Source organism: Mytilus edulis, chromosome 6 (genome assembly GCF_963676685.1).
Source record: "Mytilus edulis chromosome 6, xbMytEdul2.2, whole genome shotgun sequence".
Lineage (NCBI taxonomy): Eukaryota > Metazoa > Mollusca > Bivalvia > Mytilida > Mytilidae > Mytilus > Mytilus edulis.
The window spans coordinates 89,864,151-89,920,312 of NC_092349.1; the positions used below are offsets into that span (position 1 = coordinate 89,864,151).

The 56,162-nt window shown below is 32.7% G+C and overlaps 1 protein-coding gene across 1 annotated transcript; it reads right to left on the minus strand.

Annotated features, from left to right (window-relative positions):
• Positions 1-9,440: 9,440 nt before the first annotated feature.
• Positions 9,441-44,254, minus strand: LOC139528859 (uncharacterized). The gene is made up of 19 exons (XM_071325073.1): positions 44,179-44,254; positions 42,134-42,302; positions 40,353-40,527; positions 38,697-38,835; positions 37,456-37,544; positions 37,061-37,141; positions 35,975-36,135; positions 33,645-33,771; positions 33,135-33,238; positions 31,566-31,682; positions 31,062-31,204; positions 28,526-28,643; positions 28,152-28,323; positions 26,226-26,929; positions 21,323-21,454; positions 19,838-20,006; positions 15,102-15,278; positions 13,959-14,052; positions 9,441-11,703 (listed from the first exon to the last, which is right to left on the minus strand). Exons 2-19 carry the CDS (start codon positions 42,203-42,205, stop codon positions 11,646-11,648), a joined length of 2,832 nt encoding a protein of 943 aa, XP_071181174.1. The 5' UTR covers positions 42,206-42,302; positions 44,179-44,254; the 3' UTR covers positions 9,441-11,645.
• Positions 44,255-56,162: the final 11,908 nt, after the last annotated feature.

A 56,162-nucleotide genomic window follows, 5' to 3' on the forward strand; every position in this document is an offset into this window, starting at 1 on the left:
ATAGAATTTTTCTATTAGAGTTATTTTCCTTAAAATTATTTTCATTAAAATCTCCAGCAATATTTATCTGGTGAGTGGCTTTATAAACTTCAATGATCTCATGTAATTGATTAATACATTCGTAAAGTTCATTTAGATGGTTATCTGAGGATTTACAAGGAAGATAAATAGAAATAAATAATAGTTTCTAATTTCTATGAAAAGGTTGAATAGGATCATTAGAATCAACTGCTTTACCCGTTCCAGTAAAATCATTATGTAGTTCTTGTAGTATATTTAGCGCGGAGTCATATAACCAGTGTTCTTGGAGAAGAAATATATCAATTTTTCTTTTTAACTCTTTAAATAGTGGACCACATGTCAATATATTTTTGCAGTTAAAATCTACAATCCTCAGTAGAGGTGCTACGTACATCTTTATCTTTATTTACACAATGTACCTTTATACAGTCATTTTTAAAATCTTAAGCATCGTACTCAGAAATTACATCACTACTTGTATTCATTTGTTCAGCAAATAACGTGTCAAGGTTTAGGACATACTTTTGTGCCTTTCGATTTGGAACAGTTCCTTGTATACAAAATCCTGATCTGATTTGTCTTGTGAATAATATAGGGGTTGACCTGTTCTTGAAACGTGAAGCATTGGTGAAGCTTTATCATCACGGGTATACATGGATGAGTCATTTCCAGAAAATTTAGAATTATCTTTCTCTTTTGGAGTGTGATTTGTAGTACCTGTAGAGTAGGTCGACGAATTATGATATCTTACAGTAGATGTTTTTTCTCTACCATTTGCCTCTGTATTACTAGCAGAATTTGCAGAAAGTTGAGTCGGAGTAAGTGAGATAAGGTTAGAAAAGCAAACTTGTTTTTCTGCAGAATGCCGATTATAAGAACGATGAGAGGTTTCTGGGGGGACGTTGTGGTAAGTCCCACCATTGCCCCACCAGTTATCATGGGTATACTAATCTGGAGTTCTTGTTTCCGGATAGTAACTCATGTGATTATTGTCTTGATAATTATTCCATTTGTGAAAGTGGTGATAGTAGGGATAACGACTATCAGTAGGGACGTTGTGGTAAGTCCCACCATTGCCCCACTGATAAGGTGGTGTACTATTAAAATTGGTAAATGGAACATTGTTATCTCTGGAAAAGTGAGTGGTGTATGGGTAGCTCTGAGAATGTTGATTTGTATAGTCAACGTTGTGTTGGACGGAACTAGTTGGAGCACTATTGCCATGATTTGTATATTCAACGTTGTGTTGGACGGAGCTAGTTTGAGCACTATTGCCACGTGTAGATTTCTCTTGTTGATGACTATCTGTATCCAAGAACTGAAGCAGGCGAAGTTCCCGATCAACTTTTTTGAGGACGTACTCGGTTACCCTGTCATGTATACCTCTGATGAGATCTTCAGCTGGCTGTTTCTGTTTATGGTTGTTTTTGTACATACTAAATAAAGACTACCTGAATGATCTAAAGTATGATAAGTAATGTGTAATTTTTTTCTTGCAATTACATTTTTCTAAATCAAGAGTACAGACTACTAGTGTCCTTTTCAAACCAAATGATTATGAAGAGCCTGTTGTAACAAGCCCTTATACCCCACTAGTCCTATAACATATGACTTCGCATTCTTATTCAATTTTTAACGTTTTTATACTGATATTTTCATATTTTTTTTATTGCGAAGTGTGGCACATTGATAGTAAAAAAAAAATGATCAGAACAGTAAATAGAAATAGTAAATGCTCCCGAGGTCATATCTTATAGGACTAATTACCCACATACTCATTAAATAAGTTACTATTGACAGTTATTTCTGTTACTGCAAATTCTATTTCTGTAGATTTACACAATAGCATTATATTGTTATACTAGTTTTATTTCACCTTGAAGATTAGACCAAATAGGGATACTCCTTTGAATTTTTATTTCATACCAGTCAGGTCACTTTTATATATGAAACTTGAAACCACTTACATGCCATATTGATATTTTATAACAACTCTGCCCATGACTCATATAATTGATATTAATTCTTTAACCATATATTATAGTAAGCGTTTTTTTTTTACACTAACCCACGACCTTTCATGTCAAATTTCTGTCTCCATTTAAGTTTATGCCATTGAACCATCATGGTATTAAACACAATTCCAAGTAAGTATGCTGTTATAGTTGGTCACCATATATTTAACTTTGGTGGCATTCCAGTTATTGAATTTGTGTCAGATTAGAATAATGAACTAGACCTTTAGGAATTGATCTCATAATTTAATATGAAGCCATAGTATGCGACCCCTGCCAGGTAACAAAAATAAACATGTCAAACGGCAAAATTTATCACCAGTGATTACAAGTCAAGAGAGTCTCCAAAATGCTTGCCAAACTGGAACTACAACAAGATCTCCAGACAAGGACGAACAAGGCGTTGAAGCCAAAGTTAGTTTTTACCATAACTGCCGAGAAATTCAAAGAATACCACGCGACAAATATTGTAGAAAAGCAAGTGACGAATAACTCTAACTGTGAGTGTATTGACATTCCACCAAGTAAAACACCGTACAAATTATTATATTCAAACTCATCCTTTGTAAGACAGTGATCGCGTCGAATCAGCTAGACGACACTATTGTGCACGCATCAAACGTAGAGAGCTTCAAATATGTTCTCACGCCCCGCCAATAAATCGGCCGGGCACTCTCAAACCGTTAAAGCCAGCATCGATATCGACAATTTATTCATGTCATACAGATACTGTTACAGACTCTGCTGTTGTAACTTTGTAAACAAAGATTGTGTCGGATGTCCGGTACTTCGATCTGTCTTATTACCAGTAGAAAGTGGACCAACACGGAAACATTATATTTTCTTATAATTAAGGCAGTTGTTTGTAAAACGAAAAGACTATCAAGTTTTCCCCCGATTAATTATATATCTTTAATGTTTTAACAATGTTTTAGTTTAACTTCACATAATCAATAAAGTTATAAAAATATGAGTATCTTAACAACATCATATTGGTACACTTCGATCTTTTTGGTAATAAGAAGGACCGGAGACCAAGTGTCATCAGACGATTTATATGCATATGCAGATTTAGGGAGGGGGGGGCAGGGGGCCCGGGCCCCCCCTTTTTGGGAAAAAATTTGGTTGCTTATATAGGGAATAACTGAAGCGTGACTGGAGCGGGCCCCATCTTAGGTCAGTCAGTGGGCCCCCACTTATGAAAATTTCTGGATCCGCCACTGATATGCACCGCGTTGGTATTAATTCCGATTATTCAAAACTTCGTCATCTGGATAAAAACCAGTATCTATCCAATGGATGTCAAGATGATTTCGATTAATACTATCTCAATGGTTGTTAAGTGGAAATGGTAAGAAAGGCTGACATTATTTAGAACTATTTTGTCTAGCGATTGCTGATCATTGGTGTGTGAAAAGTCCAGAATTATGTCAAAACGGATATATTTGTTTATTACGTAGATAAAAGCGAAAACTTGAATAAATATGAAAAATATAACAAACGAAAGCTCAAAATACCATTGTGGTAACAATAAACATATGAACAGGTCAAAATGTTTTATTCTGTAAATAAAGTATGTAAACTGGTTCCCGGTTGATTACTACACAATAATGATAATACAAGCAGATCCAGTGTGTATGCAAAATAGTAAATACGAAACCAAGCGTGGTAGGCGGAGAAATGTAATGGAAAGTAAATACGGATCCAAGGGCGGTAGGCAGAGAAATGTAATTGAAGTGCAGGCCAATAGTATCGGGAAAATGCCGCTGAAAGCGTCATTTTCCAAAAATGAAAGATAATACAATCAAAATATTGACGGGATGCACGAGTACCGAGCCACGTCAAATAGATATCACCAAAAACAGACCGAACAGACATAATAATATTAATAAAGACAAATAAAAGAACACTATAACGTTATTAAATGACAAAGAACGTCAGTATGCACAATCTATACACCAAGACCATCATTTATAATTTGTGAAGTTTATACGTAATATTTATTAACAAGCTTAAGGTCGTGGTACTAAGAAAGAAGACGATACGTTCTTTGACATATCCCTGGTTCAGCAACTTTGTTCTCAGACACCGGTGACGTTTTACAAAGTCTGAATAGGAGCTTCAAGCTCTTGAGTACAGAATAAGATGTGAAATGTATATCCCTATGCAGGTGAAGTTAGTATATTGCTACTCAGGTGGGGGAAATTAATAATTTCATTAATTAAGTTCGTCTCGTTTGTCATGTATTCTGGTACTGAGATGACTGTGTATGTCAAATTCGAGGTGAGGCAAAGGAAGCCGTGTCTGTTGTTTTTGCTTTTAGAGGTTTTCCCCCTACGACCTTTGACCGGGACGCTTACGCCTCATGTGTTGATACAAGTATTGCAAACTGCTCTTAATAAAAAGAACTGTTAATAGAAAAAAAAGTAGACAAAAAAGCATCATGGTTCAACCAAATTATTATTTTTTCAAAGTAATCTTGAGACCCTCATTGACAGAGAGAAACTTTAAACAGCAAAAGTAATCTATAAGTATGCGGAATCTGCAGACATCTTCAGGGCATTACTTTAACCTTTAATAGTCCTGAACATTGATCACATTTATCATATGCATCATTCTAGCTTGTATCATGTCTGACAAAATCCAATGGATACATTGGTGGTTTAAAGTGAAAGTCATCCATGAGCATGACATGGGTCATTACATGTTAAAAATATTTCAACTTCATATTCATTGATTTCGTGTTACTTTTGTCGACCGAGTTTACACAAATCTTGACCCCTTTTAAATATTCTAAGCATTATTAAAATAAACAGCCTTTTTCCAAATTATAAATGTGTACCTACCTTAAATGAAACATAATTTCCCAACCATCTTTCATCGTGTCAAAAAATCGATTGAATGTTGTGTTATTTAAAATACACTATAATTGAAATTTGATAACCTCATATTGAATAATGTATTATTGTCATGTCACACCCAACGACTATTCATAACCAGGTCACCCAAATACCAAATACCCCCATTAACACGTATTGCTATATATTCATTTACATATACTACGGATTACAAATGTGTCAATTTTGTGATTGGATAACAACACAGATTTCAGTATATATTCAGGAAACTTCCGAGGTATATACGGCATATATTTGACCCAATTGGAACCTCATCTATTTCATACTAACAAACGTTACTATGTGTCGTATTCTTTTGCTTTAAAGAACACTCAAAGAAGGATAGAGGTCAATAGAGGGGAAATAATGTATCCGTCTTAATAACTTTTTAATTTTAAACCACACGCTTTAAACATTAAATATTTAATAATTTCAAACAAGCTAAGATCAATTTCATAGAAACTTGCAAGACTGACATATACATCATAAAGTATATCAATATTAAAAATACAGTAGACCTATTACATAGTGTTAGAAAAAAAGACCAAAACTCATAAACTTAACTTTGACCACTGAACCAAGAAAATGAGATCAAGGTCACATGACACCTGCCAGTTGGACAATAACATCTTACAATTCTTCCATACACCAAATATCCTAGCCCGATTGCTTATAGTATCTCAGATATGAACTTGACCATCAAAACTTAGCCTTGTTCATTGATCCATGAAATGAGGTCGAGGCAAATGGAAAACTACCTGACGGACATGAATTCTTTGCAATGTCCGCACATACCTAAATACCTAATATCCATTTACTCATAAGATAGAAATTAACATTTAAATAAAATATTAACTTTCTTACAGTAGTCGCTAAACCATGAAAATGAGGTCAAGGACAATGGTCATCATCATGTGACAAACGGAAACTTTATAACATTGGGCATCTATATACAAAGTGTTAACCATCCAGGTCTTCCATTTTCTAAAATATAAAGCTTTTAAGAAGTTAAAGTTAACGCAGACGCTGCCGAATCAGTATTTCTATGTCGAGATTTTCTGGTCAACAAAAATTCGAAAACTCTAACCACAGATTTATTGTGTGAGAAAATAAGGCAACGTTGCATCAAAATGAAAAGGGCAATAATTTCAATGATAAGTCGACTAACAATTTTGTACATGTTAACTTATTTGCATTGGTCTTGCTGTAGTCCGGCCGTTCGGTGAAAAAATTGCTCAAATAATAAGGAAAGCACCAAATTTTACATGATGGTACATTTTTGTGTACTGAGCAATATTAATAACGATGGAACCACCCTCAACATCCAATATGGCGGCTTATTTCAATATGGCCGCCATACATTCGAAAATATTTTCCAGTAATGCACACACCACAGTGGATTTGATGCTGGAAGCACAAAATTCAACATATTTGAATGACTTGGTGTACTTATTTTTGTTTTGATCTATCTTTGAAATTCAAAATGGCGGCTAATTTCTAAATGGCTGCCTTGAAAAATAAGCAAATTTTCATTATTGAGACGTTACCTAAATTTAAGCATTTTATTACAGCACAGTGTCATTAAGTCTTTGTTCCAGTTCTGCCCTTTTGATTTTGTCCGACTGAATTGTCATTTCATATACAAAGTAGTATATTTCATAAAAAGCTGCTTTAGTAGGTTTTTATGTCACACATTAAAGCTGTGATTTGAGATTCATCTGCCCTAAGACATTATTCAGTGCCTATCTTATTTCTTTGGTCGCAATATATTGCAATTTGAGATATTATAATGTGATTTGAGAATTGTATAAACATATAGCAGTGAAATGGAAGGAATTGAGAACGACAAGGACAAGAACATTAAAATGGCAAAAACTGCTACACTTGGGCATATGGCGAAACCCGCAGCTGAATACACTTTAACAGAGGATATCTCAGAAATGACTATCAACAATTGTAACAAGAATTTTTAGCAGATATGAAATCTAATGATCAAAGAACAGCTGAGATTGACCGCAATATAAAACAGAGCGAAGCGCAAATTGAAAAAAATATGTAATAGTCTCATAACGATGCAAGCTGAACAGAAAGAGACAATGAATATTAATAATGAACAGATGGGAGCAATTATATATCAGCAAATTCAGCAGTCTGCAGACAGAATAGCCCAAGGCTAGTGGTAAGCACTTGGCGGGATTGACGGTCAGACTAATGAGAAATTCAATGTTGTGGTGAGACGGATGGACAAGCCGACAAACACTGAGAAAGGAGACATAGTTCAATTTAAAGGTGCAGTTGAACAGTAGGGCACTTTCCAACAAATGACATCTGTTGTAAGTGAATTAGTGGACAAGCGAATTAAAGAAGTTAAAGTTCCTGCAAAGGACACCATCTAAGCCAAACTTTGACCTAAGCCAGTACAACGCAAGTACATAACAAACTCCCTGCCTTCGGTCTGTCCAAAATAAGCTCGCATGAACCATCAACCGCACCAATTCTATTGAAGGTAAATTTATTCACACAAAGTCGGAAGTCCAATGTCAGGGCCCTTGGCCCTGAATGAGACAATTCAAATTATTCAACAAAAACCTCCATTTAAGAACATAATAGAACCTCTAGTACAGATCAATGATACCAGCAAATGGCGTATGTGTCTTCTTACGCACACTTACCACCTACAATGAATCAATCATATATTGTTCAGAGCAGCACACCATTACAGAAACAATTAGCTGCAAGTGGATCCTATCAAGTTTTTCTAATGCTGACTGCAGTGCCTACTAACCGTATCATCCCTGTCGAGTCAATGGCAAATCCTCCTCTTCCCACATTTAAGACTCCAATTATGACAACAGTGTCAGCTCCTGGAGCTCTAACAGGCATGCCACAACAGCATGCTGACTCCACTGACCGATCCAGGAAAGGGCAGAGAAAACCAAAAAGAGCTTGGCAACAGCTCTTCTGCAGACTCTTCTCTGGAGAGAGAATATACCCGATGGCAAGAACATTCTGGTGCCAGGGACGAAGCCGAAGCCCACACAGCACAAAAATGAAAATTTTCAATGGAAGAGGATCCATGACTTGGGAGGCGTTCATTCATCAATTTGAACGGACTGCCGGTAGACGACAATGGGAAAACAGTAAAAAGGTGTGTAGGCTCCTAGATTGCCTGGCCTTGGAGTACGCTCGCAGAAAAAGAAAAGCATTGAAGCAGCGCTTCAGCAAGTAAGACGATCAGACCAGATTGGAACCGAAGCCTTCTGAGAATGTAAAGACAAAGATTCAACAAGGCATGTACTAGTTATAGAGAGGAACCATTAAACGATCAATAAGGAGTTAAAATATTGAAAACCTAAATAGACAACCAGATGGCGATATAAGTTCAAAATGCCAATTATGCCCATCAGCTGGGCAGATGGCGCAGTATCACCGACTGATAAAGGGAATATGAGCAGTCCTTTGGAGAACGAGGTGTGTAACCTCTCTCAAATTGTCACAAAGCTAGCTGACGTTATGCTTTTAACTAATCAGCGTAACCGTGGATAGACCGATCAATATTACTCTGGGTCTTCTGAATAATATAACTGTGAAAGATCACCAGAACAATGCAAGATCACCTGGTCAATATATATACACGTTGAAGATCCCATTAGCAATAGAATCGCGATAGATCGCCAGATAGAAATACATCCAAGTTTAATGTCTATCGACTAGCGACACCCCCACCAAGCCAGATATCATACAGTCTCTAAGGACAACAGTCAGCATCTCCAAGGACAAACTTCAGAAATCCCGGTTATTTTAGGCAAGATCGCCGTCACCAGGATAAAGAGCAACCCCAAAAACGGAATCTTTAAACAGCAACGGGTCGGGCCAGTAGGCCAACGATCGACTCCAAAGTCTATTGGTCATGAAAAATCACCTCATGACAAAACAGAACAGACGCCAACGGCCTCGTCCGATATTGTCATAAGAACCATTCAAAAACGCTATGTAGTACGAGGTACTGTATATGACCAGAATGTGAGCATGATTGTGGACACTGCGGCAATGATAACATTTGTAAATGAGAAATTAATTTCAGCAGATAATGAAGATTCGGAGACCGTAACGCTTAGTGGTTTTGGTGAACAGCTGGTTACTGGGAAGATTATAAAGAACACTTCTCTCAAAATTGAAAGAGTAAACAAGCAATGGGATGTATGCAAAGCGTGAAATTTCAACTCAGCAAATTTGCAAAAAACGAACCATCACAGTTTTGCCAAACTCTGAAATGACTATTACCATTAAAATTAATAAAAGTGCTGACCAGGATTTCATTTTAATAGAACCATGCTCGCTGTATATGTTTTTGTATATGCAGCCATATTTGCAAATGTATGCGTTCTAGAAATAACCAAACTATTTTATTTATATTTTAAAAATAATTGATAACAAATTCAAGAACATGAAGACCATTTTTAAAGAATTACTTTAATTTCCGAAATTATATAGAATACCTTGCGTACAATCTTGATATTTATAACGTTTTTCTGCCATCTTGAAAATAGCAGTCATATTGGATTTTTCTGAGTGGGTCCATAGCTGAAATCAAAGGGTATACAACCAAAAACTCCTGTGCAAAGTTGTTTTCCTCATCAAGTGAGCAATTCTGCTCTATATCTGCACCAATCAGCACCAACCAACTATATTAAACTGCATAAAAATGACATATTCAACTATTATTCATCATAATAAAAATAGTTATGTTGATATTATTTTCATATGGTGGAACTAACAAAAAGTAAAATAAAAAAAACACTGAACTTAAGAGGAAAATCAATTCGGAAAGTCCATAATCACATGGCAAAATCAAATAACAAAACGCATCAAAATTGAATGGACAAGAACTGTCATATTCCTGACTTGGTACAGGCATTTTCAAATGTAGAAAATGGTGGATTAAACCAGTAACCTGGTTTTATAGCACTAAGCCTCTCACTTTGATGACAGTCTCATCAAATTCCGTTATATTTACATTGATGCGTTAACTAAACAGACACAATAAATAAAACAGTCAAACAAGCTAATAGAGGGTGATTTTCTATTATGGTAAACTACCCTCATCAAATTTCACAATAATTTGATTCTTTTACAAAACTAAAACTTCTTTTAATGTAACAATAGAAATTAACAAATATATGAGAGATTATACCTCAAGTATTATATTTATCCCAACTGAGAAGCTTTGACATTAAATATACAAATAGGTAAATACATTGAATAATTGTGTTGTTATATTCAGCTGATCTACGATGGGTATATATTAATGGCTGTATGTATAGTAGAAGAGATCGATTATGAAAAAAGACTGAATTACTCAAACATCTCTTTTTTATAATCAGCATTCCTTTCAGTTTTTCTCTGCTAAGACAATATCATTTATGCACAAGCTTATGGAAAACGAACCAGTTGGTTCCACAATATTGAATGAAGAAGGATGATTCGTCTTTCTGTAGACTGTTACTTTCTAAAATAGCAAATTACAAATCAGGCTTATCATGCCAGTCTTGTAGAAGCAGGTTATATATTCAGTTGTCTATAAGGCGGAGTAACTGTCTTCCCCATACCTGCCAACCTCTTAAAGTGAAATGTAGAACCTGTTTATTATTCATCTACAAAACACACATAATAGTTATCAAAGGTACCAGGATTATAATTCAATACGTCAGACACACTTTTGGTCTAAATAAGACTCATCAGTGACGCTCAGATAAAAAAAAGTTATGAAGCCAAACAAGTACATAGTTGAAGAGCATTGAGGACCCAAAATTCCAAAAAGTTGTGCCAAATACGGTAATCTATTCCTGGGATAAAAAAATCTATTGTTTTTCGAAAATTCAAATTATTACAGAAAATTTATAAAAATGGCCATATAATTGATATTCTTGTTTACTCAAAAGTAACATAAGAGTTAACAGATATACTCTATTTCTTTAAATATTGTTATATCCTACATAAGGTGTGTTATGTGTTTCTTTCCTTTTTCATCATTTTTCACATTTGCATCTCATCAGAGCAACTTTACAGGAAGATACTGCAATCATATAGTCACAAATGGTGCATTATATGTATTTACATTCTTATTTCAATAAGTGTTCAAAACACGTCTTAAAAAAATTTCAATTCAAGCATTGAATAGAGGAATAATTCTTTTAAATTACCTTTAAAATATAATTAATTTTTTTTTCCTAAGACATACAAAATCATTTAATTACCATCCTTGTGTGACTCTTTGTTTCGATTTGTATTTAATATATATTTTTTAATCAATTCACATAATTTTATGAAGGGTAACTTAAAACAGGACTTAACAGGGTAAGTAACTTGAATTTTTTTTGAAGTGTTAACCTTGAAGCAAGATCCTTAATAAGTACTATATTTGACACCCAATCTATCAAATGAAGTCATTTAATTTCACATGGTCTGTAATTTACAGTAAACAACAACCCTCATCACTGACACAAAAACGTAATTAATGTTGGCTTGTTATTCAAGGCTAAAATATAAAAAAGCAGGAGTTTCTATACTCCCCCTCGGGAGGATAACAGCAAGCGGGAGATTTCCAAAATTTTGCCAATTGAGCGGGAATCTCCCGCTCAATTGGCAATCTCCCGCTCAAAACGGGAATCTCCCACTCAAAACGGGAGGGTTGGCAGGTATGGTATTCCCTTCAACTGTACAGTTTGTATAATATTTCTGTAATCAATGCTGTCCATCCGGTCTGGTGACTGAAAAAAACAAAGTAGATTTAGGGAAATATTTATTAGATGAAGCATGTAATAGTTTACTCTTCTTCTGACTCTAATCTAAATGGTTCATTTGATACATACAAATTCATAAACATTGATCATTATGTTCTTGGAAGACAATCAAGAGGCTCATAAGATCCTGAATTGCAACCCTTCAAGAAATGTGTCACCTTACTATTTATTGTCACCTTTATTGCAAAAAGTTATGTTTGATATTTTTAAATCTTATCTGATTAATAACTCTAACGGTTTTTTTTATACATTCTGTCAAGTTTTTAAGAATATATCTAAAATTAAACAAGAGTGCACACGCTGAAATGTCTCGCCTTCTATACTAATCATTGATATTATGATGATAGTCCTAAGTATAAAGCTAAGCTTTATTACAACTGTCACATAATCTTAACATTAACCAAGATAACTAAACAAAGACCAATGAACCTTGAAAAAGAGGTTCAGGTCAGATGAACCATGCCAGGCAGACAGGTACAGCTAACAATGCTTCTATACAACATATATAGTTGACACATTACTTATAGTTAAAGAAAAATAGACCAAAACACAAAAACTTAACACTGTGCAATGAACCGTGAAAATGAGGTCACGGTTAAATAAAACCTGCTCGACTGACATAAAGATCATAAAATATTTCCATACCAAATATAGTTGACCTATGGCATATAGCATTAGATAAAAAGACCAAAACTCAAAAACTTAACTTTGACCACTGAACCATGAAAATGAGGTCAAGGTCACATGACATCTGCCCGCTAGACATTTACACTTAACAATCATTCCATACAACAAATATAGTAGACCTATTGCATATGGTATGAGAAAAACAGACCAAAACACAAAAATTTAACTATAACCACTGAACCATGAAAATGAGGTCAAGGTCAGATGACACCCGCCAGTTGGACATGTACACCTTACAGTCCTTCCATACACCGAAAATACTAGCCCTATTGTTTATAGTATCTGAGATATGGACTTGACCACCAAAACTTAACCTTGTTCACTGATTCATGAAATGAGGTCGAGGTCAAGTGAAAACTGTCTGACAGACACGAGGACCTTGCAAGGTACGCACATATCAAATATAGTTATCCTATTACTTATAATAAGAGAGAATTCAACATTACAAAAAATTTGAACTTTTTTTTCAAGTGGTCACTGAACCATGAAAATGAGGTCAAGGACATTGGACATGTGACTGACGGAAACTTCGTAACATGAAGCATCTATATACAAAGTATGAAGCATACAGGTGTTCCACCTTCTTAAATATAAAGCTTTTAAGAAGTAAGCTAAGGCCGCCGCCGTAGCCGCCGCCGGATCACTATCCCTATGTCGATTTTTCTGCCAAAAAAGTTGCAGGCTCGACAAAAAATGGATAAAATTTGAAACTAATTGATTACTTTAGCTGTATTTGGCAAAACTTTTAGGAATTTTTGTCCTTAATGCTCTTCAAGTTTTTACTTTATTTGGCCCTTTTAACTTTTATGGATTCGAGCGTCACTGATGAGTTTTTTGTATTGTTTATTTTTTAGTTTTCTAAGTTGTGTCATGTGTGCTGTTATTTGTTTGTCTTTTTCATTTTTAGCCATGGCGTTGTCAGTTTGTTTTAGATTTATGAGTTTGACTGTCCCTTTGGTATCTTTCATCCCTCTTTTGTAGAAGAAACGCGCGTCTGGCATATATACAAAATTTAGTCCTGGTATCTATGATGAGTTTATTTAACGTAAAAATCTTTTTTTGATATTAAATATTGCTTCTAACAGTTTCTATAAATGTATTACAGTTTTCGAGATAAATGAGGAAGATAAATAGATGTTCATTTTCAGCAAAATGTTCTGCAACATTAGATTACATCTACCAATTATGTGTTTTCAGATATTGACAAGCACTCGTTTTCTTTTTTTAGCCATGGCAGCCAAGCATGAAAAATCAATCAGCTAAAGTTTGGTTAAAACTCGTCCATTAGTGTCAGATAAGAAGATTTATCAATTGAAATAGTCAATTAGTGTCCAGTGCACATGGCAAATATACATTGAGCTTTTGCATTAGAAATACTTTTTATATTGAAAAACAGTAAAACTGTACACACGTACTATCTTTTGATTTTAAAACGTGTGTATATTGCAAGATGTGTCTCCAATATATTGTTCAGGAGTCTTTTTTTAATTCATCTTTCCTTTTGACCTAGAAAATGATAGACTTGTATTTTTTACCTTGCCCCACATCCACGCCCACTATCTGCATGAAAATATTCATAATACAGTATTAGATCTTTCCAGGCCTCTTCTGTGAACTGTTTGTATTTTCCTACAAAATATTTAGAATAAAGTTAAATTTCTTTATTAACTTTACGTAATTTGCTAAAAATCTGCATGAAAATCTCTACAGAGTAAACCAACAATTCAGCAAAATTTTACTTATTTGAAGATCTAGTCTTGCTGATCATTTTTGCTATTTAAAACGTCTATCTATCTTTTATTGTTTTCAAGATATTAATAAAAAATGAAACAGATCAGTAAAAATCATCAATAAAGAGGAAGTACTCCTACAAAGAGTTGACTTATTATCCCAGCTATATGAATTATTTGTAGATCAAGTCTTGCTGATCATTATTGCATATTTAAAAGCATCTATCATTTTCTATATTCAAGGGAGCATGAAATTGGAGTAAAAACTCTAATTTTGCATTAAAATCAAAACGGTCATATCAATGGGAACATGTGTACTAAGATTCAAGTTGATTGGACTCCCACTTCCTCAAAAACTTTAACATGAACCAGGGACAGAGGGACGAATGGACACACGGTACTGACAAACAGACCAGAAAAAATAATGCCCCTCTGCATCATAAGTGCGGCATAACATTGCAACAAAATGGTCAAAAGAGTGATCAACTGACAATTTTCAGCTATCTGGACTTTTTGCAGATCTTGTTTTTTTATCATATTTTTATTTACAAAAGGGAGATAATCATGTGTCTCCATTGTAATATACACCATGTAAAAGACTATCTTTGTATCTGAAAGATGAGAGATAATACTTGTCATTATTTTATATTACCAATGTTATTTCAACTGATCGGGCAGAGCTAACGTTTTAATTTGCATAAGGACAGTTTATTTGATGATGTGTGGGATAAGGAACATGACTGTTATAATTATAATTGATTTCTAATCACCTATCAGTGTCAACAAACGTATATATACAAATGAACTGAGTGTATGATATAGCACAAATATCTGGACTCTTCATTCATTAGTTTATCCCGAAAACACCTGTCTATAGATGGACTGGTCTTAAATAAGTGAACCGGTTAAACCCTGCCCAATCAAGCAAATAAATCACTTTATACATACCATGTAAAGGTCTAGCACCTGAAGAATCTGGTAGAAACATTGACACCAATCTTTTACAGACATCTTTTACAGCTAGGTCTAGACTGATTTTAGATTTATGAGCAGGATACTGGATTGTAAGTCTACTACCAAGGCCTGAACGGATCTTTTCTATTGCATCTAATAGTATGTAGTTTGCTGGAATTCAGAAAATGTGATTATACTTTTTGATTTGGGTTAAGTTCATGAGAAGTAGCAAATCAAACATTTAATTGCTCAATAAATTATAAAGGATGATTTATAATGAATATGTCTCTGAAATTACAATCATGATAGAATTAAGGTAACACGATACCGAATGGCATATCTCCCGATTTCCAAAATTTTTGGCATACGTCTACTTTGAATCGAGTTACATCGGAATATGTAATGAAAAATGAGGGTCACCATTTTTGTTTTTTTGTAATTTTCATAGGAAAACGTCAATTTTGGCGACAAATTTACTTAGGTATATAGGGGAAATGCCTTTTTTTCAGCTTACATTTTAAGATTTTCAAATGGATGGCTATTTTCTTATATACGGAGAAAAACAAAAAACTAACATAATATCCAGGATTGCATAGTGAATCCATGTACGTATAGAAACTCATATGTAACCATCCTTGTTTTTGAAATAAATGGCTTCAAATTTGATCGATAGGCCTAGAACTTGACCAAAAACCTGTGACGTTATGGTGTACGGAATATAACGTTATTCCTTCTCAGAGAAATGGAGAGAAAAATATGTGTCGGGATCTGAATGAGTATATTTTATTTTCATTTCCCCTGTCGACTGTCGTAAAGTTCCTAGTAATGCAATATAAAATTCTACTGAATCAAATATAATTTTATTTCATCCTGCACAAGGAATTTCACTCATATGAATTAATATTAATATCGTCTGATTTTCACATCAAACGAGCATATACTTGAAACTTGCGTGAACAGGTTCCATGTGAATCTTAATTTATGATAATAGTTCATGCATAAATCACCGGAATTTTTTACACGTTAAGTTCACGTAAATATTTGAAATAAAATTATTTAAATAATATCTTTGTTCTAAAATTTGATTAAAACCATAATAAGTACCTTCAGATTTACGTGAAAAATAAATGAAACATTTCACGTGAGATTCATCCGAATTACTGATTTTTAACTCCATCATATTAGACAATGGTGGTATATCACTGCATCCCGTGATGCAGAAATATAGTATTTTAAAAAATATGATTCATTTAACAGTTTTTTAATTACTCGGTTGGATGGTTGTTTAACGTTCAGTGGCAAATAGTTCATGCATGCTCGGGACGATACAATACAATTTTGAAAACAGTTGTTTATAAAAGGCACATTTGATGCATCACTCAAAAAAGATCAATAATTCTGTTATTTGTGAAAATAATGAGGAAAAATAATGTTCCTGATAAAATACACATTACAAAAAATAAAATAACAAAACTCCAAGAAAAATTCAAAACGAAAAAATCCCTTATCAAATGACGAAATCAAAAGCTGAAAAACATCAAAAGAATGATAAACAGCTGTCATATTCTTGACTTGGTACATACAATACATGTAGTATAGTGTACTCTGCGTGGTGTAAATGTGTTACTTGTTTGCTCAGCAAGTCGGACAAACCTTCCAAACTGTTAACCCGAATAATTCAGTCGTTATATTCCGCTTACTACATTAAGTAGGTAAGAGAGATCGATTACGGGGAGGGACTGAATTATAAACAAAGTATCATGTTACCCCACTTCCATAATGAGCAAGCGGTAACATATATATTAAGTTTTGAGTAACTGTTCAATTTTGGTCTTCCTCGCGGTCTGCGTTTAAAATTTGTCGTATTTTTGAAAAAATTAGAGGCAATGATTTAAATTTTAACAACTAAAGTTCCAAGTTACGGGTGTAAATTGTAGGATTGATTGCTTTGATTATTGGTTGGTTAACGTCCAGTGGAAAATATTTCATGCATGTTCAGGACGAGAACAAGTTAACAATAAATACAATACATGTAGGTAGGTTTTGCAATAGAGGCAGGGCATCCGCGATGATGGTCGGGAAAATTTTAACTGACGCTTTACACATTATTTATGTATGTGCCTGTCCCAAGTCAGGATCCTGTCATTCAGTGGTTGTCGTTTGTTTATGTTACATATTTGTTTTTTGTCCTTTTTTTTTAATATATATTAATAAGGCCGTTAGTTTTCTCGTTTGAATTGTTTTACATTGTCTTATCGGTTCCTTTTATAGCTGACTATGCGGTATGGGCTTTGCTCATTGTTGAAGGCCGTATGGTGACCTATAGTTGTTAATGTCTGTGTCATTTTTGGTCTCTTGTGGACAGTTGTCTCATTGGCAATCATCCCACATCTTCTTTTTTATATATATATACTTATATACTTGTTCTAAAAACTAATTTTAAGAAAGAAACTTTCCAGGCCTTTTCCGACGCCTAGTATGCGAGCAATATGGCCCTTAGAGCCCTAAAAGGTAACTTTGTTAATTTTCTTTCAGTCTTTTTTTCTCCCAGCTTGTACATGTACATTATTTCCAACTCAAAACTAAAAAACACCGAATACCCATGCAAGTGTAAATTAACACGAATATAAAATCTAAATGATTTCAAGATCTAGCTTTTTTACAGCCTCTTGCCGTTTGAATAAAAAGTCAGTCGTTTGCATGTAAATTTCAAGAAAAAAATTATAACGGAATCAGGGAACACGGAACCGGTCTGACTACAGCCAGCCCCAACTATCAACTTGCGTTTGTAGACGGAAGTGGATACTCGGGGCTGGCTTTATTCAGACTGTACTTAACATAACGGAACCTGAAGTTCGTTATTTTATTTCTGCCGAATCAAGTGCCCATATATTTCTCAGCCTTCGTTAACTTTATAATACTTCATTCCGATGTTGCTGTCCGTCCTGAGTAGACCTGGTTTATACGATTACAAAGCTGGCACTGTATTTTAAATATATTTCCAAAACTATATCGAATTTACTCTGTACAGACCAATGAATTTCAGAGACTGTTTACCCATGGGACACAGGAAAAGTTATTCGGCTAAATAACCACTTTTTTTCCATTCCATGCAAACAAACTATTTTCTGTATGATTTTCAACGTCTGCTTGTATTGTGCTTTTCCCCTAATTAAATCCGTATTCTCATCCAAATAAATTTCAATTTTGTCCGAGCGGTGTTTTTGATGACCATTTAATTTAAAACGTGTAAAATTCCCCGTTTTTTCACACATCATCCTAAGCTTCTATAAATTAGATTTCTACATTCAAAACAAAATTTCATGGAGATACGGCGTGAATCATGAATAAGTATTTATTGCAAAAATAAACCAAGGTTTACTTTTATAAATTGTTATTTGGATGGAGAGTTGTCTCATTGGCACTCACACCACATCTTCCTATATCTAGACCAAGAAAAAAAAAATGATAAAACTGTGTCTGTTATGCATAAGAACATATATAGATAAAGTGTGAAGATGCTAAAAATATCAAAGAAACAGAATATTTAAAAAGTAAAGTAATACTTTTTAAAGATTAACAATGAGCAGAATGAATGCCTGAAAACGATCAAACAATCTATGTCAAATAACCGCTACGTATTGCATCAAAACTCTCGGCACTCTGCATCTAGGGAAAGTTACCATGGCACACAAAACCTGCTGCATTGGCTTATATGTTTGAACGTTATTCGATAACGCCAGGAACGATAACTCATGGCGTAACGTCATTCGGTATCGTGTTACCTTAAGGAGGCTCGAGGGTATAAAAATTTCAGAAAAAAAACAAACATTTGTTTTTCATTACAAATTTTATTTATTTCCTTTTGTAGTTGCTACTTTATCATATGATACAAAAATCATTCAAAACAATCACTTCGTGTTGGCCCCAGATGACTTTCAAAATGTATACATCATTGAAAAAGTTCCAAATTATCTCCCTTTGGTGGAAAAATGCCATTTTTTGGCTCTAAAATTGAAATATCTTTCTCAACTCATCGGTGACCTATCTTTTTTAATATAATTTCCACATAAGCTGTACTTAAACTAAATTATTGTAAAATTGTAGCGATTTTTGTAATAAATTTCCCTTTTTTTATTTCGATATTACCTTTATTTCTCCTATTACTTCAACAGAAAAAAAACACCTTTACAAAAATGTATGCTTCTTTCGAAGGCAGATTGTGAGCGCAAATGAACGGTGACCCCACTTTTTTATTTTATTTTTCTATTAACTATAAGATAAAGTTCATTTATAGAAAAAAATAGAGAAATCCTATATAAATGATTTAGACCCGCAAACCCCCTTAAGAAAATGTTAATGTAGAAGGGTAATTACTTGTGTTATAATAGATGAACAACCACATATTTTCTTTTAATTGAACTACAATTCATAAATAAAAATCAAAGCAAAGAAAAATTATTTCAATACAAAAAGCATTAAAAGGTATAATTTTATCTTATGATAACAAATAATTACATCCATTAATCAAACCATACAGAAAGAAGGCTAAGACAATTATGCTGTTTGAGTGACAACAAAGTAGTAGCGCAGTCTGCACCTTTAGCCACTAGTCCAGATAATCTGATAATACCCCAGACTAGTCTTCAGACTATTAGTTGGAAAAGTTTTTGGTACAGACTGGTGGAATCAGAGAGAACAGCAAAATAGAAAATTTACACCAAACTTACCACATATCCATATAGGACCTCTCCAGTTACTATTACCACCCATCATTTCACTGTCTGCTTCACCAGGAGCATAATGTAAGGTGAAATTTTCAGTAAGTGAAAAAGTTTCTGGATTCTCTGTTGTCTTCTTTCTAACAGGAAGTGTTAATATGTAGTCTTTTCTGTGAATCTAATAACAAGTAATGTTAATATATTGTCTTTACAGTAGTTTTAAAAACACAAAGAGTAAATATTGTTTACTGAAAATCTACAAACAGGAAGTGTCTTGTATTTATTGTGAATCATTAATAATAACACATGTGAGTCTTTTGACATTGTGGATTATAGGTCATAAGATGGATAGATAGTAGTCAATAACTTACCTTAGAAAGAGACCTTATTCCAACAAGAGTGCACACACTGAAATGTCTCGCCTTCTTTACTAATCATTGATATTATGTTGATAGTCCTAAGTATAAAGCTTTATTACAACTGTCACATAAACTTAACATTAACCAAGATAGCTAAACAAAGACCAATGAACCATGAAAATGAGGTCAAGGTCAGATGAATCATGCCAGGCAGACATGTACAGCTAACAAAGCTTCCGTACAACAAATATAGTTGACCTATTACTTATAGTTTAAGAAAAATAGACCAAAACACAAAAACTTAACACTGTGCAATGAACCGTGCAATTGAGGTCATGGTCAAATAAAACCTGCGGGACTGACATATAGATCATAATATATTTCCATACCACAAATATAGTTGACCTTTGGCATATAATATTAGATAAAAAAAACCAAATCTTAAAAACTTAACTTTGACCACTGAACCATAAAAATGAGGTCAAGGTCAGATGACATCTGTCTGCTAGACATGTACACCTTACAATCATTCCATACACCAAATATAGTAGACCTATTGCATAAAGTATGAGAAAAACAGACCAAAACACAAAAACTTAACTGTAACCACTGAACCATGAAAATGAGGTCAAGGTCAGATGACACCTGCCAGTTGGACATGTACACCTTCCAGTCCTTCCATACACCAAATATACTAGCCCTATTGCTTACAGTATCTGAGATATGGACTTGACCACCAAAACTTAACCTTGTTCACTGATCCATGAAATGAGGTCGAGGTCAAGTGAAAACTGTCTGACGGGCATGAGGACCTTGCAAGGTACGCACATACCAAATATAGTTATCCTATTACTTATAATAAGAGAGAATTCAACATTACAAAAATTCTGAACTTTTTTTTCAAGTGGTCACTGAACCATGAAAATGAGGTCAAGGACACTGGACATGTGACTGATGGAAACTTCGTAACATGAGGCATCTATATACAAAGTATGAAGCATCCAGGTCTTTCACCTTCTAAAATATATACCTTTTAAGAAGTTAGCTAACGCCGCCGCCACCGCTGCCGCCGCCGGATCACTATCCCTATGTCGAGCTTTCTGCAACAAAAGTTGCAGGCTCGACAAAAACTTACCTTAGAAAGAGACCTTATTCCAAAATTAGAAAGGAACTCCTCTTCATCAAACAATCTTTCTAGTAAATTTGTTATACGTTCAGGAGGAACACAAGTCAGAAAATAGGTGTTGTCTTCTGATTTCTTTATTATCTACAAACAATAAATAAACATTAAAAAGATAATATAAGAATTTGAAATAAAAAATCTAAATAAAATGTTTCATTGAGCACAGCCTGATACCACCGCAGAGGTAAAACCCTGAACAGTTTGTGCATGTTTGGACACAATATTCAAGGTTGATACTGTCTGAAATTGGATTGTGATCAAATTTTGACATATGATAGCTTTCTGACACAAAATAAATGTAGTGAAAGATGTTAAAGATTTGAGATGGGTTGAAACATTAGTATTCATTTTCAATTGACAATTTCTTGCTTTAGCACAATACTGTGATATTGTGCAATATTGTGAGATTGTGCAATATTGTGCTACAGCCTAATACTGTGTTATTGCGTTAAACTGTGCAATTTAAGATTTCTTTTTATTGCACAACACTGTGTACTGTAAATTCAGAAATTATTGTGTGCACTTCATATTGCGATTTTGTGATTGACGACTTAAATGCGATTTTAATGTTAACGATTTTGAGAAAATCCTGTTTAATTCATATAAAATATTTCAAAATGCAAGTTTAAATTATTGCTTTTACAACTCTGTCATATTTTGGCAATAATAAAAACCCCGCAATAATTTCTGAATTAACAGTAATTGGATATTTCTTGCTACTACACAATACTGTGCCATTGAAGATTTATTGCTGATGTGCATTGCTGTGCAATTCAAGATTTCTAGATATTTGGTAGGATTTTTGTTGTTGCACAATACTGTTCAATTGGACATTTCTTACAAATGCACAACACTGTGCAATTGTTGAATTCTTGCTGATTTACATTACTGTGCAATTGATGATTTCTTGTTATTGCACAATACTTTCCATTTGAAGATTTCTTGCTATTGCACAATTTTTGGCAATTGAAGATTTTTGCTATTGCACAATACTTCATATAATTATTCATACATCATATTTGGTGTGTATCTCCTGCCATATCAGTATTTTTTGCATTTAAATATAAGTAAGAAATATAAATCAATGGAAAAATGGAAAATTTTAAGAAAAAAACCCCCAAAATTAGGAAAAACAAGTGAAACTGTGAGCTACTGCTCACTGATGATACCCGCCCCCGCAAGTGGATAATTTTAATAGTGTAAAAATATGCAAGTGTTCGGTAAACAGGAAGTTGTTGAGTGATGAATCTGAAAACACATCACACGGTATAGCTGACTTGTATAAATCCTGAAACCAAATTTCAGAAATCCTTGTATTGTAGTTCCTGAGAAAAATGTGACGGAAATTTTCAACTTGGTTATCATGTGTAAAATAGTACAAGTGTTCGGTACACAGGAAGTTGTTGAGTGATGAATCTGAAAACGCATCATACGGTATAGAATACTTATATAAACCTTGAAACAAAATTTCAGAAATCCTTGTATTGTAGTTCTTGAGAAAAATGTGACAGAAATTTTTAACTTGGTTATCATGTGTAAAATAATACAAGTGTTCCGTAAACAGGAAGTTGTTGAGTGATGAATCTGAAAACGCATCACACGGTATAGTTGACTTGTATAAATCCTGAAACCAAATTTCAGAAATCCTTGTATTGTAGTTCTTGAGAAAAATGTGACAGAAATTTTTAACTTGGTTATCATGTGTAAAATAGTACAAGTGATCGGTAAACAGGAAGTTGTTGAGTGATGAATCTGAAAACGCATCACACGGTATAGCATACTTATATAAACCTTGAAACAAAATTTCAGAAATCCTTGTATTGTAGTTCCTGAGAAAAATGTGACGAAAATTTTCAACTTGGTTATCATGTGTAAAATAATACAAGTGTTCGGTAAACAGGAAGTTGTCGAGTGATGAATCTGAAAACGCATCACACGGTATAGTTGACTTGTATAAATCCTGAAACCAAATTTCAGAAATCCTTGTATTGTAGTTCCTGAGAAAAATGTGACGGAAATTTTCAACTTGGTTATCATGTGTAAAATAGTACAAGTGATCGGTAAACAGGAAGTTGTTGAGTGATGAATCTGAAAACGCATCACACGGTGTAGCAACCTTATATAAACCCTGAAACAAAATTTCAGAAATCCTTATATTGTAGTTCCTGAGAAAAATGCGACGAAAAAAATTTCATCGGACTGACGGACTGACAGAATGACAGACAGAGGTAAAACAGTATACCCCCCCTTTTTTCAAAGCAGGGGTATAAAAATAATTACCCCCTCCCCCAATTTTTTTTAAGCCCCCTTTAAGTTATTAATTACAAACTCAATTCCAGCTTTCCATTTGTGGTTTGTAACCTTGCAGTACAATTACAGCGAGATACATGCATACACTAAAACAGAAGTTATTAGATATAGGAAGATGTGGTGTGAGTGCCAATGAGACAACTCTCCATACAAATAACAATTTAAAAAGTAAACCATTATAGGTTAAAGTACGGCCTTCAACACGGAGCCTTGGCTCACACCGAACAACAAGCTATAAAGGGCCCCAAAATTACTAGTGTAAAACCTTTCAAACGGGAAAACCAACGGTCTAATCTATATAAACAAAACGAGAAACGAGAAACACGTATATATTACATAAACAAACGACAACTACTGTACATCAGATTCCTGACTTAGGACAGGTGCAAACATTTGCAGCGGGATTAAACGTTTTAATGGATCCAAACCTTCTCCCTTTTTATGAAACAATAGCATAACATCACAACAAAGAAAAACATACGATAAAATATCAATTGGCAGACTTAACTCAATCAAAAAGCGTATGATTAAACAATGAACGAATAAATTTGATCTGCGATATCTGAATACAAATGCACATTTAATTAAATATTAGAGACAAACATTCATGACCAAAAAGCTAACAAACAAATTCAAACACAGGACATGACTGAGAAATATTTAACCAATCAATGTTCACTTTAGAAAAAAACCGTTTTTTTTTATAATCTTGAAGTTTATACAAATGTTGTAAGAATAAGTGAAAAATTGTCTGGAAACTAGAAAGACGCTTGTTTTTATCTTTTTTGGGCCCCTAATTCTTGAACATTTGGCCCAATTTCCCCCAAAATTCAATCCTAGCCTACCCTTTGTGTTGTTATACCTAGCATTACAATTTCAGATAGATCCATAAACTGAAACACAAGTTATTGTCTGAAAACTAGAAAAAACACTTCATTTGTGTCTTTTTTTTTGGCCCCTCATTCTTTAACATTACGAGCAATTACCCCTGAACTCAATCACAGCCTTCCATAACTGATATGGAACCTGGTGGTACAATTTCAAAAAGATTCTTACATTGACACACAAGTTATTGTCACCAACTAGAAAAATGCTTATTTAGACCCCTTTTTGGTCCTGTTTCCTAAACTTTTGGGACCATAACCAAAATCAATCTAAACCTTCCTTCTGTGGTTTAAACCGTGTGTTTAAATTACATAGAGATCCATTTACTTAAACTAAAGCTATTGTCTGGAAACCAAGTATCTTCAGAAGACTACGACAATGACGACGCCAACATGATACCAATATATGTCCGCAAAATTTGTTTGCGCTTGTATTAAAATTTCAATGTGCAACACCAGATTTGTTTATGGCGCTGTGGGATAAAATAAGGCAAGATGTAAAGCACAGAAAGGAATACAGTAAGACTCCTGCCAATTTTTATTGTATGATCTCTGACAAATAAACTAGGAGATCACCTGATAGAAATTGTACAGGTAAGCAACGAAAATTTGAAAACTGTAAAATAATGGGACAGCAATTTGATTGGAAAGTGCTGCATTCTTTTCAATGAATATCTTGTAGTGCTAAAAGAGCCTAGGCAGGACAATGTCTTGATCACAAGCTCACAAGACAATCAATTTTGATTTTCTGTCCTATCAATGTGGGAAGGGTAGACAACTTATGATTTACTGTTTTTTCAATGTAGGAAAAGGTAAATTAACAGTAATAGATTGCCTTCAATCCAAAATATTTAACAAAGTGGACAAGAAACTGCAATGACATATACATGTATAGAGTCTGTTTGTAACACCTGTTTTAATTCCTCTGTACATCTAATATCACTAAAGGTAACAGTACCACAAGCTACAAGGGGAAGTAACCAAACAAGTGATCTAACTATAATTACTCCACATACATGTATAGAGTCTGTTTGTAACACTTGTTTTAATTCCTCTGTACATCTAATACCACTTAAGTTAACAGTACCACAAACCACAAGGGGAAGTAACCCAACAAGTGATCTAGTTATAATTACTCCACATACATGTATAGAGTCTGTTTGTAACACCTGTTTTAATTCCTTTGTACATCTTATACCACTAAAGTTAACAGTAACACAAGCTACAAGGGGAAGTAACCCAACAAGTGATCTAACTATAATTACTCCACATACATGTATAGAGTCTGTTTGTAACACCTGTTTTAATTCACCTGTACATCTAATACCACTAAAGTTAACAGTACCACAAGCTACAAGGGGAAGTAACCCAACAAGTGATCTAACTATAATTACTCCACATACATGTATAGAGTCTGTTTGTAACACCTGTTTTAATTCCTTTGTACATCTTATACCACTAAAGTTAACAGTACCACAAGTTACAAGGGGAAGTAACCCAACAAGTGATCTAACTATAATTACTCCACATACATGTATAGAGTCTGTTTGTAACACCTGTTTTAATTCCTTTGTACATCTTATACCACTAAAGTTAACAGTAACACAAGCTACAAGGGGAAGTAACCCAACAAGTGATCTAACTATAATTACTTCACATACATGTATAGAGTCTGTTTGTAACACCTGTTTTAATTCCTCTGTACATCTAATACCACTAAAGTTAACAGTAACACAAGCTACAAGGGGAAGTAACCCAACAAGTGATCTAACTATAATTAATCCACATACATGTATAGAGTCTGTTTGTAGCACCTGTTTTAATTCCTCTGTACATCTAATACCACTAAAGTTAACAGTACCACAAGCTACAAGGGGAAGTAACCCAACAAGTGATCTAACTATAATTACTCCACATACATGTATAGAGTCTGTTTGTAACACCTGTTTTAATTCCTCTGTACATCTAATACCACTTAAGTTAACAGTACCACAAGCTACAAGGGGAAGTAACCCAACAAGTGATCTAACTATAATTAATCCACATACATGTATAGAGTCTGTTTGTAGCACCTGTTTTAATTCCTCTGTACATCTAATACCACTTAAGTTAACAGTACCACAAGCTACAAGGGGAAGTAACCCAACAAGTGATCTAACTATAATTAATCCACATACATGTATAGAGTCTGTTTGTAGCACCTGTTTTAATTCCTCTGTACATCTAATACCACTTAAGTTAACAGTACCACAAGCTACAAGGGGAAGTAACCCAACAAGTGATTTAACTTGTATTGGTATGTACTGCTCTGTTAGTTGGTCTACCAAAACATCATTATAAAATGTCATCTCTGGATTCCACATTCCTGAAATTTGAATACATAAACAGAAATGTGAAATAAATAATAAACACTAGACACCTTTTAGAAGGAGACATATATTTGTTTTTACTTTTTGAAATAAAAATTCTTGTGATTAGAAGAAATTGATTCAGACCTTGATCTTTTTTTTTTTTTTTTTATCATTTTGCAGTTTATCAATACTGGAAAAAGTAATTTGACATGAATATCATATAAATCCTTGTATAAGTGATTCAGACATGCATATCATATAATGACCTTGTATAAATGGATCAGGCATTCTTTTATGTTGTTATTGAACTAGCTGTCAGTACCTGCAAGTCTTTCAATAACTTAGTCCCCAGCCATTCTATGTTTTTGTTATATGTATTTATATTTGAATTAATCTAATGAGTTAAACCTTTCTTAACTGATTTTTTTAGTTTGTTCTTATGTTGTACTGCTGCACCCTTGTCTCAGGTTAGGAAGGTTTAACCTTGCCACTGTGTAACATATATGTTTTTGCTTTCATTCTTTGTTCTAACATGTACATTGGGCCGTTAGTTTTTTAGTTTGACTTGTTTTACATTTGTCATTTTATAAATGACTATGTGGTATAGGCTTTGCTTATTGTTGAAGGTCATACAGTGACAAATAGTTGTAAATTTCTGTGTCATTTGGTTTCTTGTGGAGAGTTGTCTCTTCAGCAATCATACTACAACTTTTTATGTTTTTAATATATGAATATCATATAATAACCTGGTGTAAATGAATCAGGTATGAAAACCATACCATTGCCTTGCATAAATAAGTCAAATATAAATTTAAACATCATATAATTTTACCTTGTATAAATATCAAACATGAAGACTTTTTGATTCCTTTCTTATAAAGAACTTGGAATACACCTTGTGGTTACCATGGATAAAGCAATTCAGGATCAATCCAAAACGCAATATAATTTTCTTTTTTTTTAAATTTCCTTTGTCAAGATTTTTTTTGTATTAAAATAAGCAACATGACGGGTGCCACATGTGGAGCAGGATCTGCATACTCTTCTAGAGCACCTGTGATCACCCCCAGTTTTTGGCTGTGTTAGTGTTGCTTAGTCTTGTGTACTATTTTTTGTCTTTTTTAGCTGCCATGGTGTTGTCAATTTATTTTGATTTGTGAACTTGACTGGTCTTCTGGTATCTCTCCCCTCTCTCGGATGTACTTTTAAAAAAAATATTATGCCAATATTACAAACCTCCATTATATATATCTTTATTAAACTGTTTGGAAATACACAGGAAATCATTGAGGTATTTAACCAGATCTTTCTGTATGTCTCCAGGGGTAGGAAAGTTATGTCTGGTTAACTCTAGTCCAATCTGTATCATACTTATAGCAAACAAAGCCATCCATGTTGTAGCGTCAGCCTACAAATAAATATATATGTCATTCCTTGAAAGGTCTATGTCATAGAAATGATGGAGTCTCACAGTATCACATTCAAGGAAACAATGCCATTTATGTAGAAATGTCAGTTTACAAATAATAATAAGGTCAATGTCAGTAATCAGTGGTCTAAGGGGGTCCAGTACATGTAAAGCTAACACAAACATGAAACATGTTCCATACCTGTTTAATTGTATATCCCTCTGGTGGACAGCCTCTGTCTACAACACTTATATTATCTAAGCCTAGAAAGCCGCCATGGAATATATATCTATCATGGCACTGAAGGTTTGTCATCCACCTGTTAAGATATAGAGGATAAGTTAATTAGATAGTTTACTCTTCCAGAGAGAAGACTCATTATAATAGAAAATGTATATTGTATAAATAAGGCAACTAGTTTTCTGGTTTTGATTGATTGATTGATTGGTGTTGTTTTAATGTCACTTTTTTGCTATTTCATGGCAGCCAGTTTTTATTGGTAGAGGAAGCTGATTTTCCAAGAGAAACCCACTGACCTTTGATATGAGTACCGGCAATCCTAGTCAATTAAGAGTCAAAGACACTGGCACCAGCAGGGTTCCAACTCACAAACTCAGGGTTGACTGGGTAGTGATTACTGTAGTAGAACTACTCAGACCACTTGGCCACCAAGTCCCCTCTTTTTTTATCAGTTGCAATCAAATATGATGGTTAATTAAACAAAAATTGTGGATTTCACAGAATGTTATTAAATGTTCACTATTAAATCATTAGTTTTGAAATATACCATTACATTACCTATAGCTAGTAGGACAGATATGGTGTAGTATAATCAAAACAAGTAAAAATCAAATTCATCATATATAACTGGCCCAGTACATCATAAAACTATAAATACTTTGGCTTTCAATTCATTATTGTAACTAGATTTTGTTACAAAATATGAACCACCTTTCCAAATCCATTCCTATTTACATGCTGGATTAATCAAAATCAAGTATCAACACAAATATACAATATATGTATGTATAATGTTGTTGGAAAATATAAAATTTATTTTTCAAGCTTTAGAAACAGGACGTTTCCGACAATGTACATATAACAGGCTATTATTTGAACTTGGAATTATTTTTTATTATGGAATTTGTTTGATTTCTTGTTATTGAATTTTTTAATAAATTCAATGTTTATTCTTTACTGAAATGTTCTGTGCTGCGCACAACACTTTCTATTACAAAGAAAATAGTAAATTTTCCATAAAATGTACTGTGCCGAGCACAACACTATCTTACCAAAATACATTATACGGAAAGTGTTATTAACTGCTAAAAAGATTATAAAACCAAATAAACATGAAATTTATTATAAATTTTAAACACAAGAAATTGTGCAAATTCCATAGTTAAAATACTTCTAAGTTCAAATAATAGCCTGTTTTATATTGTGATCAGGGGTCGAATTAAAGCTTTTTTGTGTAGTGGCCAGCTGGACCAGTGGACTGAAAACTCTACTGGTCCGGCTCCAAATCTACTGGTCCTGCAAAAATGACAATAATTTGACAAACACTAATATAAATGACAGATGTTTAATTTTATTTTGATGCTTTTGTTTACATAAGTTAGACAGTAACAAAGGAATAGTCTTTATTCTGATTTTGATAAAGGATTTGGTAATCTTAATGATTTTCCTTATCAAAATCAGGATCAAGAAGGAACAAATATCAACATTGTCTTCCAAGTCCACAATCAGAAATTTGACAATCCAGTTACGAAAATACATTTCCTATCTAGGTCTGTCACTGCAAAATTTTTCACATATTGTACAGTTCATTAAATTCCAATCTACTTTATAATGCAACCATTCACGATCTTTTTCCCATGATTTTTGGTATTTGCGTTTCCTTTTGTCACTTTCGTATACCTTATTTCGATCTTCCTTTTGATTTTCAGTTAATTTTTATCTTATTTTTTTGTCCAGCGGTTTAACTCCTTCCAAAAATTTCCACATTTTATATTGTTGTGAAGGACGCTAACCCGAGATATTAATTAACTTAATCAATTATAATACCCCCCAATACCGTGTAATTGATTTCACAGGTAAATTGTTTTTTAAACAAACGGAGATTTCGAAGCAATCAGTGATTTTTATTGACAAGTTTCTACTGGTCCGCCGGACCACCATGCAGCTGACAAAAACTACTGGTCCGATGCAAATTTTACTAGTCCTGGACTACCGGACTAGCGCTAATTTCGACCCCTGATTGTGATTATCCTGAAATTGCTCATAACACTTGAAAATTTAGTTATTAAAATCTAAATCATTGTCTCTAACTTCTCAAAGAAATCTACTTAGTTGAAATGCGGACAGCGAAGAGGATCCTAAGATAAACTGGTCAGGAAACAAAAATACTTATATAATGGCTCAATCAACATGGAAGTTGGGTAACAGTAGACTTTATTTGTATACTTGTTATTTGTACAATAGTTGGCTAATTGCAGGATAAATACAATTATAGTACTGTTAACATTAAAATGTTATGAAATTCATGACATGACGACACAAAGTATATCGGTTTTTAGATATTCTAAAAATTACTGTGCAATATGCTTTTTGCTATTCACTGTTTTCTATCTTCCTTCCAAAATATAGATCAACATGTGACCAATCCTAAACAAATCAAATTAGTTGAAATTAACAGTAAGAGTTAAATAAAGTTAATACATTAAGACATACTTACCAGTTATAGTTCTTCTGAAGTTTACAGTACGAGTTGAATAAGAAGTTTAAATCAGTCCCTCCAGTCATTTGGAACACCTTTAGACTTGTCCATGCATGAATAGGTGGATTATTGTCATCAAAGTTAAACTCACATCCTGGTAACTAAAAATAAATGCATAATATTTTGAAATGAAGACTTACCCCTGTATAATAGTGCCTCAAGAATATGTTCAGTCTGAGTCTGTTATTGGGTTGCTGTCACATTGAAGTAGACCCCAATATTCATATCAAGGTCACATGATATCTGTAAGACAACCATGAATTAAATATATATGCATTTTATGGTACAGAAACTATAATTTGCATGTGTTACTGTAAAAAATGAATCACATAAAGTCATTTCAAAGAATTGCAGTCAGAAAAGATAAATTCAATCTTTCTGCTATAACCGTACAAAAGATAAGGGGTCTATTAACTGAACTTTTAACAAACAATTATTTATTAGTTAAAGAATTATAGGAACCTGTCCTTCTGGTGACATGTATCTCTCTGATAACAATAGGAGTAATTGATGCTTGGCAAAGTCAGGATCAAGACGACAAAATGATATCATCTCGAAACATGTGTCCCAAGTGGCAAACTGGAATAGAAAAGTAATCACTGAATAACAAACTGAATCAGATTAATTATCTGGAAATATGTGTCCCATGTAGCAAACTGAAATAGAAAAGTAATCACTAAATAACAAAGTAAATCATTATAATCATCTGGAAACATGTGTTTCATGTGGCAAACTGGGATAGAAAAGTAATCACTGAATAACAAACTGAATCAGATTAATTATCTGGAAACATGTGTCCCATGTAGAAAACTGTAACAGAAAAGTAGTCATTGAATAACAAACTAAATCAGAATAATCATCTGAAAACATGTGTCCTCATGTAGAAAACTAGAGTAGAAAAGTAATCACTGAATAACAAACTAAATCAGAATAATCATCTGAAAACATATGTCCTCATGTGGAAAACTAGAGTAGAAAAGTAATCACTGAATAACAAACTAAATCAGAATAATCATCTGAAAACATGTGTCCTCATGTAGAAAGCTGGAATAGAAAAGTAATCACTGAATAACAAACTGAATCAGAATAATTATCTTGAAACATGTATCCTCATGTAGAAAACTGGAATAGAAAAGTAATCACTGAATAACTAACTGAATCAGATTAATCATCTGGAGACAATTGTAGCAAAATGAACAAGTGAATCTGCGAGCTACTGCTCACTGATGATACCCCCGCAGCAAGTGGATAATACTAATAGTGTAAAAAAATGTAAGTGTTTGGTAAACAGGAAGTTGTCGAGTGATGAATCTGAAAACGCATCACACTGTAAAGCTGATCGACTTATATAAATCCTGAAACCAAATTTCAGAAATCCTTGTATTGTCATGATTCTAGTTCCTGAGAAAAATGGGACGAAAATTTTCAACTTGGCTATCATGTGTAAAATCATACAAGTGTTCGGTAAACAGGAAGTTGTCAAGTGATCAATCTGAAAACGCATCACATGGTAAAGCTGATCTAGATAAACCCTGAAACTTAATTTCAGAAATCCTTGTATTGTAGTTTCTGAGAAAAATGCAACGAAAAATATTCATGGGACGGACGGACTGACGGAAGGACAGACAGAGGTAAAGCAGTATACCCCCCTTTTTTTTAAAGCAGGGGTATATATATATTTCTTAGATTAAATTAATTTAAATATAGATGTTTTATGACTCATATTTTAGAGTTTAAAGTTAGTTGAAGATCTGTAATATTCTCTGTGGAATATATTCAAGACCTTATTATACTAAGGACAAGCTAGATTTTATAAAGGCAACAAGAATTATGACCTTGAGACATCTTTTGATTATTTGTTTCTTTGGGTTGCTGTCCCATTGTTCAGTAGTATTGGAGTTATATATGACGAAAGTATTAAGTTAATTCTGTACAACTCACCAATGTCAAACTGCTGAATATACATCAAGTAATTTTATTTTATAGATTAGTAGTAAAATTTTCTAAAACTCATGGTGCAAAAAAACGTACCCATGGGAATTCCCATTTATCAGGAACAGATAAGATATCTTTAGCTTTGAAATGTTTTCTCCATTTTATATTTCTTTCCATTACATCCCAGTTTCCAGGTTTAACTACAATAAATTATATTTCTATCTAAACAAATCAACTTTCATTGGTGAATGCATATTATCTAGGTTTATGCTACACAGAGTTAAGAAAAGACTTTTATATTCTTACTTCTATATCATATTTTAAAATGGTACCGTAAAATTCCTAATTTTAGATGCATGTTTTGATTTTTGTTATGTTTTTGACAAGTGAAGTTTGATATGTGTCCAATATTTCTGGTAATTCCTGTTAAAAACCACTGAAGCATGATTAGAGCAGGACCCTTCTTAGGCAGTCAGTGGGCCCCCACATGAAAATGTCTGGATCTGCCATTGAATTCTGTACTTTCCCTTTTTTTTTAAATCACCCTTCTGTCACTCTTCTGTTATTCACTTATTATAGGTAAAATATAAATACCTGTTTTATTACCTGTAGCTTGTCCTCTGTTATACCACTCATCAACATCATAATAATAAAACTGTTTATTCCACAGAAGTCCTGCCCATGCTCCCTTAGCAACACTCTTTTCTTGGTCTGACCATTGACAATCAAACAGCTACAAAATAAAAACAAAAAGCTACAAACAATTACAGAATAAAATGCTTCGCTGAGAGCAGCCTGATACGATCACAGAGGTCCAACCCTGAACAGTCGGTGCAAGTTTGGACACATTTTTCAATCTTGATACTGTCTGAATTTGAACTGTGATCAATTTTTTGACATAATCTAGGTTTCTTTGCTGTGATATTGTAAAATATTGTGCAACTGCCTTATACTGTGCTATTTCGCAATACTGTGCAATATAAGATTTCTTTCTATTGCGCATTACTGTGCAATTGAATAATTCTTGGTATTGTGCAATACTGTTACTTTGAAATTGAAGTTTTCTGATATTTGGTTGTATTTTGCTGTTGGGCAATACTGAGCAATTGAAGATTTCTTGCTGTTGTGCATTACTGTGCAATTGATGATATTTTTATTGCGCAATACTGTCCTATAGAAGATTTGTTGCTATTGCTCAATACTATGCAATAATTGAAGATTTCTAGTGCTATAGCCTAGTACTATGTAATTGAAAATTCCTGCTATTGCACAAATGCAATACTTCATATAATAATTTACACCTCATATTTGGTGTAAATCCTGCCACATCAGTATTATTTGCTTTAATATATGATTAAGAAATATAAATTTTAAGAAGAAAATAAAAAAAAAAAAATCATGAACAAAAAAATTAGCCCCCCCCCCCCTATTGTTTTTTAACCCCTTTTCAGTAATTACCCCCAAACTCAATCCCAGCTTTCCCTTTTGTGGTATGGTACCTTGCAGTACAACTACATGGAAATCCATACACTTGACCTCAAGAAATTGTCTGGAAACTAGAAAAATGCTTGTTTTTGGCCCCTAATTCCTAAAAATTTGGGGCAATTACCCCCAATATTCACTCCCAGCCTTCCCTTTGTGTTGTAATAACTTACATTACAATTTCAGAGAGAACAATACACTTAAACACAAGTTATTGTCTTTAAACTAGAAAATTACTTGTTTTTTGCCCCTTTTCAGCCCCTTATTCCAGAACATTTGGGGCAATTACCCCCAAACTCAATCCTAGCCTTCCCTTTGTGATATGGAACCTTGTGGTGCAATTTCAGAAGACTCATACACTAACACACAAGTTATTGTCTGGAAACTAGAAAAATGCTTATTTTGACTCCTTTTGGGCCCCTAATTCCTAAACTGTTTAAACCATAACCCAAAAATCAACCCCAACCTTACTTTTGTGGTTTCAAACTTTGTGTTTAAATTTCATAGAGATCCAATAACTTATATTAAGGTTGTTGTCTAGAAACCATGTTTCTTTTGATGACACAGACATTGACGAAGACCACGTCATACCAATATTTGACCACAATTTTTTTCGCGGTTGTATAAAAACTCAAAATGCATGTCTGAAATGTATATTTTGACATTTTTAAGATTTTTGACCATGCCAGATTTTTACCATCTGTAACAGTTTCAAGATTTAAACAATATTATTCTTGCATCTCAAACTTATGTTTCTTTTTTTAGCCTAGGTAGCCATGTTGGTAGGAGGTAGGCAGGATTATCAGACACATTATTTAAACTCTTTTCTCCAAGGATGACTTTTTCATTAGTCGAACTGTTTCAGAGGGTAAAACAAATAGTAAAAAATAACAGATGTGAAGTGAAGAGAAAAATTCACTTGGCCCAAACCAAACAAAATTTCACTCAGATAAAAGTTGAAAAAGCAAGTGAATATGTGCAAATTTTGTTGTGTTCTGTCCATGTCAGGAAAGTCCATGCCTTTGTATGGGAAACCTCAAAAATCACACTGATAAAAAATTCACATACTGTGGATTCATTAATATTTGTTGGATACTGATTTTTTAGTGGTATCTGTGGGAACATGTGAACCACAAATTCAAATGTTCAACGAATAACATATTTTCAATAGGTTGTGTGTACAGAAATTAGCAAATCCTCGAAATCAAATATCCACGAAGTTTTCAGCAATCCACGAAAAATTGATACCCACTAAAATAAGTGAATTCACAGTAGATGAACAACTTCATGGCTGTAGAATACAAGCTGTTCAAACTTGGATGTCTTCTGCAAAACCCTTTTCCAAAGAGTTTTGTATAATTACATGTGGCACGAAAGATGAAGACAGCAGAAGATATGCCCCAACTAGACAATGTCATGTGACACAATATCTAAAATAAACCAACTATACCTACTGAATTATAAAATGTCTCAGCTTTAATCTTCCATTCCTGTATAACATTAGAACTATTGTCAAGGTAAGAATCTTTTTCTATAGGTAATAATTCCCATTCTATTATATCATGTCCACCAGGTTCTACTTCAAGTTTGTATGCTGCATAGCAACAGTCTGGCTCTGAAAGAAATAAAACTGAGTAACTGCACAATATATTATACAGTTATAGCAGATAATCATTTATATTTATTTTGACTCTAAAGGACACAATTAAAATCACATTAAGGTGGTACCTAACACTACAGGGAGATAACTCTGTAAAATCAGCTAACCGTTTTAATGACGTTGTGTTGATAAGGGAATATTAAGCGTCTCAATGATAAAAATACATGTTTGTCAAACTGCCTATATTACCAGTGTATTTTTTCTGAGAAAACAGTTGGTTCAAATTTTTTGAAATTTTTATATTTTTGTTCAAAGGTCAAAGTAAATACTTTAACAAAATTTTATGAAAATTAAACGGGCCAAATTAATTTAAGTGAAAGTGTTGGGTACCACCTTAATATTTTTATACCTTCAAAATAAGAGATCTCATTGAGGGGAAATTGCTGTCATACCTCTAATAGAACCTTATTTTCTGTGATATTTCTAAAGAAAATTTACACATGAATTATAAGGTGTTTGTTTTAATCAACCTTTAGTTGCAGATACAAAATCATGCTGGATTTTATGGATGTTATTTTGTTTACAGTCATAAATTCGTGTTCACCTTGGAATATATCGTCATGGAAGATTATAAAATCATGTTTGCCTTTTGAATAAATTTATAAAATTGATGAAAGCATTTTGTTTGATTGATTGGTGAATGTTTACTTGAAGTCCAGAGGCAAATATTTCATGCATCCTTTGCAATCTTTCTTTCCCAAGTAGAATGTGTGGACATTTCTACACAAGGCATCAGATTTAACATCTCAAATTTTAAAAGAGACCACACTCAAATAAGAAGGCATACTGATAATGCCATAAGATGGTTGTCATATGTTCTCTGGTAAATAATTGTCTCATTAGCAATCATACCACATTTCCTCATCTAAACATATCTTACTTGTATTTGAATGGTTCCTCTTCAATTCTATTTCTGGAGATTGACCTGAACTTGATTTTGAAAAATTTAAACAGAATTCACCTAAAACACAGAAAATCATGAGTTTAATATTTTTTAAAAAGTCAATGAAATGATTGTGCTCTGTCTCAGTGATATTCATCTTTTTACTCTTAAAAAAGATTGCTAAATATTTTATTGTGTTGTTTTTTTTGTATAAAAACTTCTGTTCAGTACGGATTTATTTAATTGTGTTGAATGATGAATCTTGCTGATGTGTTAATTGTATAAATGTGGGTTGCTGTCTCTTGACTCATACCTACAACACCTTCTACTTACAAGGTTTATACTCATTATCTCTCTGTCACAATAAACTTGAATAAATATAATAAACTTGCCTAACTGATAACTGACAGAAACAGCTTGTTCATCACCTTTGACCTGAAAACAGGGGGCATTACTCATTTGTTTGGCATCATATTCATATCTGAAAATAAACATTATGTGAAGGAGTGTACATGTTATATCAGATTAAACATGAATGCACAATTTCATCATTTATAAAAAAATTATCACTCTCTTGTGTTTTTTAATAGGTGAGTTACTTTTTAGACTTGTCAATGAAGTTATTTTCAATCGTTCCAAAAAGTCATTTGAGTTAGCGCTTTTATAAAAAAACTTGAAAGAATGTTTTCAACAAATACATTTCTTCAAATTATAATATCATTTTAATTGAAAATAGTTGTTTTTCTTGGATTGATAATGAGATTAATATTCAGGATAAATAGATCTAAATGTACTTTGAAATTAAAAAGCATACAATGTATTATGTTGACCTTTTGATAAAAATTCTTTAATATTTCTTTGGAACTCTAACGATAGAACCAGTGACCAATCTGAACCAGGAAGTGAAAATTGCTTTCTTTGGTTCATCTTCATGTCAGACTTTTCTAATTTGATTCATTTATACTTAAGAGTCGGTCTATGGCTAACACATGCAAAATGCCAAAAATCGTCCAGAAGCAGCAATTTACTGACAGGTTTTATGTTCTGCCTTTGGTTTTGCAGAACTTTGGTTCCTGTTTCTTATCAACAATTTACTGACATGACCAGTAGGTTTGGAGTTATGATCCCTATATTGTAATAGGTTTAGTATTTTGCTTCATGTATTGTGAGTGATTGCTGTATCTAAAACAACATTTTAGACACAGGTTTTATGTTATGTTTTCTGTATTTTGATTGTTATGCCACAAGCTTCATGCTAAAAGATAGCAACTTTTTGAAATTCCAACTAAACAGAACTATTAGAAAGCTTGCAAAGTACAATGTTTGCATCTTGGTACCGCCCACAATCCCATGTGTTTTATACTTTAAGATACCTAGTAATTTCATATGTTTTAGCCCTGCTTAAAGTTAAAGTGTAAATAATTTTATCTTACTAAGGAGACATTGATATAGTGGATACATTGTGTTATGTAAATTTTCCTTTTTATTGGTGGAGGACTTTAGATCAGTTATAGTTTTTTACTATTTAATATCCGTGTGTATATTTCCTTAGTGGATGATAACTATAACTCCCAATAAGTCGAGGTGTGCCTTTATTGGCAGAAGTTAGTGACATACAGATTGGTTACTCTACCTAAACCAAAACTTTGGAGACAAGTTGAGCCTTTGGACTTCATTACTTATATTGTTTACTGTATATCTACACAGAATGGTGTCATTTTCAGGTTTGGTATACTCAACCATAATCTGCCAATGGCCGTCATCAAACACACCTAAAAAATACAATACAGGTATAAAAGAAACACATAATCTGCCAATGGCCGTCATCAAACACACCTAAAAAATACAATACAGGTAAATGAAAAACACAAAATCTGCTAATGGCCGTCATCAAACACACCTGAAAAATACAATACAGGTAAATGAGAAACATATAATCTACCAATGGCCTTCATCAAACACACCTGAAAAATACAATACAGGTAAATGCCAATGGCCATCATCAACATGATCAATCACACCTGAAAAATACAATACAGGTAAATGAGAAACACACAATCTGCCAATGGCCATCATCAAACACACCTGAAAAATACAATACAGGTAAATGAAAAATACATAATCTGCCAATGGCCATCATCAAACACACCTGAAAAATACAATACAGGTAAATGAGAAACACATAATCTACCAATGGCCTTCATCAAACACACCTGAAAAATACAATACAGGTAAATGCCAATGGTCATCATCAACATGATCAATCACACCTGAAAAATACAATACAGGTAAATGAGAAACACACAATCTGCCAATGGCCGTCATCAAACACACCTGAAAAATACAATACAGGTAAATGAAACACATAATTTGCCAATGGCTGTCATCAAACAAACCTGCAAAATACAATACAGGTAAATGAGAAACACATAATCTACCAATGGCCTTCATCAAACACACCTGAAAAATACAATACAGGTAAATGCCAATGGTCATCATCAACATGATCAATCACACCTGAAAAATACAATACAGGTAAATGAGAAACACACAATCTGCCAATGGCCGTCATCAAACACACCTGAAAAATACAATACAGGTAAATGAAACACATAATTTGCCAATGGCTGTCATCAAACAAACCTGCAAAATACAACATAGTTATATGAGAAACCCTTAATAACAAGAAAGAAAGAAAATCAACATAAACATTTGAATATAAAAAAAACTTTTTTTCAAAAACCAAATTTTTTCTACAGCTATTGCATAGTCATATGAATAATATTTATATAATGGTGATAATGGTGAAATGTGGAGTTCAATTATCAATCATCTATTGCTGTTTACTTTTGAACTTGTTAATATAAGTGATGTATGAATTTTGGGAGTATAGTGACTTCCAGCAGGACATAGGCGGATCCAGATCCAGGGGGCCTGGTGGGCCACCCCCCTTCTTGGAAAAATTTGGTTGATTATATAGGGAATCACTGAAGATGACTGTAGGACAATATCAAAGTTTAAAACACTGGTTTCCCATTCAGCTTGCTGTCAGGTAACATAATATTAAAGCCTTACAGTACCAGGGGTCTATGTTTAACTGTAAATATAAATTTGGGAAGGAGCCAAGTTCTGTAGAAAAATGAAAAAAAAAAAATTCATGAATGCTTGACTTGCTATTGAGTGTATTTTTTCAAACCCTAAAATTCATGATTTACCTTGTCCCACAAAATTTCCAAAAATAAGAAAAAGTATAAAATTATAATGAATCTAAAGTATCCAATTTACAAACCGGTGTCCAGTATCTCATATTCTGATTGTCTCGGTGATCTCCCCTTGTTTTGTTCTATAAGTTCTGTGTATGGAAATTCAGTCTGAGGATACAAATATAAGGCCTTCATGTATCTGTGGTCAGGATCATTGTCCAAGTAGAAATACAGCTCTTTCACATCCTCTCCATGATTACCCTGAAACATTGACCTAGAGATTAACCTATTGACCTTGAGATTTACCTGTCAGAGTGTTTATTGGTTTTCTTTGTTTATGGTTTGCTGTCACATTGTATATAGTTAAATTATCAATTTTAAATTCCGAGCCGCCTCGGTGAGGACTTTAAAATTTATAATTTAACTATCGAGATTGGATAAATCCGATAATCCACGAGTAACTATGTAAGAATCTGTTTCTCTAATGATTAAAAAGACATTTTCTTTTTTTGTTAACCGAAAATCCCCTTCAAGTGCCTTTCACATTGCACGAAGTTGTCAATTTCATTAACACCTGTTATCAACTTTTGATTCATCCAGTTAGCTGAAAAGGTCATGACCCTTAAAATCATCCAATGATCTTTTGAGATCACCAGCAACCACATGTTGATTAAATTTTTTTATACAATGGGTTCGCAAAGGGATAAATTTCCATAGAATTAGAGAAATCATTTTATCAACTGATATCAAAAGTCAACAATTGCTTTATTATATGACTCTTAAGTTCTCAGTGTCATCTTTTAATATTTTTAGATTGTGAAATATCCTTGGTTAGGTGGTATTTTGCCTAGACTGTTTTTATTTTATGCTTGGGATTTGATTTTTAGGCATATTTAAGCGAGTATTTTTAGAATCCTTTTCTATCAAAATCTTCTTAATTTCCTCATTATTTAACGATGAAAAGCGTTTTTCAGTGGCTACTTCTGCTGCTCCAACCATATTTTGTTGCCGGAAACATGTAACTGTCGTCTGTGAGATGGAAACGATTTTATGTTGAGAGCGCTGATTGGTTGATATTTATTCGGTCGTTCAATTAAAAACCATTTTATTTATACATCCCTTAAATAGCTAACAAGAATTCCCCGTTTCTATATTTAGGTACACGGACGCTGTTCCAAATCTTATATTAACCTCTCGTGATTTTTGCCGCGGTGAATATAATGTTTTATTAAAGAGGATTTCCTATGCTTTTAGCCAATGAGAAAACAGAAAATTTATAGTCATATAATAACACTTGATAACAATAATCAAATAACACTTGATAACAATCACAGACTTTTTTGAAAGGAGTAGTATTTTAAGCAATCAAAATTCTAAAGCTGAAACAACTCTTCTTAACAAAGGTAAATTCTACAAATTGAAAGAATGTAAAGAAATTTGATATCTGATTTGAAAATCTAAACTAATCTTAGGAAGAATTTACACAACAAGAGTGTGTCCATAGTACACAGATGCCCCACACCAACTCTCATTTTCTATGTTCAGTGGACCATGCAATTGGAGTCAAAAGTCTAATTTGGCAATAAAATTAAAAAGATCATGTGTACTAAGTTTCAAGTTGATTAATATTGTACTTCAACTTCATCAAAAACTACCCTGACCAAAACTTTAACCTGAAGCGGGACAGACAGACGGATGGACAGATGAACGAACGACCCCAGACCAAAAAACATAATGCCCCTACGTCAGGTAATAAAATGGTTGGTAGGTTTTATCTCTATATACTACTTTTTAACTACATTTCACGTCTGAAAGCTGCATATTTGTTCTCCAGCTGTATAATTGTTAGGTAACAGTATCTAATTACCTGTGGTCCTGTTAGTCCAAAAAATCTTTCTTTTACAACAGAATCTTTGCCATTCCACAAAGACAGTCCCATACAAAGTTGATGTTGTTCATCAGACAGACCAAATATACCGTCCTCTCCCCATCTATAACTATCAAGAGTTATCTCCCCATAGGATGTACTTTCCCAACTGTAATATAAGAATTCTATAATCTGAGAGGGCATAATCTGTATTTTGTATGTTCATCATATCAAAATTCTTAATTTGTAAATTGTCAATTTGTATCTTGTATGATCTGTATGATTTCAAAATTTCTTATTGGTAAATTGTCAATTTGTATATTTTTGGTTATCTGTCGTCATTATGATTGTTAGCATAACGGGGAATACAACAATGACATTTCACACATTGACATTTAACGAATCGACGTGTTACAAGTTACAAAACATCAATATACACCTTGACAATTTACCAATTAAGAATTTAAAATAAAAAAGGTATATACTTGTCAGTTACAATTTGTCAATTTACCAATTAGGAATTCTGAAATTACAAAAATACATGTTACAAATTGACAATTTACCAATTGACAATTTATACATTGACAATTTACACATTGACAACTTGCACATTGACAACTTACACATTGACAACTTACACATTGACAATTTATACATTGACAACTTACACATTGACAACTTACACATTGACAACTTACACATTGACAATTTACACATTGACAACTTGCACATTGACAACTTACACATTGACAACTTACACATTGACAACTTACAAATTAACAACTTACACATTGACAACTTGCACATTGACAACTTGCACATTGACAACTTGCACATTGACAACTTGCACATTGACAATTTACACATTGACAACTTGCACATTGACAACTTGCACATTGACAATTTACACATTGACAACTTACAAATTAACAACTTACACATTGACAACTTACACATTGACAACTTACACATTGACAACTTGCACATTGACAACTTACACATTGACAACTTACACATTGACAACTTGCACATTGACAACTTACACATTGACAACTTACACATTGACAACTTTCACATTGACAATTTACACATTGACAACTTGCACATTGACAACTTACACATTGACAACTTACACATTGACAATTTATACATTGACAACTTGCACATTGACAATTTACACATTGACAACTTACAAATTAACAACTTACACATTGACAACTTACACATTGACAACTTACACATTGACAACTTGCACATTGACAACTTACACATTGACAACTTACACATTGACAATTTACACATTGACAACTTACAAATTAACAACTTACACATTGACAACTTACACATTGACAACTTACACATTGACAACTTACACATTGACAACTTACACATTGACAACTTGCACATTGACAACTTGCACATTGACAACTTGCACATTGACAATTTACACATTGACAACTTACAAATTAACAACTTACACATTGACAACTTGCACATTGACAACTTGCACATTGACAACTTGCACATTGACAACTTGCACATTGACAATTTACACATTGACAACTTGCACATTTACAACTTGCACATTGACAATTTACACATTGACAACTTACAAATTAACAACTTACACATTGACAACTTACACATTGACAACTTACACATTGACAACTTGCACATTGACAACTTACACATTGACAACTTACACATTGACAATTTGCACATTGAAACTTTAGGTATTAAGAATTTTGACCCTGTTGGCTTTCCATAGATATATGTATGTATTGGTAAGTTAAACTCACATCTGCATTATCTTAATATTTAAAGTTAACTACACTATATTGTATATTACTAGTTAACTACACTATGTTGTATATTACCAGTTAACTACACTATATTGTTTATTACCAGTTAACTACACTATATTGTATATTACCAGTTAACTACACTATATTGTATATTACCAGTTAACTACAATATATTGTATATTACCAGTTAACTACACTATATTGTATATTACCAGTTAACTACACTATATTGTATATTACCAGTTTCCTAATGTTTCCTCTCTAACAGTACACCACTGTCTCTCTGATAAATATGGACCCCAGAATTTATTTCCATAGATATATGTATGTATTGGTAAGTATATTACCAGTTAACTACAATATATTGTATATTACCAGTTTCCTAATGTGTCCTCTCTAACAGTACACCACTGTCTCTCTGATAAATATGGACCCCAGAATTTATTTCCATAGATATATGTATGTATTGGTAAGTATATTAAAAGTTAACTACAATATATTGTATATTACCAGTTTCCTAATGTGTCCTCTCTAACAGTACACCACTGTCTCTCTGATAAATATGGACCCCAGAATTTATTTCCATAGATATATGTATGTATTGGTAAGTATATTAAAAGTTAACTACAATATATTGTATATTACCAGTTTCCTAATGTTTCCTCTCTAACAGTACACCACTGTCTCTCTGATAAATATGGACCCCAGAATTTATTTCCATAGATATATATATGTATGTATTGGTAAGTATATTAAAAGTTAACTACAATATATTGTATATTACCAGTTTCCTAATGTTTCCTCTCTAACTGTACACCACTGTCTCTCTGATAAATATGGACACCAGAATTTATTTCCATAGATATATGTATGTATTGGTAAGTATATTAAAAGTTAACTACAATATATTGTATATTACCAGTTTCCTAATGTTTCCTCTCTAACAGTACACCACTGTCTCTCTGATAAATATGGACCCCAGAATTTATTTCCATAGATATATGTATGTATTGGTAAGTATATTAAAAGTTAACTACAATATATTGTATATTACCAGTTTCCTAATGTTTCCGCTCTAACAGTACACCACTGTCTCTCTGATAAATATGGACCCCAGAATTTATTTCCATAGATATATGTATGTATTGGTAAGTATATTAAAAGTTAACTACAATATATTGTATATTACCAGTTTCCTAATGTGTCCTCTCTAACAGTACACCACTGTCTCTCTGATAAATATGGACCCCATAATTTATTTCCATAGATATATGTATGTATTGGTAAGTATATTACCAGTTAACTACAATATATTGTATATTACCAGTTTCCTAATGTGTCCTCTCTAACAGTACACCACTGTCTCTCTGATAAATATGGACCCCATAATTTATTTCCATAGATATATGTATGTATTGGTAAGTATATTAAAAGTTAACTACAATATATTGTATATTACCAGTTTCCTAATGTGTCCTCTATAACAGAACACCACTGTCTCTCTGATAAATATGGACCCCAGAATTTATTTCCATAGATATATGTATGTATTGGTAAGTATATTAAAAGTTAACTACAATATATTGTATATTACCAGTTTCCTAATGTGTCCTCTCTAACAGTACACCACTGTCTCTCTGATAAATATGGACCCCAGAATTTATTTCCATAGATATATGTATGTATTGGTAAGTATATTAAAAGTTAACTACAATATATTGTATATTACCAGTTTCCTAATGTTTCCTCTCTTACAGTACACCACTGTCTCTCTGATAAATATGGACCCCAGAATTTATTTCCATAGATATATGTATGTATTGGTAAGTATATTAAAAGTTAACGACAATATATTGTATATTACCAGTTTCCTAATGTTTCCTCTCTAACAGTACACCACTGTCTCTCTGATAAATATGGACCCCAGAATTTATTTCCATAGATATATGTATGTATTGGTAAGTATATTAAAAGTTAACTACAATATATTGTATATTACCAGTTTCCTAATGTTTCCTCTCTAACAGTACACCACTGTCTCTCTGATAAATATGGACCTCAGAATTTATTTCCATAGATATATGTCTGATAATAATAATGTATGTATTGGTAAGTATATTAAAAGTTAACTACAATATATTGTATATTACCAGTATCCTAATGTTTCCTCTCTAACAGTACACCACTGTCTCTCTGATAAATATGGACCCCAGAATTTATTTCCATAGATATATGTATGTATTGGTAAGTATATTAAAAGTTAACTACAATATATTGTATATTACCAGTTTCCTAATGTGTCCTCCCTAACAGTACACAACTGTCTCTCTGATAAATATGGACCCCAGAATTTATTTCCATAGATATATGTATGTATTGGTAAGTATATTAAAAGTTAACTACAATATATTGTATATTACCAGTTTCCTAATGTTTCCTCTCTAACTGTACACCACTGTCTCTCTGATAAATATGGACCCCAGAATTTATTTCCATAGATATATGTATGTATTGGTAAGTATATTCAAAGTTAACTACAATATATTGTATATTACCAGTTTCCTAATTAATGTTTCCTCTCTAACAGTACACCACTGTCTCTCTGATAAATATGGACCCCAGAATTTATTTCCATAGATATATGTATGTATTGGTAAGTATATTAAAAGTTAACTACAATATATTGTATATTACCAGTTTCCTAATTAATGTTTCCTCTCTAACAGTACACCACTGTCTCTCTGATAAATATTGACCCCAGAATTTATTTCCATAGATATATGTATGTATTGGTAAGTATATTAAAAGTCAACTACAATATATTGTATATTACCAGTTTCCTAATGTTTCCTCTCTAACAGTACACCACTGTCTCTCTGATAAATATGGACCCCAGAATTTATTTCCATAGATATATGTCTGATAATAATAATGTATGTATTGGTAAGCATATTAAAAGTTAACTACAATATATTGTATATTACCAGTTTCCTAATGTTTCCTCTCTAACAGTACACCACTGTCTCTCTGATAAATATGGACCCCAGAATTTATTTCCATAGATTATGTATGTATTGGTAAGTATATTAAAAGTTAACTACAATATATTGTATATTACCAGTTTCCTAATGTTTCCTCTCTAACAGTACACCACTGTCTCTCTGATAAATATGGACCCCAGAATTTATTTCCATAGATTATGTATGTATTGGTAAGTATATTAAAAGTTAACTACAATATATTGTATATTACCAGTTTCCTTATGTTTCCTCTCTAACAGTACACCACTGTCTCTCTGATAAATATGGACCCCAGAATTTATTTCCATAGATATATGTATGTATTGGTAAGAATATTAAAAGTTAACTACAATATATTGTATATTACCAGTTTCCTAATGTTTCCTCTCTTACAGTACACCACTGTCTCTCTGATAAATATGGACCCCAGAATTTATTTCCATAGATATATGTCTGATAATAATAATGTATGTATTGGTAAGTATATTAAAAGTTAACTACAATATATTGTATATTACCAGTTTCCTTATGTTTCCTCTCTAACAGTACACCACTGTCTCTCTGATAAATATGGACCCCAGAATTTATTTCCATAGATATATGTATGTATTGGTTAGTATATTAAAAGTTAACGACAATATATTGTATATTACCAGTTTCCTAATGTTTCCTCTCTAACAGTACACCACTGTCTCTCTGATAAATATGGACCCCAGAATTTATTTCCATAGATATATGTCTGATAATAATAATGTATGTATTGGTAAGTATATTAAAAGTTAACTACAATATATTGTATATTACCAGTTTCCTAATGTGTCCTCTCTAACAGTACACCACTGTCTCTCTGATAAATATGGACCCCAGAATTTATTTCCATAGATATATGTATGTATTGGTAAGTATATTAAAAGTTAACTACAATATATTGTATATTACCAGTTTCCTAATGTGTCCTCTCTAACAGTACACAACTGTCTCTCTGATAAAAATGAACCCCAGAATTTATTTCCATAGATATATGTATGTATTGGTAAGTATATTAAAAGTTAACTACAATATATTGTATATTACCAGTTTTCTAATGTTTCCTCTCTTACAGTACACCACTGTCTCTCTGATAAATATGGACCCCAGAATTTATTTCCATAGATATATGTATGTATTGGTAAGTATATTAAAAGTTAACGACAATATATTGTATATTACCAGTTTCCTAATGTTTCCTCTCTAACAGTACACCACTGTCTCTCTGATAAATATGGACCCCAGAATTTATTTCAATAGATATATGTATGTATTGGTAAGTATATTAAAAGTTAACGACAATATATTGTATATTACCAGTTTCCTAATGTTTCCTCTCTAACAGTACACCACTGTCTCTCTGATAAATATGGACCCCAGAATTTATTTCCATAGATATATGTATGTATTGGTAAGTATATTAAAAGTTAACTACAATATATTGTATATTACCAGTTTCCTAATGTTTCCTCTCTAACAATACACCACTGTCTCTCTGATAAATATGGACCCCAGAATTTATTTCCATAGATATATGTCTGATAATAATAATGTATGTATTGGTAAGTATATTAAAAGTTAACTACAATATATTGTATATTACCAGTTTCCTAATGTTTCCTCTCTAACAGTACACCACTGTCTCTCTGATAAATATGGACCCCAGAATTTATTTCCATAGATATATGTATGTATTGGTAAGTATATTAAAAGTTAACTACAATATTGTATATTACCAGTTTCCTAATGTTTCCTCTCTAACAGTACACCACTGTCTCTCTGATAAATATGGACCGCAGAATTTATTTCCATAGATATATGTATGTATTGGTAAGTATATTAAAAGTTAACTACAATATATTGTATATTACCAGTTTTCTAATGTTTCCTCTCTTACAGTACACCACTGTCTCTCTGATAAATATGGACCCCAGAATTTATTTCCATAGATATATGTATGTATTGGTAAGTTTATTAAAAGTTAACTACAATATATTGTATATTACCAGTTTCCTAATTAATGTTTCCTCTCTAACAGTACACCACTGTCTCTCTGATAAATATGGACCCCAGAATTTATTTCCATAGATATATGTATGTATTGGTAAGTATATTAAAAGTTAACTACAATATATTGTATATTACCAGTTTCCTAATGTTTCCTCTCTTACAGTACACCACTGTCTCTCTGATAAATATGGACCCCAGAATTTATTTCCATAGATATATGTATGTATTGGTTAGTATATTAAAAGTTAACGACAATATATTGTATATTACCAGTTTCCTAATGTTTCCTCTCTAACAGTACACCACTGTCTCTCTGATAAATATGGACCCCAGAATTTATTTCCATAGATATATGTCTGATAATAATAATGTATGTATTGGTAAGTATTTTAAAAGTTAACTACAATATATTGTATATTACCAGTTTCCTAATGTGTCCTCTCTTACAGTACACCACTGTCTCTCTGATAAATATGGACCCCAGAATTTATTTCCATAGATATATGTATGTATTGGTAAGTATATTAAAAGTTAACTACAATATATTGTATATTACCAGTTTCCTAATGTGTCCTCTCTAACAGTACACCACTGTCTCTCTGATAAATATGGACCCCAGAATTTATTTCCATAGATATATGTATGTATTGGTAAGTATATTAAAAGTTAACTACAATATATTGTATATTACCAGTTTCCTAATGTTTCCTCTCTTACAGTACACCACTGTCTCTCTGATAAATATGGACCCCAGAATTAATTTCCATAGATATATGTATGTATTGGTAAGTATATTAAAAGTTAACGACAATATATTGTATATTACCAGTTTCCTAATGTTTCCTCTCTTACAGTACACCACTGTCTCTCTGATAAATATGGACCCCAGAATTTATTTCCATAGATATATGTATGTATTGGTAAGTATATTAAAAGTTAACTACAATATATTGTATATTACCAGTTTCCTAATGTTTCCTCTCTAACAGTACACCACTGTCTCTCTGATAAATATGGACCCCAGAATTTATTTCCATAGATATATGTCTGATAATAATAATGTATGTATTGGTAAGTATATTAAAAGTTAACTACAATATATTGTATATTACCAGTTTCCTAATGTTTCCTCTCTAACAGTACACCACTGTCTCTCTGATAAATATGGACCCCAGAATTTATTTCCATAGATATATGTCTGATAATAATAATGTATGTATTGGTAAGTATATTAAAAGTTAACTACAATATTGTATATTACCAGTTTCCTAATGTTTCCTCTCTAACAGTACACCACTGTCTCTCTGATAAATATGGACCCCAGAATTTATTTCCATAGATATATGTATGTATTGGTAAGTATAATAAAAGTTAACTACAATATATTGTATATTACCAGTTTTCTAATGTTTCCTCTCTTACAGTACACCACTGTCTCTCTGATAAATATGGACCCCAGAATTTATTTCCATAGATATATGTATGTATTGGTAAGTTTATTAAAAGTTAACTACAATATATTGTATATTACCAGTTTCCTAATTAATGTTTCCTCTCTAACAGTACACCACTGTCTCTCTGATAAATATGGACCCCAGAATTTATTTCCATAGATATATGTATGTATTGGTAAGTATATTAAAAGTTAACTACAATATATTGTATATTACCAGTTTCTTAATGTTTCCTCTCTTACAGTACACCACTGTCTTTCTGATAAATATGGACCCCAGAATTTATTTCCATAGATATGGTCAAAGACTTTCTTCCTTACAGGTTCCTGTTGCCCTGGTACCTCAGTATGTTTCCTTTTTAGAACCTGTTGCCCTGGTATCTCAGTATGTTTCCTTTTTAGAGCCTGTTGCCCTGGTACCTCAGTATGTCTCCTCTTTGGCTCCTGTTGATCTGGTACTTCATGTTTTCTTTTTGTTGACATCTATATATATACAGATACACAATTAAAAATAAGTATGTCATATGTTTCTTCAACATGTTTACACAATGTATGTAAAGACAGTTCTTTCAAAATGTTCATATAATCTTAAAGTCATAATAAACAAGTGACCGTTGAAAAATAATGTTATTCTAATTCTTTAACCAATGCATACAAAGGTCATAAACTTAAATTAGTCTTCTGTGCACGATTTTATCATTTTTTTTGCATAAATTTCGTTTAATCGTCAATTTTTTTTCAATCAGTCATGGTTGTTTTGAAAATATGGCAGTTAATTAAAGCTCGTGTTTTGAAGCCAAAGTTTAAAAACGATTGTCACCCAATCAACTATCAACCAAAAAGGCATGGATACTGAGCACCTGTTTAACATGTACAATCAGATAGTAGTTTATTTTAAGGACATCCATGTGTATAGCGATCACCAGATTTGTACGAGATGGTTCACACTGAGGTCACTTTGCATACGGAAAATATGTCGAGGAAGCAATTAAAATAAAGTAAACTTCTTCTAAATAGGAACATATTAGAAGAATTTTCTTCAGAAAAAAGTATATGTACATAAGTTTTATAATGAAAACTATCCCTTGAGTTATTGGGAGATATTTTAAAATCCCAAGAGAGGAACGTCTTTGCCATAAATGTAAAATACTAGAGGATGAGAAACATTTTTTACTATATTGTGAGTATAATAAAACTCTAAGAAATGACTTTTCTCATCACATATGTACAGAAAATAATAACTTTAATCATTTAAATGAAGAAGAAAAAAATCATTATTTACTAAATCCATCATCGCCTTTACAAACAAATAAGTTAGGATCCTTCTTGAAAAAGTCATTAGAACAGAGGGCAGGGGACTCTTAACAACTTGTTTGTTGTTATAAATTTTAATGCTGTTGATATTTTGTATGTTTAATATGTATGTATATATGTTTATTGTGTTTATTGTATTAATATATGTTGGTCACAAACTGTAAAGTTTATATGACAATAAAATATTTGATTATATATAAAAAAAAAACATATGCATTACAGTAGACTCCACCTAATCGGATATCGGCTAGACAAATATATCGGCTATTGTAATATTATTTCAAAACACCAAACCATTCCCTATATGTTTAATGTTAATTGCATCGTGTAATCGAATATTGGATATAAGAATATATCGACAAATCTGATAAGAATATTCTGGTAATTTGGTTCAAAACCATGTACGATTGGATATTTTCAATGTTTTTCTGACAGGAAATGAAATTATCAAATTTTTGTCTTTTTTCATTGGTTTCCTTTGTCATGTGAAATACATGCCCTTTTACTTCAAATGGTTTGAATCTATTTGTCATGGTGATGCAACTGATAAAAATCACCCCCAGCTTCATCTAACCCTTTCACATATTAAGCAATTGTCAGGGTTAGTAACATCTCAGGATTAGATCTACTTATAATTGCAGAATATTCAATGAATATACATTCATCGTCTAATTGAATATATCTGGTAATCCGATATTTTTAGCTGACATTTTGTGTATCCGATTGGGCGGAGTCTACTGTAGTAGGCTAAATTACAATTATTGGCGGCTGTAACATGTGTTCGGCGACCTATTTTCATCTTTCAAATGACCATTTTTTTATGAAAGGAAAAAAAAAATCTTGAATGGTTTGGGTTTGGGTTTTTTTTCTTTACCTAATGCTTAAAATTCATTTGCTTCTACAGGAGTTTTATTTATATAATAATTAGATTTGTTAGAAATCTTCATCGATTTATTTTGCATATCTACGTGCATTTGTAAACAAACCAACCCCTTTTTCTCCAAGGACTGATTTACAAGTATTTAAATCATACAATTATTTCTCAAGCTTTGTCAGAAAATTGATATATCCTCTGATATTCTCTTTTTTTGTAAACTGTTCAATAAGTCAGATACATAAATCATTTGGAAATGTTATTTATTTGTGGTCTAGATAGTCAACAATATTCTACTTTCGTTTTTGACCTTGATTCTCTGAACACCACGTAGGCTTTGAAAAATTAACTTCAAAACTTAAAGATACTGTTTTCCAGATTCTGAATAACATGATCTACTACACTTTCTTTTATTTGTCTGATTGTCTTGAACTTCACATTCTAAAAGCCAAAACCAACGAGTTAATGACCATCTGAACGTCTCTATTGATGTATTGTTATCTGTCAATGACCACTAGAACGTCTCTCTTGTTATCTTTGAAAAGAAACGATGAATTCTGACTTTAAATAGACAACCAATCAGTGACCTGAATTCATGTGAATTATATTTAGACCAAGGTAAACACTGACTTTTCATCTTTGTTTATCGTGACCGCGACTTTGCAATAATACATCTCTCGGCTACCTGTAAACATTTGAAAAAGAGATTTTTTTTCTTTTTGAATTTATATTTTTGTCAGTGAAGTAGCCGGCACTTGAAGTCACTGTAGACGGCGGAAATCCGCCGTGTACCGGCTTCTTTGGAAAGCCCTGTATTATAATAGACTTTTAACTGGCTATATATCTGACCAAGGATTTATATATAGTCTTCCTATACAATCCTTGATCTAAACTGAAGTCATGTTCCTTTGTCATAAAAGTTGTGATATACATACATGTATGTATGTGCCTGTCCCAAGTCAGGAATCTGTAATTCAGTGGTTGTTGTTTGTTTGAATGTTACATATTTTTTTTCATTAATTTTTTTTTTTAAATAAGGTCGTTAGTTGACTTGTCTTGTTTGAATTGTTTTACAATGCCATTTCGGGGCCTTATATAGCGGACTATGTGGTATGCTCATTGTTGAAGGCCATGCTATAACTTATAGTTGTTAATTTCTGTGTCATTTTGGTGTCTTGTGGAGAGTTATGTCTCATTGACAATCATACCACATCTTCTATTTTATATATCTCTGATATTTTTATTGTACAAGATTGCGCCGGAATGATTTTGTATGGTTTGCAATGGTATAAATGGTACGAGTTGACTTATGGTGGTACTCATTCATGTGATTACAGATTATCAGATATTTTTAACCATTGACATTTGTTCATGTCACATTGTTATAATTTACGTGCCTGATCATGAATCGTCGTTATAAGGACAACACTAAGTGTTTCATACTCATTCACGTGTATTTTCAAACCTTGTGCTATCATCTTTTTGCCAGTTCTAAATGTTTACCTATAGATTTCTTGATCCTAATAACCGGGGAAACTGAACTTCCTCTGACCTCTCTGTTTACATTTTTTCCCGCAATTTTTTTTCAAGACAAATGTCATTATCTCCCCTGATCAGTGGTGTGTTTGATTTTTTTAATTTTAATTTGAAAAAAAGGTTGAAATAATCAATGATCATCTATCGTATATCTAAATAATTATGACGTCTAGCTGGGAACAGTATATCTAATATGTAGGTATTCCTGCGTCTAGCAAGTCTATCTTAATTATTCTACGGATTCAATAAAGTCGAATTATTCACTTGCAAGTGAAAAAAAATCTACAGCATCGCTGTTTTTTAAAGGCAGTGTCTGCGCGTACCCACATGCGGGTACGAATAGTCAAATTGCCGTTCTAGGCTGCGCGTACCCACATCCGATTTTCTAATAAAATGCCATTGGATCGGGTATAAAACGTGAAATATCTACGAAAATTATCGATAAAATGGGGATATCGTGTAAAACGAGTGAAAAGTATGAAAAATAATATTTTCAAATTGTATTTATTAAATAATGATACATAATAATCATTGCAAAATTAATTGCACAATGGTGGCAAATGAACCTGTACAGTCCCTGCAAGGATTTGTATAACTATACAAATCCTTGGTCCCTAAAAGAAAAACATGATAGAAATTAATACTATTATAAAATTTTAATGCAAATTTAAAGAATATTTTTTTTATAAATTAAAAATATACCCATATGATATTTTAAAATAATCTTTAAGTAAAATGTTAAACAGAAACTAAAATTTTAAAATATATAAAACTACTAAAATTAAAGCATGAGTTTATAAAAATTAAAATTTAAAGAAGCAAGTTATAATGATTAATGAAACGTGAACGGAGGCTGGCAACATTTGAAATGTGCAGCCGGGTTGAAATCCGTGCCAAAACAATCATATTTGATATGTAAAATGTGTTCCAAATCTTAATTAGTTACATGAATCTTTTGTAATTGGTTTAAATTGATATTATAACTTGCTTCTTTAATTTTTACAGAGACGTCTCCATATAATACAATTGTATTATATGTCTCCATATAATACAATTGTATTATATGTCTCTGATTTTTATAAACTCCAGCTTTAATTTTAGTAGTTTTATTTTACTTTTTTCTTTTCAGGGACTGTACAGTTTCATTTTCCATCATTGTGCATTTAATTTTAATTAATAAATACAATTTGAAAATATTATTTTTTCATATTCTCTACTCGTTCTACACGAAATCCCTATACTATCGATAATTTTCTTACATATTTCACGTTTCATTCCCGATTCGATGGCCTTTTATTAGAAAACCGGATGTGGGTACGCGCAGCCTAGAACGGCAATTTGACTATTCGTACCCGCATGCGGGTACGCGCAGACACTGCCTTTTTTAAAATTGAGAAAGGAAAAGGGGAATATGTCAAAGCGACAACAACTCGAACATATATCAATCAACAGCCGAAGGCAACCAATGGGTCTTCAATGCAGCGAGAAATACCCCGGCACCCGTAGGCGTCCTTCAGCTGGCCCCTTAAAAAATAGGCACTGGCTACGGTTACATGTAAATGTAACAATAATAAAAATATTATTGTTACATTGGAGTCTAATTGCCGGAATGGAAAGTTGGGTAAGGAACCGGAATATATTGAGGCTACGGTTACATTGAGTTAATGTTATATCATTTGTTACGAATTATTTCCTTATACCGATGATTAATTTAGTAAATGTTTTGACTAGTTTGTGATATTGCAAGCTTATTTTGACAAACTTGAACCAAACTGGCTTCTAAATAAAGGCAACAGTAGTATACCACTGTTCAAAACTCATAAATCCATGGACAAAAAACAAAATCGGGATAACAAACTAAAACCAAGGGAAACGCATTAAATAACGACACAACACTAAAATGTAACACACACAGAAACGGACCAAGCATCAGACAAAATCCCACGAGAATAACAAATATAACATTAAAACCAAATACATGAATTTGGGA

Excerpts from the sequence above, each read along its gene's own strand:
- LOC139528859 (XM_071325073.1), bottom strand. The coding sequence starts at position 42,205 with ATGGGACTGTCTTTGTGGAATGGCAAAGATTCTGTTGTAAAAGAAAGA. Across the intron at positions 26,930-28,151 it reads TAAAGATATATATAATGGAG|GAATGTGGAATCCAGAGATG; the intron begins GTTTGTAATATT and ends TTCAAATTTCAG. Across the intron at positions 20,007-21,322 it reads GAATAAGGTCTCTTTCTAAG|ATTCACAGAAAAGACTACAT; the intron begins GTAAGTTTTTGT and ends ACTTGTTATTAG.